The 72,089-nt window shown below is 35.7% G+C and overlaps 1 long non-coding RNA gene across 2 annotated transcripts; it reads right to left on the minus strand.

The window, feature by feature from the left end:
- Nucleotides 1-23,766: 23,766 nt before the first annotated feature.
- Nucleotides 23,767-32,548, minus strand: LOC121034994 (uncharacterized). Of its 2 annotated transcripts, none has more exons than XR_005792717.1 (3): nucleotides 31,896-32,548; nucleotides 24,983-26,139; nucleotides 23,767-24,286 (listed from the first exon to the last, which is right to left on the minus strand). It is a non-coding gene; the product is annotated as an uncharacterized LOC121034994 (long non-coding RNA). The 2 variants fall into 2 exon arrangements; XR_005792714.1 differs by having other exon boundaries at nucleotides 23,767-24,289.
- Between the last annotated feature and the right edge of the window lie 39,541 nt (nucleotides 32,549-72,089).

A 72,089-nucleotide genomic window follows, 5' to 3' on the forward strand; every position in this document is an offset into this window, starting at 1 on the left:
AGATAGTTTGTTTCTGATTATCATAAATCTGTACTTAGCCAAAATTAGTGATTAATCAGTATGTATTCTCTTTGCTTTAATTCTTGTAGCTTTATGTTTATTAAAAAAAGGGGGGGATAACCAATGTTAAAGTCCATTTGGAAAAAAGGAAATTCATAATTCTAAAACAGAAATAAAAACACTGGTTATGCCCATACAATATGTTTCCTAATTATGGAACTATGGAGAAAATTCCATCACATGAATTTTTCTCTTTATAAGAGAAAAAGGAGAATCATAAATGTGCTGGGCAGACATGGCCTAGAAGAAAGTGTTTCTTGAAAGAACATATTTCTCCTATACTCTTTATCAGTCCAGATGAAAAATATCATCTATTTATCCTTGAACGTATCTACAGAATGTTTATATCTTTGCATTAGAGTTTTTTTCTCTTACTTTTTTTTCTTTTTTTATTTCAGATGACAGCTTTGGGTATACATTCAAATGGAAATAGAAAAGCATTAAAAAGTGCAGGTAAGAATATTGCACAATATTCAGTGACTTTCTCTAAATGGAGTCAGCTCATTTTCATCAAATTTTAAAGGGAAATGATTGCATTTATACAGCAATGCTTTTTTTTCCCCTTAAAAAGATATACTGAATACAGAGAAGAGAGTATAAACAGGTAATCAGAAAATATCTGTTCAGAAAACTATTCTCAAATTATTAAGGAAAGTAATCTACTTGAAATAAAATACATACCACTCATGAACTAACAAGTGTTATCATTTAACTAAATTTGAGAGCACATCAATAATGTTTAAGTTAGTGAAAGTATTTTAAAACAAGGAAAAGTGTGTATGGATGATGTTGCCTCACAAAATAATACAGACAATTGTAGTATCTGTATCAAAAAATAAAAATAAAATAAAAACATATCCTTAAATATTCTTATTTAAGCACTACAAATATTCCAAAAATATTCCATCCCCTGCTCTTGATTCATCATAGTTAATAGTTTCTATACAAAAAATCAATATTGAGACTGTTCTTTTCAGTGTACAAGAAGGACTAGTCCTGACTGAATCCTATTATGTATTTCTAATGATCAGTGGAGTATACTCATCATGGTCACAGTTAGATAATATAAAAGGATAGGAAAAAAGGAACTATATGGAGAAAATAATAAATACACATATTCTTACAGGTTTACATTCGATTCCTCTTTTCTAAATACCTTCTTTGTATACATTGTCTTATGCTACTTGAGATTCAGTTTCTTTTGTATTTTCATTTCAAACCTTGAATGCTGTCTGAAATTTATTTATTTATTTATTTATTTATTTATTTATTTATGCATATATTCCTTAAATAGAAACCTTAGGTCATCTGATCCTTTAATTTCAGCTTCTCTTTTATCATCACTGACTGTACTGAAGATCATTTGTCTTCTGGCTTTCCTAACCAACCATTGCAGGGGTGAGTGTAGATATAAACTAATCGTTACATCACTTGGATGAGACTATCTGAGGGCTAACATGGTGTAGTAGAGATATCGCAGTACTTGTAGTTGGACCACTCAAGTTTGTGTCTTTTATACCTTTATTGTCACGTTCTAGCTACATTATTTGGACACGTCACTTAAGTTTCTTGAACCCCATTTGTGTAAACTGATAATAATGCCTAGACCAATGAGTTAGAGTGAATATTATAACTGATAATGTTTATCTAAGGGGTTAGCACTGTGTTTCATTCATTGAATTTTTCATTGATTTATTAACTGCATAAACTACTGTGACACAGAATGCAAAGTGTTATTTACTCAGGTTCCTTCATACACATTCAGGAGTTTTATATGATAAATAATAGAATTTTCTATCTTCTTTTTGTTGTTGCTGTTAGCACAATACAAGTAAGAATGCTATATAATCAAGATATATAAGCTTTATTTTTCTTTTTGTTTTTTTTTTTAATTTTTAAATGTTTATTTATTTTTGAGAGAGAGAGGGACAGAGTGTGAATGGCGGAGGGGGCAGAGCTGCCCAGGCGCCTCGATAAGCTCTCTTTTTAGATGACTTTCTTGTTTTTCATTTCAAAAAAATCTTTTTTCTATAGTCATATTTGATAGAAACCAAAGCAGTGCTTAGGTCAAGGACTTTATTTTCTTGAAGTTTTCAGTGTTTTAAAACAGCAAACTCTTTCCTGTTTATTCTGGGTGGAATTGACAACCAGATAACGCATTCATAAGAAATACCATTACGATAAAAAAAAAAAAAAAAAAACAAAAACCTGGGATTCCTGGGTGGCTCAGTCAGTTAAATGTCCGACTCTGGATTTCAGCTCAGGTCATGATCTCATGGTTCATCAGATTGAGCCCCTTGTCAGCCTCTGCACTGTCAGCATGTAGCCTGCTTGGGATTCTCTCTTTCCTTCTCTCTCTCTGCCCTTACCCTGCTCTCTTTCTCTCAAGATAAATAAACATTAAAAATTATGTACTAAAAAAATTCTGAGTAGCATTAGAAAAAAATCCCTTGCTTATTGAAAAAGTAAATTTCCAAAAACCGTCAAGCATACCGAGAATACCAGGCAATATAGTTATTTTGTCTTTAGAAATTAAAATTTAAACAATAGAAATAAATCTAGCAATGTGAAAAAATATTTGTCATAAGACTAATATTAGCAGACAAAATTGTTTAAAATGTCTCATCAGGAATATAAACTTCATTTAGCTTGAATGCTATGGCTGATGCTTAAAACAGACCTTAGGAAAGCAGTTTGGAGCCTAATTTCAGAGAAATCTCAATCCATGGTAGCTGAGCAAAAGAAAAAATAAAAACCTCGTAAGAGTTTTCTCTTATTGTAAATTACCACACGTGGATATTTATTTACATCAAGTTTATAAGAGTTCTACTCAGTTGAAAAATTAACTTATGTTGGGCATAAAATATTCAATTTATTTTAAGGAGATATGTCGAAAAATAATTCTTGACCTAGTTTCTAAGTTACAAATCTATCTGTGATACTTCAACAAATTCATAACTTTTATACATTGAAAAAGAATTAATTCTATGTCCTTAAAACATCATTACTTGGTCTTAGTCTTGATCTAGTCATATAGAAAGTAAACTTTTTTTCTAACATCTTAATCTCAGTCAAATATAAGAACAAAAGTGATGGTTTTCACAGATTTTTTTGTGGGGGGACAGAAACTGTAGATAACAAATTTTATTGAAAAATAATGTCACCATTTCAGAGTGGAGAAAAGCAACATTTAATTATTAGGATGCTGAATAGAAAATGTACTTGCTTTGATTTTAGATATAGTTAACATCTTCCTCTTATATTCAGAAGTTATAGAATATTCATAATATAAAGTAACTTCGTTTCCTAAAAAGTTTTCTATAATTAATTCCATAACATAGATATTAATGTTCAATGTGCAGTCAGAAACATTGGGGGAGTCTCCCCTTTGGTACTGGGTTGGTTAGCAAAGATCTCTCATGTCCTATTTCTGTATTTGTAAAATAAGGATTTTATGAGCAGCTTCTTCAAATATGACTGTTATGTGAAATATCATATGCAATAGCACTTAGAGTACAAAACATCTTTCCTCTAGTTCTTTTTATGCTAAAATAGTTTTTGAATAAATATCTTAATTCTTCAAGTCAAAATTAAATTACTACAAAATTGTTATCTCATGAGAATACAAATAGCATTTTTTTTCTGAATTGGATTTATACCCCCTCTCCTTTTTCCTTTGTATCTTCCTTTATTTCAAAACAACCTTAAGGGTTCTTTATTCTCAACATTTTTTTATCAGAAATTTCATAAAATGGATTTTACTATTACATAGAAAATCTAGCATTATAGGTCAGGGGAGAGGTTTCTCTGGCTTTTCAGACTATCTTTTGGTGTGGGGCTATGTCATTTATCTAACTTTAACAGATGAGATAGGAGTGAACAAACAAGACTGGATTTTAAAAATAAAAACAAAACATCAAAGGCAAATTAAGTGAATGTGTAAATAGGTATATCCCACCCAAAATAATAATAATAACAACAATAATAATAATAATAATTCTTCAGCATCACCCAATGAGTGTACAAAATTAAAGAATTGTTTTTTGCCCTAATATTTTAAGTTCTGCCTCACAAACGTATCTTAATGAACCCAGCAGCGCATAGGTCAGGTCTCAAGTTTTCACACACGCACACACCCCAAAAACAGACAAACAAAAAACCGTGATATTGTCAGAAGATATTCAAATGACTTAATTTTTTGAGTTTTAGGATTACACAGGAGATTCACTTTATGCTGCCATATTACTTCTTTGCCAAACAACTTCCTGCCTTTACCAGTTCTCTTAACTTCAGAGCTGCTCAGATGGCATCTCCCGTAGGCCTCAGTGGAAAAGACCCCAACCCTTCGTTAGTAATTCATTAGGTCTAATGAAGTAGTTTCTCCACCGGTAAGCAAGAATTTTTCTTCTTTAAAGAATATGGAAAATGAAATAGATAATATTTTTTCAATTAAAATTTATTTTATTTAGTGGACAGATAGAATATTTGTCCATTATATATATATATATATATATATATATATATACACACACATATACATATATATATATATATATATATATATATATATATATATTTATATATATATATGTATATATAGAGTGAGAGAGAGAGAGAGAGAGGGAGAAACAGAATCCAAAGCAGTCTCCAGGCTCTGAGCTGTCAATACAGAGAGCCCAACTGGGGCTTGAACCCACGAACCATGAGGAGATCATGACCTGAGCCGAAGTGAGCCGCTTGAACTGAGCCACCCAGCTGCCCCTAAAAAATATTTCTGAGGGAACGTTTTGAACATATTGGGGAGTACATTCTTCTTGGGTAATCACAAATGAGAAAAGTTGTCCCAGAAAACTTATTGAAAGTTATGACCCTCACAAAAGTTACAATTCTTGCCTTCTCCAAATGTAACTTAGCAACTCTGAAAAATTAACAAATGCCATGAGACAAACAGTCCTAACAATGGGGACATAACCATAAAGTAATGTAACATGAATGTGTTAATATGCATAAACTCTTCAAAATGTGAAAGGTAAGCAAAATTATACAACTCTTCTCTCTGAAGGATATAATTAGTAATAGAAAAGAAGTTCAGATCAAGATACTCATCACAGCATTCCTCATAACAGAAAATAAATTTAAAATCCTATGAAATCAGAGAATACTAATTAGGTAATTATGGCTCTTAAAGTGGGATTGTATACAAATTTTAACAACTACTTTTACAAAGTTTTCATAAATAGAGGGGATTAGGCTACATCTTAAATGAAAAGCAAGTAGGAAGTGATATTTACTATAAAGATATATTCAGTCTCCCGTTATTAGGAAACACGATACATGTATACATATATGATATCATATATGCTAAAATAGTTTATGCTAAAATATATAACATTATATCATATTACACACACACATTCATCTCTAGATGAAGAATAAAATGTTAAAAACTTGGAAAATTTGAAGGGATGATAGCGATATAGAGAAATGAAAATGGCATGCATGGTTGGTGGAGTGTAAAATAGCACAGCCATTTTAAAAATTGGAGTCAGCAGCTAATAAAATTAAATTTGTTAAAATTCCATAAATCGGTATGTTATTATCCTATTTGTGATTATATCTCAGAGTAACTCTCATACAGGCAAAGAAAGAAACTTGCATGAAGATATTTCTCTCATAATTATGTTGGAGGTGGTGGTAACCTATACTTAATACTGGATATATAAATACTTAATACTTAATGCTTAATACTAAATACTAAATACTTAATACTATGTTGGTGGTAACCTATACTTAATACTGGATATATAAAATTAGCTATAGTTAGGTAAATCAAAGTAGTGTTGTGCAGCTATTAAAGATTTTAAATTGGTGTTACAAGCAATTAAATGAGTAGGTTTTTAAAGGCAAGTGTTTTTTATAAAAGTAATAAATAGAATTTATCTATAGAGCAATAACCTTTTTGTAAATTAAAACCACATCTGCTCATAAAGCATTTTATATTTTTAAATATGACACATGTTGAATGACATTTAATATACATGACTCTTAAAAGAAAAGATAAAGAACGCCACTCTTCATTATAGATGTTGATTTTGTAGAAATAAATTACACCTTCTGAAGAATAACAGATGAAATAAATGTACATTTTAGTTACAACTCTACTTTTGTGCTGTACTTAAAGTTCATATACAATATATCTTCATCTACTATCTATCTATGCATGCAGCTTTATAATTCTTTTAACAACACTTAATTTATGCTTCAACATTTTGAGCTGAATTTACATTGCCTTAGTCTTGGTATCACATTTAATTCAGTTTGTAAATGTTGGGATTCTTGCCAATGCTGAGAACAATTAGGTTACTTAAACTAAGTGATAATTTCCTAATTAATTCAATTAAATAGTCATTTAAGCTTACTTGGCTTGGGGGAGTATAATGTTAAAAATCTATAGCTGGACTTGTAATCTGGCTGTGTGCCTAGAAACACTGAACTGTGATATTAAGTAGTCACATGAGTAACTCAGAACAAATGGTAGGAAATATTAAGCCATCGTGTCTAAGAGCAAAAAGCTTACACAGTGAGTAGGAGAGATATAATTTGTCTTTGACTCACAGTTTAAAAGCTTAAAAAATTCGTGACTCTAAAACACAAGGATTGAGATTTGGAGTTTGTATCCTAGAATAAAATTGGTTGTAGATGAGTATCGCTGGGGGTCTAACTTGGAGTTAGAGATTTGCATGCAGGGGGGTTTGCTGGGGCAATCCTTGGGATTAACAACAGTGAGCAAGGGTTAGAAAGTAGCTGGAGGGTTCTGGAATTGGCATGACCCTACAGAGTTGTTCTGCACTGAGCCTACTAGGTTAGACATTAATAACCAGTCATTGGTGCAGATTGTTTAGCCCAGGGCATTTCTTAGAGAGGCACTCAGCTGGGTCCTGGCAGCAGCTAGCACTTCCAATAGCTGGGGGAATGATTTCCAGGAGTCTAGAAGGTGTAGTCTCTGAATGCAAGTTTTTAGAAGACTGTAGGAGATTTTGAACTTAATAACAGCTATTAATAGCTATTTGTGTTTTAAAGTATTTTTTTTCAAATTTAGAACCTAGTTTTTATCAACCAAGAATTCTAAGCTTCTTTTTAACTTTCTACAACTCTAGTTGTAGAACTCTAATAAAAATAATCACATTTAAGTTTTCTTTCATTAAACAATATACTTTGACATCGTTATCAAAAATACCCTGACTACCTAAAAGTGAGTCTACTTCTGAATTTTATAATCTATTTATTTGGTCTATGAATCTATCCTCTCACTAACTATAATGATTTGATTACAATAGCCTCTCTCTAAGTGCCAAAAACAGGGGTATCATTCCTTCCAGTTTATTTTTATTTTTCATTTTGTTTTGACTATTCTAGATACTTTGCCTTGACATATACATTGTAACATTAGCTTTGCATCTTAAAAAATAAAAGCCTATTAGCATTGGAGTGTAATTACATTGAATTTACTGATCAATTGGGAGAATTTCCATCTTAATATTGAGCCTTCTAATACATGAAGCCTTCATACCGTTCCATTTAATTTGTGTTCTTTAATTTTCCTTGATGACATTTTGTAGCATTTAGTTTCTAAGAGTAACACTTAAATGTGTACAATGTTTGCATATATAAGTAGTTAAAATTATCAATATTTAACATTGGTACCAAGAACAGATAAAATTAATTTTTAAATGTTTTTCTATATTGACCTCTAAAAGGTCAATTATTTTTATCATTTGCTATTGCATTAACATTATGTAATGTTTACATATTTTGTTCCTGCTCAAATTTCTGGAATGGATAAGATGGCTGACTTTTCTCCCCAGGTTGTCTTCACATGGGATCACATCCTTAAGATAGATTACATTAGTTCAAAAGGTGGCAGTGTTCTAAGAGCTAGACTTATCAAGCTTGTTTGCATTATGCTTGCTGATTTCCTGTCGGTCGAAATCATTGAGCCAAGCCCTGAGTAATCTGGAAGGGAATTACACAAGGGCACGGACATCAGTGGACATGGGGTCATAATAAACCACACCCAAATCTCAGGAGTTTACAACAAAAAAAAAATTTCTTCCTTATTCACATTATATATCCATTATGGTATGGTTGTGGCTCTACTCCATGATAATATCACTCTGGGAATCTAATGGATAGAGTTGTCCCAAATTTCACTCATACTTCATAGGCCAAAGCAAGTCACCTGACCATACCTATTACAACAGGAAAGGGACGTTTTATTCTACCTTGCAGAGGGATACTTCACACCAAATATGTGTGTAGTAACACTGTATAACACAGTTCATATTCTCCTTGACACTTAATAAGATCTAATTTACTAATGTTTAAGTATCTAGATGGAATAAAATGTATCACACTATGCTGATACTTTGTATTTACCTGATAATTACTATGTGAAGAATCCTTTTATAGATTGACTTGTCATTTATGTTTTCTTTACTGTTAAATGCTGACTGGAGTCTTTAGCCTGGTTTTATTAGGTTTGTATCTTTTGCTTATAAGTTCTTTATTATTTTTCATTATATTCTTAATGAAATTTATTATCAAACTATAGTTGATATGCAGTATTATATTAGTCTCAGGTGTACTGTATAGTGATTCAACCATTCTATTCCATTCTTTAAGGCTCACCATGATAAGTGTAGTTGCCATCTGTCACCATCCAACACTATTACAATATTGTTGGCTGTATTGGTTATGTTGTACTTTCCCTCTCCATGAATTATTTTATAACTGGATGTTTGCACCTCTTAATTTTAATATTACATAATACTTATGTATTATTTAATACATACGTGTTATTTAATCCATATGATTTCACTTAGATGTGGAATCTAAAAAACAAAACAGTCATAAATACAAAGAACAAACTGATGGTTGCCACAGGGGTGGTGGGTTGGGAGATGAGTGAAATAGGTGAAGAAGATATACATATATATGTATATATATACATATATACCACCTCTTTATCCAGTCATCTATCAATGGACACTTGGGTTGCTTTCACATCTTGCTATTGTGAATAATGCTTCAATAAACATAGGGACGCATAAATCTTTTTCAATTAGTGTTTCATGTCCTCTGGGTAAATGCCCAATGGTGGAATTACTGATACAGTATTTTTTTTAATTTTTTTTTTTGAAGATACTCCATACTGTTTTCCACAGTGGTTGTGCCAACTTAACATTTCCACCAGTGGTGAATGATGGCTTCCTTTTCTCCCCATCCCTACCAACACCTATATATTTTTTTGTCTTTTTGATAGTAGCCATTTCTCACTGACGTGAGGTGATATCTTATTGTGGTTTTGATTTGCATTCCCCTGATGATTAGTGATGTCAAACAAATTATATAATTCTGATATCAATTATTTTTCAGATGTATGGCTTTATAAATGTCTATTATATTTACTTCACAATGTATTTTATTACTAATTTATTCATTTGGATTAATTTTATTATATTTTTTCATGGCTTGAACATTTATGCCCTGTTTACAATACCTTTCTCTAACTTGAATTTAGATTGTGGTAGGTTATTTGCAAAAACAATTACAATTGTTCTTCTTCCCATATCCATGCACTTGCAATATGTGTAACTTTGTAATTGCTCCCAACAAAAGTTCAATGTATATTCCCACTTCTCAAATCTGTGCTATCTTAAATTAGTTTGTTACTTTGAAAGTGATACTATGTGAGTTCCATATTAGGGCCTTAAGAGGCTTTGAGTTCACCCAGTCATTTTCTTGGGATCCTGCCTTTCTGCCGAATGAACATTCTCAGCATAAATGCTGGATGTTGAGAGACATGTAGCTTAGTCATCCTCTTCTTGACCCAGTTAATATTTCCAGCCAACTTCCAAAAGTAGAGCCACATAGCTGACCAGTAGCTGACTGCAGATGCACTGAGTTTAACTAAAATGAGAAGAAAAAACCATTTGTGCCCAGTCCAAATTTCTGACCAGGAAAATCATTAAACAAACACATCACTCTTGGTTGAAACCACTAAGTTTTTCTTTGGTTTGTTATATACTAAAATATGACTCTAGATCTTAAAGACATTCTTCTCTATTTTCACATTAAAATTTTATGCACTGTAATTTTTCACTTATACACTGTAATTTTTCACTTAAGTTTTAATTTAATCATCAAACACAAATTTTCTGAGCATGGTTACATACAGTTCTGATTTTCTTTCCAAGTGATCTACCACCTCTCATTTCATAATCAGGTGCGTCATACTGCAGTCCCATATATTCATGTATTTCTGAGACTATTTCTGGAACCTCTGCATTCTTTTGCAGATCAACTTGTCTATCCTGAATCCTTCTACACAGTCTAAATAAATATGATTACAAAATATTTGAAATCTGATAGAACAATTCCCTTAGTTTTGTCTTTATTCTTCTTCAGGACAACTTTGGTTATGATTAGGCTTTGAATTGTATCAAATCCACCCCAAAATTATTGATATTGTTTTAATTTCATCGGGCTTATAAGTTAATATGGAGAGAAATGTTATTTTTGTGATAATGGAGAACCAGCACCTTTAAATATGGTCTTCTGAACATCAACGGATATCATATAGTTTTCTCAATATTAAGGTTCTTATACTGTTTCTTTAAAACAATGTTTAGGGGCGCCTGGGTGGCGCAGTCGGTTAAGCATCCGACTTCAGCCAGGTCACGATCTCGCGGTCCGTGAGTTCGAGCCCCGCGTTGGGCTCTGGGCTGATGGCTCAGAGCCTGGAGCCTGTTTCCGATTCTGTGTCTCCCTCTCTCTCTGCCCCTCCCCCGTTCATGCTCTGTGTCTCTCTGTCCCAAAAATAAATAAAAACGTTGAAAAAAAAATTTAAAACAATGTTTAAATTTCTCCATAGAGGTCCTATAAGTATATTATCATACTTATTCTGAAAAGTTATTTTGCATTGCTTATGTAAAGAGTATATTCTTGTAATTTATTTTCTGAGTACAAATAGATATATAATAATTAATTTTAATGTTTTATTTTTATCTAACAAAGTTGTTGATCTCTCTTGTTAATTCTAAGTCTTTTGAATTTCTTGTGTATGCAATATATTATTTGAAAATAATATGCACTTATTTTATCATAATGATAATAATTTATAAAATAATCTTATCTTTCCAAACAGACTGTTGGTGTGATAGTAGTAATATTCACTTTATTTTTAATGTAAAAAGAAGGTTTTCAATGTTTCACTGGTAAACACATTTGCTTTAATTATTTACATATTAATTTGCCAGATTAAAGAAATTTCTTTTCATTTCTAATTATAAGGGTTTTCATGCATAAAGTGCATGAAGTGCATAAGGTGCATAAAGTCTTCAAAGCAGTTAAAGTATATAACATGCTGGATGGCAGACTTTAATCATAAGTGTAAGCTTCTATTTTCAATTTTCCTTCAGCTTCTGTCCTTTTGGAAATTAATGTCTGACTTTTTATATCATAGATTTAACATCACAAATTTGAAAACATAATTTGAAAATCATTAGAACCTACAGAATATTTTGTTTGGATGCTCAGAAACACAAACAAGTATACTGTTCCCCACGACAATTGTATCAAAAGTCCAAACAATTGACTTGTTTTTGTGTTTTTGTTTTTTAACTTTTTACAAAGACTGTAAACTGTAGTTCAGCTCTTATAACACCATTGGCAATAGAATTACAGGGGAAAAGGGTGCTATTACTGGAAACAAAAGAAACAAATCAGAAAATAGAACTTTGTATTCTTCTATTTTCTGATCTGTCTTTAAATCGGTATTGGTAATAGTAGTAACAGTAAGGGCACCTGGGTAGCTCAGTTGGTTGAGCATCAGACTCCCACGTACAGCTCAGGTCACGATCCCAGGGGCATGGGGTAAAACCCTGCATGGGGCTCCGTGCTGAGCATGGAGTCTGCTTAAGATTCTCTCCCTCTGCCCCTCTCCACTGTTCATGCTCTCTTTCTCTTAAAAAAAAAGGCAGTAAAAGTCAAATTCTGCTTTTTATACTAATTTTAGGGGTACAGAGAAATATAACAGTTCCTAAAAGAAAGTTTTTCTAAGACATCCACAGTCCAATCAGTATGTATATATAGTTAGTACTATGTATACTTCTATACATAAATAAAATGAATCAAGGGAGATTGTGACTTGGTCAAGGTCACAAGTATATTACTGTATTTTATATTTATGATGTGAGATGTGTTTATCACATTTAAAATATTTAGGAAACATTCTATGTTGGTTCATGAAAAGAATGATCTTTCCTGGTAATCTTCTACAGTAGAAGGAGAATAAAGGTTGGTTGACCTCTCTTAACTGTGCTACCAGTGTATGAATAATCGTGAACAGCTCAGAAATTGAACTTAAGCAATGGAGATGCTGAGTCACAGCTAAAAAGTGATATATGAAACACTTAATGGCCCTCAGCAAGACTATCTCTTTTTTTCTGGTGCCAATAACCCAAAAGATGAAATGTAACTCACTGTGAAGGACAAAAATAAATGTGTCAGATATGATATGTTAGTCCTGAAAATGAGGAAAAAGGGCACTTTTTTGAATATCATATTAATAAAAATGATTAATTCCTCTCATCCCTTCTCTACCATATCTAGAACAGTAATTTCAATGCATACAAATTCAGAGGTTTTGGATGGTGTCAGTCATTTTTCTTCACAAAATGGATTCATTGTAATGGAGTTATTCAGTTTTGGAGGCACTAATGACTCACTGAATTGTATTTTGTTTACAAAATGGCATTTCCATCACTGAAAGAAACAGTGACAACCTAAACTCTTGTTCATTATAGCTACTATGTAAGACCGATTGACAAAGAAAAATTAACTCTTTATGTGACCTTGGATAAAACATTCTTCTCTCTGTAAAATAGACCTGATTTTCCAGTTTCCAAATTTAAAGGAAATATATGAAATTGTACATTAACTTATAAAAAATTGATCAAAGTTTTAGGCAGTGTTCCATAAATGTATTTATGTCATATATTAATAGCAGTATAAATTAATAGATTAGAGCTATCACATGAGAATGTTAATTAACCATAATCAATCACAGAGCAGTTTTTCCCTTTAAGAACAACAAAATGGCTTAAAACAGAGTAAAGAAGGGATTCTGAGAAGACTCTCACCGGAAATTGTCTCCTTTCTTTCCCAACAAGAACACATTCTTCTGAATCACATGATAATTTGAGCTCACAGGCACATTAAGTCTTGAGTTTTAGGTAAAAAAGAGCAAGTAATTTGTTTTCTCCACCAGTTTTTTTGGGGGCAGTTGCCTGGAAAACAGTTTAAAAGGTTTCCCTCTTGTCTATTCCCAAATGACATTTTAACAATATTTAAAAATAATATTAAGTAGTTTCACTAACCCATAAAAATGAGTTGAATAGTTTGGCTGAATCCTCTCTCTGTGATTCTTGGCAAATACAACACAAAATGTGGGAATATTCCAATACATCCACTGGGGGATATAATCTACCTTATTCTTCTGGTAGTTGGAATTCTACCACTGCAAAGCCACCACAACTTTAAAATTAAACTCCAGGGGTGCTTGGGTGGCTCAGTCGGTTGAACATCAAAGTTCAGCTCAGGTCATTATCTTGTGGTTTGTGAGTTCAAGCCCCATGTCGGGCTCTGTGCTGACAGCTCAGAGCCTGGACCTTGCTTCGGATTCAGTGACTCCCTCTCTCTCTGCCCCTGCCCTGATCGTGCTCTGTCTCTCTCTGTCTCTCAAAAAATAAATAAATGTTAAAAAAAAATTTTTTTTAATTAAGGTGTAACAGAGATGCAAAAAATAGTCACAGCAATTGAAAAAGAGAACAAACAACAAAACGAGACATAGTAATACAAGTTTACATAAATATTAATAGCAAATGTATGGCTATGGAAAATATATTTGTATTGTAGATAATAAGTAAAGTATCCTTATACATTGAAAAGAGAAAGACAAAATGTAACAGAACATAATTGTCAAGTAATATGCATCAGAAGTTCATCAAAAAATATACAAATCATTAAACACAGTAGTATTCAGAAAAGTGCAAATAAAGATAATAAACATTGACTCATTATTATATTTGTTTATATTTACATGTATCAAATTATTACAATTTATATGTCAAGCTTAAAAAATAATATATATATATATAGGTGTTACTTGTATTTTTTGATTGGGGGGTAGTTTTTCATTTTTTTGTTTTTGTTTTTGAGAGAGAGTGTGTGAACAAGGAAGAGGGGCAGAGAGAGAGAGGGAGACAGAGAGAGAGAGAGAGAGGGAGAGAGAGAGAGAGAGAGAGAGGAGGGAGAGAATCTTAAGCAGGCTCCATGCTCAGCACAGAGCCTGATATAAGGATTGACATGGGACTCAATTTTACAAATCTAGATCATGACCCAAGTGGAAACCAAGAGTTGGACGCTCAACCAACTGAGCCATCCAGGTGCCTGTAGGTGTTACTGTTTTTGGAGATTACTAGAAAATGACACTCTCATAAATTCCTTGTAAAAATGTGAATTGTTTTTAAGACAAGTAAATAAGCAACACAAAATAAAAGTTACTTATTAAAATTAAGAAAAAGACATTTTAAATTAAAATAAATTTTCTTTCAAACACAATCCTGCCCCAGGATAGTATTCCACAGAAATAAGACAACATTTTATAGTTACATATGTTTCAAAAGTTTAATTGCAAGAATTTTTAGTGGATGGAAAAAGTGGAAATAAAGTAAATGACTGTTATATAAAGAATAACTGAGTAAATTGTTGTATTTCTTCACTTTTAAGTATTACTCAGTCGTTAAAAATAATTAATTGCACATAGACCAGTATACTTGGAAGTATTTGCATAAAGTATTATACACTGAGAATAGCAAAAAGATTGTGAAAATGACTCCACTTAAAAGACATAAGACAAAAACCCTATGTATTGTCTATATAATTAGAATAATTAAAATATACTTATAAAGATTTAATGCTAGATAGTTTATAAGAGTTATTTGGTGGAGTATTGGTTGGATAAATGGATAGGAGGTAGCAAAGAGAAGAAAAAAGGGGGAAAATAAGACGATAAAAAAATCAACAAGTTTGGTATTTAAATTTATGTTAAATATATATCAAAAAACAACTTTTACAGCAGATAGTTTTGAGAAGACTCATTTTCAAATATTTGCTGGTACTCATTTGATTAGCAAGTGAGGAGATGTGGCCTTTTAAAATCCCCAGTACACATGGGGATGCCTGGGTTGCTCAGTCAGTTAAGTGTCTGACTCTTAGTTTTGGCTCAGGTCATGATCTTGTGGCTCATGGGATTGAGCCCCACATCAGGCTCTGCACTGATAGCATGGAGCCTGCTTAAGATTCTCTTTCTCTCCATCTCTCTCTTTCCCTTCCCCACTGTCTCATGCATGTCCTCTCTCAAAATAAATAAACTAAAAAAATTTAGAAATTTAAAAACGAAATTAACAACATATAAATAAAATTCCCAGTACACTTGAAGAATAAGCCAAAAAAATTGTTTTTGATAACCAGAGGGGCAGTGAAGGTAGAAAGTGAAACTCCAATTTGACTACTTAAGTGGAACTGACCCATGGTGAAATACATTCTCAGAATTTACAGATTTGTGCACAATTTTTTTTCAAAATCACCAGGCATCATTTATATGAGCCCCTAGATCAATTACAAAGCTATAGACTATTGAAAGTTATCATGAGGCCAGGTTTTAACTCTTAGGCATATTTAAAAAGTAAGAGAAAGACACAAGGCAACCAGTAGAGGGAAAAAGGAAAAACATGGGAATTTGTTTAGGTCACCTATAGAACCTACATGTCCTAAGAGACTGAACTGCTTTCAGAAAAGGAATCCATTGGAGTCCCAGTCTCAGGTAGAGTAATTCAAGCTACAATGTATGGCCCTGGGATGTGATAAGGATGACTTTGCTTTGGATAAAGATCTTAAATTTGATATATCTAATATATCAAATTAGAAATTAGAAAGATGAGAGAGGGAGAGGAAACAAGGAGGCTGAGGAGAAGGAGGAGATAAGGAAAAGTTAAAAGAAAAAAAATTCTTATTGTGGTATTTAAGGCCAAAGTTCTAGACAATTAGAGAGTAAAACTAGGCTAGCACCAGTTTCTTTGTTAAATCAAAAGCCTAACACTCATGTCTAAATATGTTTTTTTGAGTCAAAAACCAGCAAACATTAAAAAAAGGCATATAATTGGGGTTAGGAACTAACACAAATTTTCTGCTAAGTTTAAATATATGCAACTAAGCAAGATATGTCTAATGTTTTTCCTGGATTTGAAAAAATTTTAATAATATATGTGGATGTGTTTGTGATGTCCAAGGGTTGAACTTCTAGTCACATTGGAAGTACAGGAGGAAGCCAAGTGCACTGAAGAGTCCTTTAAAGGGGAGGAAAAGATTTAAATGCTCTTTTAATCAAACTTATATAATTTATGCCAAAAGTAAATGCTAAAATATATTTAGTACATATGTGCAAGGCATCATTCTATGCCATTTATTTATATTAACTCATTTTGTCTTGTCATATCCCTATGATATAGGTACTATAATCATCTATAATTTATAGACAAGAAAACTGAGGCTCAGTTAAGTGACTTGGACCTAGATCATATATATAATAATTGATGCATTATCAATCAAAACTAGGAAATCTGGATCAAAATTCTGTGCTCTTCATCATTACAGTGAATTCCATCAGCCATGGTGGCACAAAAGTAGATGGAAAAATATAGTGTATTTAGAGAAGGTATTAGATAGGATAAGAAGGTATTGGGTATGAGAAGAACAGGGGAAAAACTACTCTTTCTGACCAAAATGATTTATGAAAAGAAGAGAAACAGTGTTGGTGACAGAGATCAGATCATCCTGTCCTAGCTTTTTCACTTGGAATTCTGAAAAGATATGCAGGAAGCTCATGAACATTGGAATGGAGCAGAAGGAGCTCGAAGGGCGTATCTCCTTGTATGTGTCTTGTGGATATGCCAGCTTTCTGGGGACCCAACAGGGAAACGACTAGCCTGAGGCAGTGACAGCGGTGCCACAATAGTGAAGAAACATGTATGCGTAGATGAGATTGAAAAAGTGAGCCTGACTTCCCAAAGGACTAGTTCAGAAATCTCTGAACCCTTGGTGAGGGTATAATGAGGTGCTATCAGAGTCAGGGTCCAGTAAAAGCCGTAAGTCACAACGCATAATGAATATGTCACATGTAGGGAATCCAAGATGCAGACAATCATCAAGGCCAGAGATTCCAACAATGAGGGTTAATAAAACAATCCAAAAGACAAGATGACTCATAATTTAGAGATCACCAATCCAAAAAAGTAATCCTATCAGACATTTTCTGACAAACACTGAACAATTCAGAAGATACCACAGAGGTTCATGGTCTTTGTCTCCCTCCACTGCCAGATTCCTGACCTCTTCATTAAAACGAACAAGCAAAACATAATTTTGGAGAGGTAACATGGTCAGGTCTTAGTGACATAGCTTTTACCTAAACCAGAGGAATCCATCAAAATAAACTATTTAAACTAACATGCACTAAGATCTTGCATATTGCAAAGTTTGAAGAACTGTATTTGTTGTCTCCCCCTTCTAAATAGCCGAATGTTGGCTCATGAGAAGATTAGCATACCTATGGATCTGGAGAAGGTATATGTATTTTATACAGCAGAGTGCAATGTGAGTAACAGTTGTAGTCTTGCTGTATATGTTAGCAAACTTATATTTCAAAATTAACATTTAGGTACAGAAAATTAGGAGATAAGTGTGTCCCTCACATTTAGCCAAAGCAGATACAAAGCACATCTGGGACTCCATGTGTAAGTTTATGCTCATTTCAACACACTGCAAGTAGAAAAGTATGTAAATAAGGCATAATGTGTGAACAAGGGATAATATCACAGTAAACTGGGATCCATAATGTCTGTATCTCTGTATAGATCATCCATCTATTAAGTGGAAAGACAAGCAACACCTCAATATTAAGTGTAGGCATAGAGTAAGGTTTACATAAAAGCAGTGCGGATGAGGCATGCTGTCAGGTGAGCTCGCATTCCATAAAGAAGCGTTCGTGAGCCAGGGAAGATTTGGACCCATTATAGGTTGTATTCCAAAAAAAGAACTCTGTTTTACATTTTTACCTACTTAGAAAATAAACATGAATGAGGTAAATTAGGGGGGTTACATATTTGCATAGTTTGTCTCGATACCTTTTGGGAATAGAGGAGAATATGCAGCCCCTCTTTACTGAGGGAGAAGGAGTCATCTGTCACCACAAAGAAAGAGAAGTCATCATCCTTCAATGGGAATCCCCAGTACTAAAGTCTTATTCCTCCCTTTGTCAAAACATTATGATAACCCTGTATTTCTTACCTATGTATAGAAATTGGTGAATTCCACTCAGATAGTGGAAAAGATCACCATATCAGTTTTCCTAATTATTAAAAAAAAAAAAACAAAAAAAAAACTACCTCAAACTGGATTGCAGTTGACTATCAAGAATCTATACTCCTGGAAACTTATCTTGATGGAAAAATTTTGATTTCTATATTATAATCATAAGCTTTGAAATCAGACAGACCCAGGAACAAATGTTTTCACATAGTAATTATTAGTTATGTTTGTTCAGGCATCATTTTGATTATCTACAAACTGAGAACAATAATGCACATTCAGTATTATGTTGTGAAATACAAGAGGTAAATGATGAAGTACTTAACACTTGAGAACGTTATTGATACGTTCAATATATGGTACCTATGTATTTAAATACTTATCTTTATCTCTCTATACAACTAAAATATTTTCTCCTGTGGCTTTTGAGAAACTGAATCCACAATCACACATTTTCTTGGAAATGATGAAGAATTTACTTAGAGGTCAACCATATTTGAATACTGTTTCATTCACATGTTTCTGAAAACAATATAAAAGTATTTATTTCATCCCTTGATTTTTTTTCCTTGATAACTACCACTCCTTCCCAGACTCACCTCTAACTAGAAGGAGAAAAATAACTTATTTTTACACTATGAAAAAATAATTGTATGATGTTTTACTTATTGACACATGTTTGTTTATGCAGTCAATGATTACTCACTAATCATTCTCTACCAAGGGTTTTCAGTGGTACATTTCACAATAAAAGAACAAGGTAGAATAATCTCTTCTTCAACATAACTCAAATTTGGGGCACAAAAAAAGACATTAAAGCAAGTTAAACGGTTACAGTAAAAATATTACAGAATTCTATGGGAATATTGAAGAATAAGTTTGAATCTAAATACTCCAAAATAAATCCTTCAAGGCATGACCTGAAGTGTGAATACATGAATAAAAGTTGACTACCTAAATGGGAGAATGGGAATGGAAAGAGTATCCCTAGCATAGGGAGGAAGGATCCAGGAGTAACACTGGGTTATGAATGACATTCGTATTTATTTTTATTTCAGAGATCTAAAAGGGTCTCCACAACCATAAAATCGAAGTGAAGAGTGGTGGAGATATTGACAGAGTAGAGAAATAGGCAGAATTTTAAGAGTTTTTAAGGAATTTGAATTTGTAGTAAGAGCAGTATGAAAGATTTAAAGAGATATGACATAAACATAGTTACATTCTAAAAAAATCATGTTCTCAACTTAAAGCAAAGGTTAAATCACAGAGGAATAAAAATATCTACTGCCAGAGATAAAGTGAGACCTAACTGTGCACTGAGCTAGAGTGGAAGCAATGGCAGTACAAGGAGTTGGAAGTTTTTGAGAGATACGTAAGAAGTAGTATTTATAGAATCAATTATATGTTGAGAATGAGTGAGAAGGGAGTTTCTCACTTTTGAAATAAAGAATAAATGGAAAATCGTTAAGAACTGTAAGTACTATGTTTTATTTTGTTTGCTTATTTGTTTTCTTTTTTTTCTCACAAACATAAGGAATGGGGGGGGAACATTGGTTATAATAAGTATTAGTTATACAAAACTTTATTAAGCTTAAATTCCTATCCTCACATCCTTCAAAATCCAATTTAACGGGATTGTTTTGTCTAAAACAATGCCAAAATCTGATATGTTACCGGAGCCATTGTAAGTTTTTAATGTATTCATATTAGTATTCTTGTTTGCATTTTAATATACCTTATAGAAAGAGTTTCAACATATATTAATACAAAACTTAACAACCAACTACTCTTGTACTCTCCTTCACAAAGATCTGTTTTACGGTTTAGTTTTCTTTGAAATTCCAGCATTGAACTATTTGTTTGCTCACTGCATCACAATCTTAACTGTGACAGCATAGTATTATTGCCTCCCCCACTGATTCTTACTTATTCTGGCTAAAATTACCACCCTATTATTCTGGAGCTCATTTTAACCTTTTAATATACTATGTTTGCTTTTATATTCCTCACATGTGTATGTGCCTCCCCAATATGTTCATCTGTCCAAATCTACTTTCAATGCCTAGAAAACAGCCAATAGAAATAAACATAGGAGATTTATTTACTTCTCTGCATAAAAAAAAATAAATTTGCCTCCAAGTGGAATGTCAAGGGATGGTAGAACAATGCAGGGATCACCAATTATGGTAGGCTGTAGGTTGAGTTGTGTTCCTTTCTAATTGTGGTATTCTATTAATTCCTCCTTAGGTCATCTATATTAAAAGGTCTTCTTGCAAAAGTTGTTTACTGTTGGGGCTTATATCCATAACTTTAATAATAGGTTAAATATTTAAAATTCAAAACTACTTTATCTCCTACCTCTTTCAGTTAGAGAATAAAATACATTAATGTTTGAAAAAGTGCAATTTCAATAGCACCTACATAAATTTAGTTCCTATTTACATTTCTATCACCATTATTTTCCCCATTGATTTTAGATTACATCTGGGAAGGATTCTTGTGTAGTGAATTGAGTGTAGAGATTAGAGAGATATCTGCCTCCAATTCTTCCTGTGCCATTTTGGGCAAGTTATGTGACCTTTCTGAGGCTCAAGTTTCACATCTATAAAATGAAAATAATATATCTAACTTTGGTATAGTTAGAAAGCTTAAGCCAGATTATTTATATAACTCTGGACTCTCAAAATGTTTGATGAATCTTGGCATAGAGTGTATGACTAAAAATACTAGGTGGAGGATTTCACCCAATGGTCAGAGAAGACAACAGAACATTTGAAAATCTCATGGAGCTTAACAAAAAAGAAAGGAAAATCAAAATTTGAGACTACCAAGGTAGCCAGAACTTGCCTGGCTAAAATCACAGGGAGAAGGGAGACACAGGGAAGTAAATCCAATGTTGGATCCTTGAGCTGTGCAGATTTTAAAAAAGCAAAGAAATGAGCAGAAAGTGAATGAAAATTAGAATGAGATTTTTAGTGAAATCATGGACCTGTGGGATTTCAGACTGTCTAAGGAAGAGAAACAGTAGTAAACACCATCAGGCTCTCAACTGGAGAATTACATACCACCCTAGGAAGACCACATGTAGATTAAGACCCAACAAAAACCAAAACAGAGAACCACGTCACTTAGAGAATTGGGAAAATATTTTAGTCCTGGGAAAATCTTCCTGTCTTGGTATCTTTGACCTCTCTACAATATTTTCTGCCTCCACAATTAGGGCAAAATTCTCATAAATGTCAAATCACCAGGTCCTCTGAAGGATGGGTTCTTGAATCCACCTACCTGAGTTCCAGTCCTGATTCCTTCCACTTACTGAACCTGAGATGGTACAGTTTACTTAACTTGAGATATTAACTGAGTTATCCCTGTGCCTCATTAGTTCATCTTAATAACTGTAAATTTGTTGTAATGATTAAATAGTTACAAAAAATTTAGCACAGGATCTAGCAAACAAAAGCTCAAATAGCTTTTTGTTTTCGTTTTGTTTTAACATTGTTCTCACCTTCATGGGATTTTTAAATAAACTACTCAAAAATTAACAGGTCTTTCATTACACGTCATTAATATAGCAATGGGAAAGTTCAGCTTTTCCCTTCTCAAATTATTATTGCTTTAGTTTAGGCTATTTTGGAAAGATGAACTTATTAATAGAAGAAGTGGCTGCGTAAATGATGTAGATCAGTAGCTTAAATGTGTAAATTTTATAAAATTGAGGAAAATAAGTGGCTGTTTCAGAAAAGTTCAGTGGAACAGCAAACACTGACATAACACAACACCATAGAGAAAAGGACTTGTACTAGTGTTTTACAGGCGTTAACTAATTTTATCCTCAGCATAAGCCTGGGAGGTCCATACTACAATTATGCTCATTTTATAGGCAAGGAAACCAAGGTACACAGATGTTAAATTACTTGACCATGGTAATCCAGCTAATAAATGGCAGATTTATTGGCTTCACTGTGTTCCTTAAACACTGTGCTAATATTAACTTTCTTAATGACAATACTATTTACCTCCTGAATATATGAACAAAAATTTTTTGAAAAGTTTTCTATGTAGCTCAGGGATTATAAACACCATTCCTGTCCTGAGCTTTAATCCAAGACTGTATTACTTTCACTAGAGAGAGAGAGCTAAATGTTTAATGGGGAGAGTTAGTGCCTTACTACTACCCACTACACTACATGGCATTTGTCACTTTCTCTGAGATATGAGCAAATGTGTCACTGAAAACAATGAGAGTCAAATATACCATATTTAAGATTGTAGGAATAAAAAAACTTCAGGTAGCCCTAGTGAAAAGGTGGTCGTGAAAGAAAGGGACCCCAAATATGTGCAGGGCTGCAGAGAGTCCCTGCACATTGTGTGAGCAAGAAAAAGAAAACAAAAACAAAAACATGAGATAGAACCCTTAGCTTCTGGATGAAATTGCCTAGATATTATGAGAAACTAGAAGACCCTTTTCCCTCTCCAAAGCTTCTTATCTTCCTTACTCAACAAATTCATTAATATTGGCTTTCATTCAATGGGAAATCGATCTCAAACAAGAGCAATCCCAGGAAGGTCTTATTCCAAACATATTGCAATGAGCATAGATAAGAAGAAGGACAAAAAGGGAGGGAATATCTGAATGATATATATTCACAACTAAGACAATTTTTAAATATTCCAATTAAAAATGGTTACATACAATTTTAATTTTTTCATGTGCCATGCAAAATTATTATATCTAGTACTACAGTCAAATGAAGATGTTGCCTTTAGTTTTCATCTTTACAATGTTCCCAATCCTTGAGGATTAAGAGCCAAATCTAGAAGAAATTCTACTCTGAAATCTTTTTTTAATTTTTTTCCCTACAACTTGTCCCTCCACATTAGTGTTTGCTGTGTTCAGGGATTATCTTTATATACTACTTCTATCTCTTGTCTTGATTTCAGAAACTATTTTTATTGATATAAGTGTACCTCCAGATATTTTTAATTTGTTGTTCCAATTTGCCATGTTTGGGGACAGGTGGGGCATAAACACATGGGATGTATTACTGGGACTACCGTAAGTATAGGCCTTCGTGGGTATCTGCAAAATTTATCATCTGTGTTCTGTATAGGGAAGGTTATCTCCTAGGTAACTACCAGATAATTGATGTTTCTGTAACAGTTTTTGAACATTTATAGCTAATACCCAGCACCCAGGAAGGGACAAGTGACACGTACTCCGGGAATCAGAAAAGACTGTTTATTTCGCACAGGTGCTGGGCCAGCAGAGTCACCTTTAAAGACTGTGCATCCTGCTATGGTTTTACTGGTTTTTTATACATACGTGCTTCCGGGTTGGGCGGGGCTAGTACAGTTCCTGGCTTCTGGCTGATACAAGAGGCAAGCAAGATTGTAGAAGCCAAAAGAATGCAAGGGGAGTATCCTGCCCCAGACATCTGGCTGCCCCTTTTTATCTGCTTTTTACCAACTTTCCTTCTCATCCCTACCTCCCACCCCCCCCCCCATTCCCACCCCACCCTTGATTCTCAAGCTGCTGTAGCAGACTTAGAGAAAATCAGTTTGTGGAGGCCAGGGAATCCTTTGCGGCCATGGGAGGAGGGGTGAAGACCGTTCTGGCTTCTTCCTGCTGGACAGGGACGTCGAAGGGAGGAATGTGACAGCTAGGGTTCTTTGCCATCCAAAGGAGAGTAGCGACAGCTAGAATAGTCCAACTGGAGCATCATCTGGAGTATTATAGCTTCTAGGCAAGAAGAAAGAAATCTGGTTAGCTTGTTAAGAATATAAGGACCAAACAGGAGGGTTATGAATTAGTCCATTAGGTCCATTAGGGGAGGACCAGATAAAGGGAGTAGCCAGGATACCCAGTTCCATATATTGCTGCAAGAGTTCCATCAGTCTGTTAATTCTTTCCTCTATTTGATGAACCATTCCTTTAGTTGTTGGGCCATACCTCTATCCTTGATTGGTTAACATAGAAGTAGCATCCTCATGTTAGGAAGAGACATGTTCTCCCCTTCTCAGCAGTTAACAGGTAAACTGTCTTCTATTTTGTAATACTACTACTGCTAAAGAGCTAGGTCTTGTAGGGTTACTGAAGAGTTTGCAACTTGTTCTATGTCATCTGTCAGATCTTGGGATAGTTCTTGGTAGAAGGAAATAGATGAGTCTACTCCCCCAATTCCACTACTTACTCTGGCAGTGATTCCCAGTCCAATTATTAGAGGTATAGCTTGGATAGCTCATTTAGACCAGGTATGTGCGGCCAAGGGAATTATAAGGGATCGGTTGTTGGAGAGAATATTTATTTGGGGGGTTAGGAATGCAAAAGTGTAAATTCCTATCCCGTTAGCAGGCAGGCACAAATAAGCAATAATTCCACAAACAAAGAATATTCCCACAGGGGGAATGAAACAGGGTGACTCATGGTTTTTACCTGTTTGTATATCTCAGCTTGGTTTCACTGGTTGTTAGTTAAGTTATGTAGAGGGGTTGTTCCCCACTGGTCTTTAAAACATAAGGAGGCCCACCCTATTACCTTCATATCAGTAACCATGGGCCCTATTGTGACAGTTATGTTATCTGTTGACATGTTGCGGGGGATAGCCATTTTGATTACATTACCTGGGTCTGGGGCAGCCTCATAACATAAGGGGGTTAGAGAGAGACAAAACCAACAGTCCTTGGCTAATTAGGGTTAGAGGAGTTGAGAAGATGATGGGCTGAATTTAGAATCTGGTATGAGCAGAAGTTAAAGTCATAAGGGCCACTGAGTCTGATTTTTGGAAGTTTGGGTCTCCTGGACAGATTTCCAGAAGTTTGCTTTATGGAATTTTGTACCTCCTGTTGGGATGACTCCTTACAGTCCTGGCCTTGGACTCCCCCTCCATCAGACAATCCAAAGTGGGTTTATTGTGCCTAGCAGGCATATTTGTCTGGGATTCCATGACATGATTGTTCCCTGTGAAAGGTGTCTTGCTTTAATTCTTCCTTGCCAATAAGTTTTTTCATTGTGGGAACAGAGCGAGGCTGACTGATAACATTTTGCATGCTGATATGTGTATTTGGTGAAGGCCTTGTGTGTAGTTCCCTGTCCTAGGGGTTGTTTTAGGCTATTCAGGGCAGGGGAAAGGGAGGAGCTCATGTGCTGGTCTTGAAACAGTCATCATTACATTGAGGAGGGACATCAATTCTTATGAGAGAACTCAGTATTAACAGTAGGAGAAATTTTTTTGTGTGTTAGGGTAGGTTCCTGACAGTTTCTTATTCCAAATAGGGGACATCAATCATAACTCAGATCATATACATCTAAGGAGAATAAGACATCCTGACACTAGTAAGTAGAGGAAAGCTAACAAGAGTTTGTGACTGAGGCGCCAGTCTGTGGGAGTAACTTGGGTAAGCCCTACAGCAAAGAGTATAGCAACAAGTATAGAAAGAGAAACAGGTAGGGGATGACAATGAAATTTGAGAGAGAATGATTTGTTATAGTTCATTTAAATTGCTTGGTGATTTCCTCAGGCTTCTGGTTACGGAGAGTTCTCAGGTGTTGGCTGTAGGCGGCTTATCATCTGCTATCTTCTTAAAAATGATCTGTAAAAGATTATTCTGGTTAGCAGTCACTTTCCATTCCAAGTGGTTGTCAGGTGACAGGTGGGCTGCCTTTACTCAAGGATGGTGGATTCAGGCAGTTAGTCCTGCAATCTTGAGGGCTGTGGGTGTGGTTCGCAAAACTAAATAGGGTTCCTTTCAGGTAGGTCTGAGTGGTTCCCTTTCCCAATCTTTAATCCAAACCTGATCCCAAGGTTTGTGGGGTTATACCGTTATTCCTAGGGAAATAGGTATCCTGTCTGTCACCCATCTATGTATCTCAAATATGGTTTTTCCTAATCCTTGTAGTTGCTTTTGTATTTCTAAATTTCCTAGCTCTGTCAGGTCCCCTTGTTTTGACTAGTGGAGGGGGCCTTCCATATAGGATCTTGAATGGGGAGAATCCTATTTTTGCCCAGAGTGTATAGCATATTCAAAGGAGAGCTAGGAGTAGTATATCTGGCCAGGGCAGGTTAGTTTCCTGACATAGTTTTGCCATGGCTGATTTAAGGGTTCAGTTCATATGTTCCACTTTCCCTGGACCCTGGGGCAGGTAGGCTGCGTGTAAGTTCCACTGGATACCTAACGTTTCGGTTACTTGTTGCACCACCTCGACTACAAAATCTGGGCCATTGTCTGAAGCTATGATTAATAGCATTCCATGTCTGGGAATGATATCCCTTAGCAAGGCCTTGGTTACTTCTCTTGCCTTCTGGGTGTGTGTGGGGTAGGCCTCAACCTAACCTGAAAACATGCAGATGAATACTGGAAGAAAATTGTATCCTCCACTGGGTCTTATTTCGGTAAAGTCCACTTCCAAATCCTTGAAGCGTGCCTGTCCACAGCGTTGGATTCCCATGCGCCCAGTGGGGCCCTTTTTTGATATTATTTGGAGCACAGAGGCAATGTTGAGAGACCAAGGCACAGAGGGAGTTGAACAATTACATAGTAGAAGCTCAATAAGGTTTCAAGGGTGGTTTTTCCTAGGTGGGTGAGCTCATGCTGTTGGAGAACCACCTGGTAGGCTAGCTGCTCTGATATATAGACTCTTTGGTCTGGAAGTACCCACCATCCTTCTTTTGTCCGGCCTCCTTTTTCCTGTTGTGCTCATTTTGTTTCTTGGATTGTGCACCTTGGGGAAGTTGGCAGTTCCGGGGCCAGAATGTTTTCCCACTGCTTGTTTAGCTGTGGTGTCAGCCTGTCAGTTATCTTCTGACACTGAGTCTTTTCCTCTTTGGCGTCCCTTGCAGTGGATGACTGCTACTTACCTCCGTTCCCAGACTGCCCTTAATAGCTTTAGAATTTCTTCCTGATTCTTTTTTTGTTTTCCTCCTGTGGTCAAAAGTCCTCTCTCCTTGTATAGAGCCCTATGTACATGTAGAGTGGCAAAGGCATAGCGCGAGTTAGTGTATATGTTGGCCCATTTGTCTTTACTGAGTTCTAGTACTCTAGTACAGTTCTGCTCTCTGGGCTGACCACCTCTGTGGAATGGCCTTTGCTTCTATGACCTCAAAATCAGAGCCTACCACATAACCAGTGTATCTTTTGCCTTCATTCACAAAGCTGCTGCCCTCAGTGTACAAGATGAGGTCAGGATTTTGTGAGGGCCTGTATGATAGGTCAGGTGGGCTAGAACAGACTTCATCAAGTACCTGTAGACAATCATGCTCTGGAGGTCCTGCCACTAAAGGCAAGAAAGTGGCAGGGTTTCGAGTTTTTATGGCTTCCAATCTTATTCATGGGTTCTCACATAGCAGTCCCTGATGATGTGTCGTTCAAGCATGAGTTAGCCAGTGTTGTTCTCCAGCATCCATCAAGGTAATAACAGAATGGGGAACCTTAACATTTATGTTTTGCTCCAATGTGAGTTTGTCCGCTTCCTCGATTAAATGTGTGGTGGCTGCGAGGGCCCTCAAACAGGGTGGCCATCCTGCCACAACTGAGTCAATCTGCTTTGAAAGTAATGCCACTGGTCTTGCCCAGGTCCAAATTCCTGGGTGAGAACCCCCAGGGCCACCCCATTGCTTTCATGTTGAAATTTTGTGATACATCTGGGAGTCCCAAGGCCAGTATCTCTGTGAGTTTTGGTTTTAGAGTTTTAAATGCCTTTTCTTGATTAGGGCCTCAGAAAAGGGGTGCCCTTTCTTCCCCCTTTAGTGCCTCATATAAAGGTCTGGCCAACTCCAAGAATCCTGGGATCCATATGCCACAGAATCCTGCTGCTCCAAGGAACTCTTGGACCTCCCGGTGGGTAGTGGGAACCAAAATGGCACAGATTGCCTATTTCCTTTTGGCTCCCGGCATCCATTTGCCTTGGGTAATTTTGAAGTCCAAATATTTAACTTCCTGTGGGCAAATCTGTGCCTTTTTCTTTGACACCTGGTATCCCGCCTCTGCTAGTAGCCTGAGTAGGGCCCTGGTTCCCTCCCAGCATTGGGTCTGCATGAGACTGGCTAGCAGAAGATTGTCCACATGTTGGAGGAAGACACACCTTAGGTCCTGTCCCAGAAACCTAAGCCATATGCCAGTGCTCCACTGAATAATGTTGGTGAATTTTTGAATCCTTGTGGCAGTCTAGTCCAAGTGAATTGTTCCTTTGCCCTTGTGGTAGGGTTTTCCCATTCAAAGGCAAATAGGGGTTGGCTATTAGGCACTAGCTGGAGACAGAAGAAGGTGTCCTTTAAATCTAGATATGTGAACCATCCTTCTTCAGAGGGTATGAGTCCTAGTAGAGTATATGGGTTAGAAATTCAGAATGATGACTGCTTCATTAATGGCTCTTAGATCCTGTACAGGACAGTAATCATTTGTCCCAGGCTTTTTCAAGGACAGCAGGGGAGTATTCCATGGGGACTGGCATTGTTTTAGAAGTCCCCATCTGAGTAGATGTCCAAGTATGTCTGGATCCCCAGGCATGCCTAGCATGGGATCATATATTGGCATATTTTGACAGGTTGGGCCCCAGGCTTTAGGTCAATTAATATTGGGGGTTGTTTTGGTTTTCTTTTTTCTTTATTTTTTTTATTATTTATTTATTTTTTGCCAGACCAGGGGGGTTTCTTTTGCCCAAATTGAAGGGAATTCAGCTTCTAGCTTGGGGGCCGTGGTTGGCTCACCGGGAGGGGAAGTATATAATCTCCATTCCTCTTCCCATGGAATTCCTGATGACAGGGACAAAATCATGAGTTGGGCGTTTTCGTTTAGGCGCAATTACATCTGCCCATCAAGGTGAAGGCTATTTCTGCGCTCAACTTGGCTTGGAGGTCTCTACCTAACAGTGAGACTGGGCAGTCAGGTAGATTCGTGAACTATTTGGTGACGCCCCAGCCAGCATTGTTGGGAACTGAAAAATTACCTTTGGGTTTGCACCCCAGTGGTTCCTACAATGGTGACTTCTTGACCCGACAGAGGTGCCACTTTGTGTGTCACCACAAAGTGTTCGGCCCCAGTGTTGACCATGAAATCTATTGTCTGTCTCCCTACCTTCATTTTGACCATGGGCTCATGGGGACCTAGTTGGATAGAGCCTGGTCTTTCCTAATCAGAGTATATTCCTGATAGTCTGATCAAGTCAGCCTCAGGTGGCTCTGGTTGGTAGTGACTGGGTGGATTGGAGGTTTGTGGTTTTCCTTTTTGGTGGTTAGGGCATTCATTTTTCCAGGGATCAAATTCTTCGCCATAGGCATATTGATCCTGTCCCAGTGGCACCCTTTTTTTTTGTTGTTCTTGAATCCCTTGTCATTTCTGTGGGAGCCCTTTCAGAGGGGGTGGTTGCCCCAAGGCCAAGACCAGGAGAGCTGCCTTTTGTTTCATTCTTTGGTCTTCCTCCTTTCTGGAAGCTCAATCCCAATTTACAAAAATATCGTTGGCGATTTCCAATAGTTCGGTGGAGTTTTTTCCAGTGAATCCTTCCAATTTTTGGAGCGTCTGTCTAATGTCAGCTTGGGCCTATCCCTCAAAGGCAGCATTGACTATGTGCTAGTTTTGGGGGACTTCAGGGTCAAATGGAGTGTAAACTCTGAAAGTTTCACATAATCTTTCATAGAAGTCAGCAGGGTTGTCTTCTGGCATTTATAGGACCTCAGCTACATTTTCCATGTTGGTGAGATTTTTGGCCCCTGCTTTTACCCCTTGGAAGAAGGCATGCTGGTATCTTTTTAATCTGGCCCTTCCTGCTTCTATGTTGGGGTCCCAGCGGGGCTCCTTTTCAGGCATAGCCCCCCATGCCCAAGCCTCAACATCTAGTTGTCCATCTGGTGCCTGAGTCTGGAGCCATTTTCTGGCTTTGGTGACATTTTGTCTATGCTCTTCCATGTTGAAAAGGGTAAGCAGAAGCTGCTGACAGTCAACCCAGGCAGGATTGTAGACTGTAGGAGATCTATCATTGCCTGTAGCTTCTCAGAGTAGGGTGGCATGTTATGTTTCCAGTTGAGAAGGTCAGTAATGGAGAACGGTTGGTAGTAGAAAACTGATCCCCCCTCTTGTAGGGTCCCATCAGGGCCTATTCTCTGGAGACCTCTAGTCTCCCCCAATGGCATCTGCATTGCCATGGGGGGCCTTGGACCTTAAGATGATGATCTAAGGCATCTTCCTACTAGTTCATGTGTCCCTTGCTGGGGAAGACTGGCTGTTGGTGGAGGTGAAACCGTGGGGAGTGGACTGTCAGGCAGGCGAGGTTCCCTTCCCTCGACTGAAGGGACACTGGGGGCATATGGTGGCATAAATGGAAGGACTTCTTCTGTATTTTCTTGGAGGATGGGGGGTGGTTTTTTCTGCTGTGAGGTCTTATTCTTGGCCTGTGCCACTAAGACCCTACATTGTCCCTTACTATTAATGCAGAACTAGGGGCGCCTGGGTGGCGCAGTCGGTTAAGCATCCGACTTCAGCCAGGTCACGATCTCGGGGTCCGTGAGTTCGAGCCCCGCGTCGGGCTCTGGGCTGATGGCTCAGAGCCTGGAGCCTGTTTCCGATTCTGTGTCTCCCTCTCTCTCTGCCCCTCCCCCGTTCATGCTCTGTCTCTCTCTGTCCCAAAAATAAATAAACATTGAAAAAAAAATTTAAAAAAAAAAATGCAGAACTAGACCCAAGGAGGCTTGACTTGGGCTATTTCCAGTTACTGATTGATGTATGGGAATTGATCTAGGTGGCCAAGCATTGCCACTATTTTATAAACAGCTCAGACTGTGGGGACACCTATGGTGCCCTCAGGGGCCCAGCCTACACCAAAGTCAGCCATTTTAATTCACAAAGGGTGCGTAATTTCCCCGGGGAGGGGGGTCAATTTGACCCCATAGTCATCTGAAAATCCTTTTTTACAATTCTTAATCATACACTCCAGAACAGTTGGTTTTGAGGAATTTCTCCCCATCCTGGTATCCTAGATGGAACCCTCCCAATGTACAGTGTCGCAGGGGAAACATGAGGGCAGAGGTCATTTCATCTGCCTGGCCTCTCCCCTCACAAGGACTTAGATGCCTTTTAGCATTGGCAGGTCAGTATAAACCCCTAAGATCAGGCCTCCACAGACCTGATTCTGCCTTGAGCCGTATGAGGTCATAGCAGACTCACAGGGTAAGACCCACTGGGGCTCCCTAGCTGAAACCGTGGAGCACGGACACTCACACACACATTCAGAGATTGCAGACTTCCACCCAGGTCTTCCCTGTCCTATGTGGTGACTATGTCGCCCCGGGGGGTGATCAAGATCCCCTTCTGCCTCTAGGGTCTGAACTCAGTCCTGGGTCCCCGCAGACACTCACCTGATCCGATGTCCCTTCCTGGCAGGATTTTTGAAAATTCCCCCCCAGGGTCTGTGAGAACGTGGCTGCAGTTGGCTATTATCTGGCGGTGAGGGTCAGAGTTCAGCGAAACCACTCGTGCCACACCTTCCTTCCCGTCGCGGGCCGAAATGTTGGTGCTCTGGCTCCTGCTCCCGCTGGCTCTAGACAACAATGGTGCAAGGGGACAGCACGGCTGTAGGTTTCCCAATGCACGAAAATGTTGCAGCAAATACTTGGCACACAGGAAGGGACAAGTGACACGCACTCCGGGTATCAGAAAAGACTGTTTATTTCACGCAGGTGCCGGGCCAGCAGAGTCACCTTTAAAGATTGAACGTCCTGCTGGGGTTTTACTGGCTTTTTATACCTATGTGCTTCGGGGTTGGGCGGGGATAATACAGTGCAGCTTCTGGTTCCTGGCTGCTGGCTGATACAGGAGACAAGAAAGATTGCAGAAGCCAAAAGCATGCAAGGAGAGTATCCATCCTCGGACAACTGGCTGGCTCCTTTCATCTGCTTTTTACCTGCTTTCCTTCTCAGCACCTAACCAGAAGCTAATTCTCTACCAGAAATCCTAAATTGTATTTGCTTTTGAGCTTCCAACCCCTGTTGATTTACTAAACTCCTAATGATTTAAGATTTCCAGTATTTTCATTATTTAGTTTCTTATTTTTGCTTTGCAAATCGTATATATGTATATATAATCAAAAATAAGGTGTCAATATGTTCTCTCGCTTACTTGCAATTAAAAAATCACACTGGGAATTATTCAAATTCGTGAAACCACTTTTCAAAATTCATTTTACAAGATGCATTTGATGAGTGCAAAGTAAAATTGTTAAGTTTTTTGCTATTTGAATACCCGAAGAGAATTTTAAAGAAAATAATATGGCGACTTTCTCTTCAAGAAAATACAAGTGCAATTTGTCATAGCTTGTATTTATGCTTCTTAAAAAAACTTTTGAAGTTTTACTTTATTACTGATAATACTATTGTAGTTAACCTTAGCTTTAAACTGGTAAAAAAATAAATTATTCTTCTGAACCAAGAAGGTTCAACCAAGGTATTTGATGGGAAAGAACTCAAGATTCACAGTTATTTGTAATTCACAATGAATATTCTGTCCTCTGTCGTTAACTGTTCTCACATTCCCTAAAATATCACAGAAGTAGTGATTATAGATATTAATTTCTTTCTGACATCAGTTTTAATGTGGTGGGAGGGGTTCTCCACACCAACAAGCAATACTTAGACACCAGCTCGGAGTCCTACAGTTCAACTCAATTCTAATACTATATATCCAGAGAAAGCATCATATTCTACAGATTCAGGATCAGTCCTACAAGACTACATCCCCACCACACACACCTCAGACACCGGTCGCAAGTGTCATTTGTGCTTCTGACCAATCGGCTATAGGTTGGGGGTTCCAGACTCCCTCCTTGGATTTCAGGCACCAGTCACAAGTTCAGGCTGTTACCTGTACTTCTGACCAACTGGCTATAAATCACAGTTTCCAGGATCTTCTCCTTGGGTTTAATTTGCTACAGCAGCTCACAGAGCTCAGAGAAACACTTGATGGAAGAGATGCTTAGGGCAAGGCATGGGGAAAGTATGCACAGCTTCCATCCTCTCTATGAAAGTGCCACTCTCCCCAAATTGCCATGTGTTCTCCAAACCTCATCCTTTTGAAATTTGATGGAGGCTTCGTTACATTGGCATATAGTAGCCCCCCCCCCTTATCTGCAGGGAGTACAACATCCTGTATATACTATGTTTTTTCCTATATACACATACCTATGAAGAGCTTGTTATGAGTAAGAGATAATCAATAATAACTAATAATAGAATGATTATAATAATGTACTTTAAGAAAAGTATGTGAATATGGTCTTTCTTTCTCTCTCTCAAAATATCTTACTGTACTGTTCTCACCCTTCCTGTGATGATGTGATATCATAAAATGCCTATGTAAGGAAGTGAAGTGAATGACATAGGCACTTTGATGTAGAGATAGGCTACTATTGGCTTTCTGCAGATTCACAAGGAAGATCATCTGCTCCCAGACCAAAGTTGACTACCTATGACTAAAACCTTGGAAAGTAAAACTGCGGAAAGGGAAACAGTGGATAATGGAGACTACTGCAATTGATTCAGACATCAGCCATTACACTCAATCTCCAGACCTGCTTCCTTCAATGGAAGGGTTGGGAAAAGTCCCAACCTTCTAACCACAGGGTTGGCCTCACTGGCAATCAGCCCCCACCCTTAGGTTACCTAAAGGCTTTCTAAAAATCGCTTTATTAACATAACAAAAGACACTTTTATTGCTTTTATTACAGGATATTCCAGGAATTTTAGGAGCTGTGATCCTAGAACCATGGACAAAATCAAATATATAGGGGAAATATATTTTAGTTATCTGAATGACCAAATATTATATAATATATATTTCTTATAAGTCACAATATATCAGATATATAGAAAGTTGCATCAGATATGTAAAATTGGTTGTGCCTCGGTGGTTCAGTCAGCTTAAGCATTGGACTCTTGGTTTCAACTCAGGTCATGATCTCACTGTTCCTGAGTTTGAGCCCTGCATCGGCTCTGGTACTAACAGTGTGGAGCCTGCTTGGGCTTCTCTCGCACCCTCTCTCTCTGCTTCTCCCCTGCTCAAACTTTCTCTCCTTCTCTCTCTCTCTCTTTCTCTTTCAAAATAAATAAATCAACTTAAATAAAAGATATGTAAAATTGATATAAAAGCTATTTCCATGAGGGAATTTTTTCCCATAAATAAAATATAAATTTATAACCAATAACCTAATATATATTTTAAAACTTTATATGTTATAATGTAACAATAGATCACTCATATACAAGAAAACAATCATAATTATTTGAGTTTGGCAATAAACAGAAACTGTTCCTTGAGTAAGCCTACTTTCTCCTTGGTAGCCTCTGACCTATGACTTGTGTCCTTCAACCTGCTGAAAGAAAGCTTCCCACCTTTTCGTTAATTAGAAGTTTTATTTTTGAGGTTATATTTATTTATAATGAGCCCTTTCAAGAAATTTGGAGTGCTTTGTAGATAATCATAAAAAAGTGAAAAAAATGTTTTTTTCTAAAATTTTGCTAATATTTTACCTAATCTGAAGTAAGTAAATTCTTTTAATAAAAAAAATGCCTGCTCCAAGTTAAATGAAAATGTAGATGCCAGATATATGTCAATAGAAAAAAAAGGACAAGTAGTATGAAAGACATATAATGATCCAAAAATATCCATACAAAAATTATTTATCTCTCAGTAAAAATCTCTCTTCACTGTAAAGGTATATAACACAGGAATTTTATACATTTTGTGATAATATTAATGTTAATAACCTCTCTGGAGGAAAATCTACATAATATTTCAAAATTTGAAATGCTGATAACCTTTGATCCATTTTTTCTACTTACAGGGATTTATGAAAAGGAATAGTTAGACAAGTGTAAAAAGATGTATGCATAATTGTCCAACCTGTCATTTTTTTTCTAATAGTTAAAAATTGGAACCAGTCTAAAAAGCAATTAAAAAGGGATTAGTTACATACTGGATCCACAAATGTTAAAACTAAAGCAGTAGATTCCAAACAGTTATCATAGAAAAATACCTGAAGGTTATGAATACAAAAAAAAAAAAAAAAATCATGTTAAAGATGGTCAGTATGTTTGCTTTTCATTGCAATGAATTTTACATCTCCTCAGAGTGATCGTGAGGGACTACTGAGCCTCGCAGCCCGCAGGGCATCCTGAGACTCTTGCTGCTGATGTCACAAATATGATTATTTTGTGCTGACCTTAATCAGCATTGTTAAGGTCAAGTAATTTACTGCTCATTGATTCAGAAGAGTCTTAGTTTTGACCTGCACTAGATCCTCTGAGTCATCATTGCTTTCTCCATCTCAGAACTTGCCCAAGCAGTCTATGTTGCAGTGTTTGTCTTAGAATCACCTTCTCTTTCTTTTCTTTTTTGCTTTCTTTTCTTTTCTGCTTTTTTTTTCTTTTCTGCTTTCTTTTCAGGTTTCTTTTTCTTTTCTTTTCTTTTCTTTTTATTTCTTTTCTTTTCTTTAAATATTCCTTCCTTCCTTCTTCGCTCCTTTCTTTCTTTTCTTTCTTTCTTTCTTTCTTTCTTTCATAACCATTTTCCAAGCCCAATGGATTAAACTATAAATTACATTTTCCTCTTTCATTGGGGATACTCTCCAATACCTGGGTCCTTTTCCCATCACAGAGGAATCAAAAAAGACACAGAGGCTCTTTTTTGCCTTAAACACCAATGTGTCATTCCCAATCACGAGAGGCACAACCTTATTGGCTCAGGAACACATTTTGAGTTAGTTCCCTAGATACCCAGAAAGAAAGATTAACCTCTTACTTACAGGTACATTCCTTAACCTGTTTGGAGTTTTCCATAGCCTACTTCACCTCAAGGATAGTAATATTCAGACGTGGTGAGGATCCTTGTTCTTCACACTCTTCTTTCTGTGGACTTCTGTGAAGCAAGTTTTCCTTTTCATGACTTATTGGTTTAGAATTGCTTATGTCAGCTTCTAGATCTCAATAACTATGACTTTTACCAAAATTTGAGATTCTGACTTCTAATTTTTTTCTTTTGTTTGTAATATAGAACTTGCACTCCCAACAATATAGAATATATTGAATATAGAATATATTCAATATAGAATATATTGAATATAGAATATATTCAATATAGAATATAGAATATTCAATATATTCAATATTCAATATAGAATATAGAATTTTCACTCCCAACAATCAAAGAAAGATAATATGTTTTCTTTTTCTAAGTGATGCAGTATATGGATAACGTTAATATTAATCTGGAAGGTGCTTTTCCAAAAGTACCAAAAATAGCAAACAGGAATATGCACAAAGTTTCACAGAAATACTCAAAAGGTTATTGGATGCATTATTTTGGACTAATATAAGACCTCATTGAGTAAAATGTGCATATACCCTTTGCATTTAAATCACCACATAGTTAATTAAAATACACACAAAACAGTAAGCTATTATGTAACCTTATTTGTATTTCTATTTTCTCTAATAAACTCTGAGTTTATTGTTGGAAGCAAGGAAATTAATTCACATTTCTCTGTCCTAACTGTTCCTAGTTCATAGAAAAGAGGTGTTAAATGGATGGCTGTTGAATACCTTAGCAAAATTGAAAACTACTAAGTAATAGACAATTCAAATATTCTTGAAGAAAAAAGAATCTCTGGTTACATTACAATTTTAATTGGTTGATTAGTGGAATTGGTATTCAGCATCTAAATAAAAATTGGGAGACTATATTAAAATATATATTATTGGCACTGACCCCCCAACAAAACCTCCAATATACATTCATCTGTTATCCATCTCAAAAATGGAATAATGATACTAATAATTATATAAATTAATAAGATATTATATAGGAATGCCTGTTGTTCCCACTTTTTTAAAGATTTTATTTTTAAGTAACCTCTTCACCTAACATGGGGCTTGAACTTACAACCCCAAAATCAGGAGTGGCACACTCTCCAGACTGAGTCATCCAGGCACTCAGACTTTTTTTTAAGTATTAACACGGCTATTTTCTCTGGGTTAGAAATTTGGAGATTAAGTAACTTCCCTATTGTGACCAAATGGTGTCAAAAAGACTAGGATAGGAATGCAAGTCAATGTGACTCCACAGTTTGCATCTTTAACTCTCCATTAGATTTGACTCAGGTATATTAGTACCAAAAAACTGAGTCCCCTCAAAATACATCAGTATTTTCAATTTTCTTACATATGTACCTGACTGTATTTAGCAGATATTTCAGATTCATTTTAAAAATAGCCTACTATTTAGGTTCTTCATCTAGAACGTTAAATATTTTCATAGTCAATAAACAACAATGTTGAATTTATGAATAGAATGAATGATATAAACGACTGCTTTTATTGAATTAAGTCACTCCTTCCAGTGTCAGTTCCACTTCCACACCAGATAATTAAGAGCACTTATTACTTTGGAAAAGATACAATTTAGTAGTAATTAAGTAAAGGCAACATGACAGCATATATAGTTTTGTCAAAGTGTTAACTGTTAAATATTCATTTTAAAAATTGACTAAAACTACTGACACAATCTATCTTTTCATTATCACTTCTTCATGGTAACACTTTAGTCACCTTTCCTTCATTAATCCACAGAGCAAAGTGTAATATTAAGGAAAATTAGAGGTTTTTTTTTCTTTTTGCGACATTGTACAATAATAATTAGGATTCACTGAATACTTACCTAAGGAAGACAAAACTGTGTTACATAAATGTATTTTATCTATTATTTTTGGAGAATTTATCATAGTTTCTATCCGTAATCTCCCTTAATACATAGCTCCATTTATCAGAAGTTATGAAACTTTTTGTGCATAAAAAAATAAGGACAACAATGAGATAACCCCATACAGCTATTAGAATGGCCAAAATCTAGAACACGACAACACCAAATGCTGGTGAGAATATGGAGCATCAGGAACTCTTATTGATTGCTAGTGTGATTGTAAATTAGGACAACCACTTGGGAAGACAGCGTGGCAGTTTCCTATAAAACTAAACATAATCTTACCATACCATTCAACAATCATGTTTCTTGGTATTTACCCAGTTGAGAATGATGTACACACAAAAAAATCTGTGCATAGATGTTTATAACCGTTTTATTCAAAATTGCCAAAACTTACAGTGATCAACTTGTCCTTCAGTAGGTGAATGAATAAATTGTGGTACATCCAGACAGCGGAATATTATTCAGTGCTAAAAAGAAATGAGCTATCGAGCCATGAAAAGACAGAGGAAACTTGAATGCATATTACCAAGTGAAAGAAGGCAATCTGAAAAGGCTAAATGCTATATGATTCTAACTATATGACATCCTGGAGAAGGCAAAACTATAAAGACAGTAAAAAAATAATCAGTGGTTGCTAAGGATTGTGGGGGAAGCAATGGATGAATAAGCATAGCACAGAGGATTTTTAGAACAGTGAAACTACTCTATATGATACCATAATGATAGTTACATGTCATTATAAATTTGTTTAAACCCATAGAATGTACAACAGCAAATCTGAACCATAATGTGAACAATAGACTTTGGGTGATTATGATGTGTCCATGTGGGTTCATCAGTTGTGACAAATGTACCATTGTAGTGAAAGATGTTGCTAATAGAAATGACTGTGCATGTGGGGAGGCAAAGAATATGTAGGAAATATCTGCACCTTCTGCTCAATTATTCTGTGAACCTTAAACTGGTCAAAAAAAAAATAATAATGAAGTCTGAATTTTGAAAATCTCACAAAAATTATCATTAAAAAAGTAAAAGCTTTTCCCCTTTCTACTTTTAGGAGTCATGAAGATCATTATTACTTATCCTTGTTACATAGATCAAACTCACTTATCCTTCTTACATAGATCAAACTCATGGAAGTATGTCCTGTTTTGTTTTAATTTTATTTACTTCCTGGTTGTGGCTTTATTATTTTTCATATGTAAAAGAGCATTGTTATTTTTTTGAAAATACACCTACTGGTATAATTTTAAGAAATTTCAATTTTTGTGATATTATTTAAAATTAAATTTATTTTTATTCCCTTAAATGATTAGGCTCCATTGGGAAAAGTATTTGACAATCTGACACAATCTGTGAATTCTTTCCCAAAGATGGCTGGGTTCATATTTAACTGATATTTATAAAGAGGGTGTAATTGGGTTTCTTTGCATAGAAGAATCATATAAGAGGAGATTAAATATCCAATAATAAAATATTTAAAGCCATTTTGAAGTATATTGTTTTCAATCACTCTCTGCTTAAAAAAATCCTTTTTTGCTTCTATAAAGTCAAGTGACAATCATTTAAATATTTACCATATTTACTATAATTTAAAATGCTATGCAGATGACAGAAATAAAATCATTATGCCATTTACATATACAAAGTAAATTTTGTTGATGTGATGCCACTTATATATGCAAAGTAAATTTAACTCAACAAATAAACATAAGTGGATGTTTCTGCTAAGACACAATATATGCATATTAGGAAACCTCTCATTCTTCAGAATTTTGCCCTAAAAATGGTAAAGGAAGAGTAGCATTAAAACACACCTTCAAAACCTCTGCAACTAATTACAAAAGTCTTACAATTTCAACAAAATAAACTGCAGATTTTTGAAAACATGTATATTAAAATCCTAATAAATAAGCTCCACCAAATAGAAGCGTGTCTTTTTATTTTTTTTTATTTTTTTTATTTTTTTTTTATATATGAAATTTATTGTCAAATTGGTTTCCATACAACACCCAGTGCTCATCCCAAAAGGTGCCCTCCTCAATACCCATCACCCACCCTCTCCTCCCTCCCACCCCCCATCAACCCTCAGTTTGCTCTCAGTTCTCAACAGTCTCTTATGCTTTGGCTCTCTCCCACTCTAACCTCTTTTTTTTTTTTTTTCCTTCCCCTCCCCCATGGGTTCCTGTCAAGTTTCTCAGGATCCACAGAAGAGTGAAACCATATGGTATCTGTCTTTCTCTGTATGGCTTATTTCACTTAGCATCACACTCTCCAGTTCCATCCACGTTGCTACAAAAGGCCATATTTCATTTTTTCTCATTGCCACGTAGTATTCCATAGTGTCTATAAACCACAATTTCTTTATCCATTCATCAGTGGATGGACATTTAGGCTCTTTCCATAATTTGGCTATTGTTGAGAGTGCTGCTATGAACATTGGGGTACAAGTGCCCCTATGCATCAGTACTCCTGTGTCCCTTGGATAAATTCCTAGCAGTGCTATTGCTGGGTCATAGGGTAGGTCTATTTTTAATTTTCTGAGGAACCTCCACACTGCTTTCCAGAGCGGCTGCACCAATTTGCATTCCCACCAACAGTGCAAGAGGATTCCCGTTTCTCCACATCCTCTCCAGCATCTATAGTCTCCTGATTTGTTCATTTTGGCCACTCTGACTGGCGTGAGGTGATATCTGAGTGTGGTTTTGATTTGTATTTCCCTGATAAGGAGCGAGAAGCGTGTCTTTTTAAAAATGTGAACCAACTGGATAAAAAGGAATGTAAGGAAGGGCATGTGGGTGACTCAGTTGGATAAGCATCCAACTCTTGATTTTGACTCAGGTCCAAAACAAGTCCAGTGCGCTAGATCTAAGCCCTCTGCACTATTAGGATGGAGCCTGCTTGAGATTCTCTCTCTCTCTCTCTCTCTCCCCCTCTCACTCTGCCTCTATCCCTCTCACATAGGTGCTCTTTCTCTCTCTCTCAAAATAAATAAATAAACTTAAAAAAGAAAAGAGATCTTACCTGGTCTTAAAAAAAAAAAAAAAAAGAATGTAAGAAATACTCACGTATGCTGAGATAGATACATGGACAGAATTTGAAAAGAACAATATAGTAAACCCTTCCATGATAGCATGCAGAGATAGGAGGGAGTGAGTAGTGTACATGGCTTTCATATACCATACTGAAATTCATCATAGCACTCACCTGCATTTGTGTAATTTGTGTTCAATTACCATCACCTTGTAATGCAAATATTAACAATTTGTAAACCAATGTGACTTTCATGTTATACTGACATCATGTCCATGTTTATCTAATACATATGAGCTTTTTTTCTTTGCTTTTAATTTCAGAAATTCATACTAGAACAGACTACAAAGTCCAATCTAGGTTCAGGACACTTTAATAAGAACTACGATGCAAATACAAAACACTAAATAATGAAACCAATATCGACCCAATGGAATTTTCAGTCTAGTGAGGAAATAGATGGAACTATATGCACATATTTTATTTCTACCTATAAACATATCTACCAATATCTACTTACTTACATTGATTTTATTTTGTTATATCTATGTGTGTGTGTGTGTGTGTATATATATATATATTCATAACTATGTCTATAAAATAACTTAAGAGACATAAAAGTAATACGTACAAAGTAATTTCTGTCTAAAAATAAATTCTGTGTCCATATTACCCTAATACCCCTGGCTGAATTCCTCATCAAAATATCAGGACGTAGAATGAAATGGCTTTTGTTAAGCTACTGAATTTTGGAATCATCAGTTATGCATCAATAGATAATTGAAAAACATTGGTTTAGAAAATATTAAGGATGGCAGAGCAGCCTTGAATGCAGTGATGTATTGGGATATTATGACTATTAAAATGAGTTATAGTAAACTTTAATTTTCTGTACACAGAACTGGCTATATAATTTTCAGGTCAAAAAAAAAAAAAGAAAATGTAAGTTCTCTTCTTCAAAGATTATTAACAATTTTAAGATGACAACAGCAGGGAATTAAACAAAGTTCGAGTCCTATTGAACGTATGGCCTGCGTGACTTTACATAAAGCCCATTTGTACATGAGCTTTAAAGTATGTATACTTAGTTATCCAGTAATGTAATCATACTCCCTGAGATACACTAGAAGCAGCTTAGTTATATTCAATTTATGTTAAAATCACCTTTTAGCAGCCATACAACGTATCATAGAATAATTCAGTTTTAACTATTATGTCCATTTCCTTTATGTTTCATTATCAGCCTTAAATTGCAGAGGCATAGGAAGAGCCTTCTGTTACAGCTACGAAAATAAGAATGAAATTGGGATATAAATCAAAACATGGCAGGGGTCATATTGACCAAACATACAAACATTGGAAATGTAAATTATATTTTGTAGGAGAAAAATATATAGTTCAAATGGTTACCTCAAAATATTGCCTTTGAACAGCTCCATCCAATTGACTTTGAATTATAACGTATCAAATTTAAATTACATGCAGCCATGAACATATTTAAAATTCTTTTTGGTTCTTTAAATATTATACTTCTTTATTTGTTATTCAGTATTTCATGATGTCAGAGTGCTGGCGTTGTGGAATTAAAGGTCTTAAACTTTATGTACCCACACTAAATCCCTTTCTGATTCCATGTACTTGTGTTTACTTGCTGTGCTGATTTAATGTTCAGCACCAGCTTTGTCATCAATCCCCTATATTACTCTGCCAGACCACCCTACCTCTGACATTAGATTCTGCATGAAGTTGGTTATAAAGGAAAGAAACAGAACAAAAAGCTTGTTATTTTATAGTTACTTGTTTCTTCAAAAAATCTCTCTATGTAATCTTTTAGAATTCGATGAAACCCTGATAGGTATAAGTAAGCAAAATTAGTTTAAAGTAGATCTTTTCTGTAAGGACACTTGGAAAATATACAAAAATTCTGCTGAAACAATATGCAACCAGCCAAGTAATGAGAACATTGGAGCAGAGATGATCTCTTATTAATGTGTTCCTGCTAATTTACTTTCAAAATAAATATGTTACAAGGAACCCATATGAGTGATTTCATATATTTTTTCCTCCCAGTTATAGAATTTTTATTCAACTACCTTCATTTAACTAAGGCTTGTTTTTTCTTAAAATAAAGTAAAAACCACTGTGCAAAATCCATATACATTGTGAAAATATTAGACAACTGAAATAAGTAAAATAAGAAGAGATACCCATTATTTTACTAACCATATGTTTCAATAATTTCCTGATGCATATCCTGTCAGACCAAATTCAATGCATATAGGAATAAATAAATATACTGCTTGAAAACATGTTTCAGCCTTGCAAGACATTGCTTCCATCCTTAAAATAAGTGTCCATCTGGCACATAATTTAATGACTATATATATAAGTTCTGCATCTTTAACATTTGCCGAATTATTCAATGTTTATATTATTTCTATATTATTACTACTTTAATTAATCTTGTTGCAGCTAATCCTTTGTTAAGAAATGCAAGTATATCTTCAGAGTATCTTCTTTACACTATAAAAATCTGGAGTAAAGGTAGACATATCTTTTTAGCTTTTTCTAACGTATCACCCAATTAACCTCTAGCTTAGGTTTAGATTTTTTCTTCTTTTAAAATTATAAATAAAGTCAATAAAACTAAATATTTGACATACAATTTATACTAATATTGTATATTGTTATAATTTCATATAAATTCCCTTATTAAACTGGTAAAATATTTTATGAGTTGGTATTATTCTTATTCTCATAAAAAACAAACAAAACTATGACATAGTGTTTGAACAATTTGCTCATGGTTATGTTGCACTGTATTAGAAAGTGAGGGCTCTGTGATTTAAATCTATGCAGGTTTAATCCAGAGTCTCTAATTTTATATACTGAGGCATATTTTTAATACATAATTTTTATGCATTAATATCATAAAAATATTTTCATAAAATACAAACAAGTTGATGTCAAAGCTTCCCGAAATCATTGCACATTACTCCTAGTGACTAGTGTTCTTACTTCTACATTAATTTGACTTCTTTGAAAGAGAAAGTAAATATATTGCTGATAGCTAGGCATTATACTAAGGGTTTATGTCTCTTATTTAAGCTTTTGATCTAAAGTTTAGGAAAATGTGCTTTGATGAAAAGTAGATGGTGGAATATTACTTCTAATAAGAAGTGAGTGTTTTCTCTACTAAGGTAAAGTTTAAGTAAGCTTTTCTTTCCTCTTGCATGGCATTTACATCAACAGATTTTTATTATACCATTATTTGTGTCCACGTATTTCTTCACAACACTGAAAGCTACTTAATGGTTAGAACCATTGGGGCCGATCATTGGATCCCCAGTACTTTGCAGACTGTCTGTTTTACGTTCATATTTTCATTTATTGATTCAATAAAAATTTATTTGGCACATATTATTGACTACAATCTGGTTGGCACTGAGAATTAAATGGAGTACAAAACAGGAAACCCCTGTGTATCACTGGCTTTGTATTTAGTGGAAATGAAAAATCAACTAATGTAGTTGAGTCACCCAAATATATTCTTAACATGTACTAAGTGGCTTCCCCAAATAAGCTGGTATCAACAACATTTAAAAATGTCCTGGGTGTTGTGAAAGATTCTTGATCAGATGTCTAGACTCAAGAGTTGACTTGATAAACACGTGGTGGCTATATGCCGGGAGAAGGAGGATGGGAGGTGAAGGGGGTCTTTTGTTGATAGTATAGTCAAAGAAACATTCTCTAAAGTGTAGTTTTGTCAGAGTCCTGTAGAGTGTTAAGTAGCTCACATGAGAAAACACAGGTAAGGACATGCTGTTCCAAGGGAACAGAAAGCACAAAAGCCTGGAGGCAGGAGAGAGTTTGATATAATGTAAAACTAATAAAAGAGAGAAAAGACTAGAAAGTAGTAAACATTTAAGCTAAATGGGGAGATTCATGAGAAGAGAAGTTAGAAATGAAAGCAGAAGCAAGTTCATTTAGGTATTTTGCCTAAGGAATTTGGATTCTAACAAAAATAAAAAGACAATGAGAGGTTTTCAGCAGAGATAAAACCCTTGTGATCTAATTTACAGTTTTAAAGAAACCACTCTGACTTCACCATTTGAACGGAATGGAGAGAATGATGTTTGTTGAAAAGGAGACCACGTGAGAAGTTGTTGCTCTGAACTAGGCTGATGCAATGGCAGTTAGACAATGGAAATAGTGGACATGGCTTAACAGAGTCTATCTGAGATGTAGTTCAGAGTTAAAAATGATAGAAGTTTGGGGCACCTGGGTGGCTCAGTCCATTGAGCGTCCGACTTCGGCTCAGGTCATGATCTTGCGGTCCGTGAGTTTGAGCCCCGGGTTGGGCTCTGTGCTGACAGCTCAGAGCCTGGAGCCTCTTCAGATTCTGTGTCTCCCTCTCTCTCTGCCCCTCCCCCACTCATGCTCTGTCTCTCTCTCTCTCTCTCTCTCTCTGTCAAAAATGAATAAAAACATTTAAAGAAAATTTTTTTTTTAAATGATAGAAGTTTGTGAAGTTTACATGGTTCTTTTGTTCTATGTACAAATTGAGCTCCATCAAAGAATGGACCATTTTTAAACTATCTTTTAATGCATTGTGTCTGCAATGAAACCTGACAAAAATGTTCAAAGACTGTTTATAAAAATGAATGCTCTCTTTTTTTTTTCTGACATAATGTGCTGCAAGTTTAATGTAAAAGGTGCCATGTACATTTTTTAAAAGCTCTCAAATTTTCCTTATCTTCTATTTGCCATGTGAACGATAGATGTCAATTATTTGACATACCAGAAGGCCCAAGTTCCATCTTAATCTGTGGCGTAATTTCTTAGCTGCTTCCATCCTGAGCTTCCCATCAGCAGATTAATCCAGTGGGCATAACTCAGTCTTAGTTTACCCACGAACCCATGGCTCAGTGCAGAAGCAGCAGCCTTTGAAAAGCGCTCAGGCTTTATGCGAAAAAGAAACCGTAAACGCTTTCTTACCAATGATAAACATCAAAACTTATCTGTAACAGAAGCTTCTTGCTGCACAAATATAACCCTTAACTTCCATTCCCAATCAGCACATTCTGTTTTCTTTTTTCATTTTTGATACCAAACTTATTTTAATTTCAACAGAAAAAATATTAGGAAATTCTGTTTCAGATATGATGTTATATGTTGGGACTCAGAGATAAACAAACCATATGGCTCTCTACTCGAGGAGTTTAGAATCCACAGAGAAAAGAGACTTGTACAATTCAATTGTACATAATTACTTTTCTTTCAGTGTCAGACTTGGCTTGTTTCAAACCAAAATTCTCTGAGGATAAGCATTATATATATATATATATATATATATATATATATATATATGGTTATATGGTGCTGGACTGTTGCCAAAATGTATAGAACTTACTGAGTAAAATTCTGGAAAGAAGAAAATCCCAGAGAGTCCAATATTTGATGCTAGTTTTTCCCTTGAGGTAATGGTCTAATCAGAAGCCATGATTAATGTGCTGAGAAGCTTAACAGAAAGAAGTAGCAGCTGAGATGCTGAGAACCAGAGCAGCCTGAACAAAGTTTTTGATACTTTCGTGCATCTAGGGGGACAAAAATTGGATTTAGGTGCTTGCCAAGACAGAGAATCACTGGTAAACATTTCCATACTTTCTGTTGTGATCATGAAGGAATAACCATAAGAGTAAAAGTAAGCCAGAAATTGATCGGTATCAGTCTAAGGCATGTAACAAATTACCCCAAGCATTAGTCGCTTCAAACAACAATCATTGGGAAGGTTGGCAACTTGCTCTGATATTGCTTTGGCTAAATTCAGTCCGTGGATGTTTTGGCTGGGGCTCCATGATCTAAGCTGTCCTCATTCATATGTCCAGTGGTTGGTAGGCTATCAGCCAGGCTATCTGGGTTATTTTACACAAGTCCTCTCTACCAGGCTACTCACACCAAGATTATGTTCCCTTCAGCAAAGTCATGGACAATGTGCAAGTACATTCCCAGATCTCTTTGTATCTCATTTGCCCAGATCCAAAAATTAACAAAATAGTTTCCATATCTTGATGAGAAGAGCTGCAAAGAGTTTGTGGCTTTTCTTTTCTTTCTTTTCTTTCTTTCTTTCTTTCTTTCTTTCTTTCTTTCTTTCTTTCTTCTTTTTTATTTTTCTACCATATATCCCAGGTTTAAGTCCATATTCAAATCAGATTAATGCTGATTTGATTAAGGTAATCTCCCTTGGCTGCCAGGAATAAGGGCAATTTCTCTCTTAGTAAAGATAACATCACCCAGAAGATAAAATTATCTCTACAATTTTTCCTATATGGTAACTAGGACCCAAAAATATCATGGCATCAAAGGGACAGTAATTAAGTGAAAGGCAAAAGGAAAAATTGACAAAGGAAATGGGCCCATGGGAGATCTAAATATTAGTGTTAGTATTCACAGGCTCCTAAGTAACTATAAATATTCAAAAAGTTAAAATAAAATTATCATAATTTTTTTTAAATTCTGAGAAAAAAAGATATTTGTCAATTTTAGATACCCTAGGCAAAATCTGATAGCAGTGAATAGATGGAGCTTGTTTCCTGGACTCAGAGGAGATAAATTACTGGGGCAATAAAAGTATTTAGAGAGCTATAGAATTAATTTATAAATGGAAAGTCTTTACAGTCTCCAGGAAATGTCTACCTGTATTTTTAGTCCCAATATTTCTTGTTTTTTTGAACTACACAGGAAAGAGCTGTTAATAATTAACTATTAAAATTAATTAATATATTAATCAACACTTCTGTGCACTTATGTAAATAAAATCAGTCAAAAAGAGAAAAATATGAAAGTAATGAAAAAATCACAGAATTGCTGAATAACTATATTTCATTACATCTGTGCCTTAAGGAAGAGAAATAAACCAAAGAAAGAATGAGGAAAAAAGTGGAAAAAAACTGTCAACTCGTCCTCATTTCTCCTATCTTTCATCATGACTAACATATTATATCCCAAAACATATCACACAACATATCCTACCATACTAATGTCCGAAAGAGATCTTAAATTCCTCAAGCCTTGCATATTGAGAATCATGAAAAACAGAAAATGCTAAAACTTTTGCATTCTGAAGTAAGAGGTGTCTTGTGTTTAGTTTTATCATATCTAACTTACATTTCATATGATCAGAATCTATCATTTCTAAGGAACAAACTGAACTTGAGATTGTGCCTTTAAATTTTGCCTGAATATTTTTATTCAGAGAAGCAGTGTCATAATAATTGGTCTTCCTTGCAAGGACGCAACTAAAAATATAACTCAGTACTCAAATCTGTCTTTGACACAGTTTGTTAATAATTATTCAGAACAGCACACACAAATGCAGATGCTCCTTCCCATATCTAGTCAGGCCTACCACGTTTGTGCTGTTCTCTTAGTGGTAGTGGATAAAAGATGCATTCATTCACCTTTCACTCAGGGGATATTCTAACACATTTCAGGTTTTAAAAACTTCACTGAAGTACAGGCCCTTGAAATTTAATTGGCTTTCTCTGCAACCTCTGATATTTTGCATGTTCTTACGGGATCTATGATACCTGCTTTTCAAGCTCACCATACTCTATCAGCAGGATATCATCAATCTAATAGATGATGAGGCCTTGGTCTTGAGAGATGATCACCTTCCCTGTAAACTCAATTGGGACAGTCGAGGAGTTGATGTAGACAGATGGGAGAGTGAAATTTTATTGCCATGCATGCTGGGTGAAAACAAATTTTACTACCTTTATCTGTTCATTGTTTGCAGGGGGTGGGAGTGTATTGTCAGATTGCAGGCTTTTTACCAGTTAAAATCAGGAACTATTTTAATTTTCTTCATTAATCATATTTTGAACACAATTCCATTTAGACTCACTGTCTGATTAGGTTTGTAATCCAATGCCATTTTTTACCAGAACACTCTGTGTTTTTCTCAGGAGGAGCCAGTCAATTAAAAGGGTATTGGAAGGAATCACTAATGTTGCCATTTAGTCTTTGATTGTGGAACCGATCTCTGTAATTCACCCATGTGGCATGAAACTCTACAATTCACAATTCTGCTTTGGGTCACTCTTCTGGCAAGGAGGGCTTAAGCCAGGGCGGTTCTTCACACACAGTAGCCGTTACTCCGTTTGTCAGTAATGGTTTGCCACTGATGTCTATTTCAACTGCTTAGTAAAGATCTGGAAACATACCTACAACATAGGATCCAAAGGATACAGGTTTAAATGATTTTTGTGAAAACTCCACTTATCAGATCTCTGATCTCTATCTGAAGCATTCTGTGTCCAGTTCAAGGCAATATCCCATACATTCTGAAAGTTCTTGTGCCATTTTCTCAGGGGTACAGTTGCTTTACAACATGACTGCTGGGATCTTTGGAGATGATTTGGAGAAAGATTTACAATCTTCTAATTCAAACAATACTCAGCATGCCCCTAGGGCAATACTGACCCCAGTTACCAGAATTAGATCCTTGGTTTCCTTTCCTCTTTAGGATCTTAGCTTGCAATACCTCATTAGTAGTTCTTTGATGCTTTTAAGAGAATGCTTTTATGTTTTTCCTGATTTTTTTTGTATTCTTTGTTAAGAGTTAAGTCTAAAAGTACAAAATTTTCTTAAACTTAAAATAATTACTAGTCATCTCAAGAATTTTAAAATTGGAATATAATTGGAATTTTTAAAAAAAAATACCATATCAGAGGATTTAACTATATGTACTACATCAAATCCTCTCTTTCCAAAAATTTGCATATCTCTACGTGGACTTCAGAATTTTAACTATTTAAATAAGTCTTACCTTTTTACTTGTATAAAAGCTTTCTTCATGTTTCCCAATAGTATATGTTGGGATTTGATCATTTTGCTTTTTATGAAAGGTGTCACTTTTTTTTTACTACATTTTGTAAGTATGTTCTGTTTTTACATAAATTATCTTATTCTCTCTTTTTACTAAATTTTATTTGGGATAGAAGAATAAAACTATATCGCATGATGGAGTGCGTGGGTGGCTCCGTCAGTTAAGTGTCCAACTGCTGATTTCAGTTCAGGTCATGATCTCACAGTTCCTGCTTGGGATTCTCTCTTTCCCTCTCTCTCTGCACCCCCCCCCACTCATTTTCTCTTTCTAAAGTTTAAAATAAACTTAAAAAAAACTATATCACATGTTATATTCAGCCATATCCAAGTGGTTTATAGTTTGCACTGTAAAAAAAAAAGCCTCATAAAAGAAAGAGAAACAATATAGATATATATTTAATTTTAAGAATAAGGTAGGCCAATTTATGCATACAGACAAAGGAAAAATTGAAAGAGGAATATATTTTGTTTAAAAAAATAACAGAATCCCTTATATAAGGAAGAAAATTAGAAAGAAGATAAGTCACATGAATTCTATTGATTAAGACAAGAAAATAAGAGAGGGAGAGATTAAAACATTGAACGTATTCTCCTCATCTTATTTGATAAGTATTTTCCCTGGAGGGTGAGATCTGAGATATGAGTTTATTGCTCCCTAAAGCTATGGTTTAATATTTGTGTCTCTCCCAAATTCATATGTTGAAATCCTAATGAGATAATATTAAAAGAAGAGATCTTTGAGAGTTGGTGAAGTCATGAGGATGGAGTTCTTATGAATGCAATTAGTGCTATGATAAAAGAGACCCTATGGAAGCTCCCTAGCCCCTTCCACCACCATGTGAGGACAGAGTAAGAAGTCCACAGTCTGCAATCTAGAAGAGGGCCTTCACTAGAATCTCATGATGTTAGCACCCTGGTCTTGGACTTCCAGCCACCAGAACTGTGAGAAATAAATTTCTGTTGTTTATGAGCTGCCCAGTCCATTGCATTTTGTTACAGCAGCCTAAGTCTAAGTCTAAGTCAACAGTCTAAGATACCTAGTAAGACTCAATCTCCCTTACCATTCATAGTATAAGCATCTCTTAAAACTGAAGATGATTTTAGGAGTTATCGATGCAAAAAAATATTTATATAAATGACATGGACTTAAAGTCATTGATCACTGATCATTTTGAGTCACTAATTAAAAGAGACTATGTCTTCAAATGCTGAAGAAAAAAATACATGTGTTAGAATCATTGAGAGATGATACTGTACTGCCTTGTACGTTATGAAAAGGAATAACCAAGAGAATGTTGATTATTAGAAATTTTTATTTTATGATCAAGTAAAGAACTTAAGCATTATACATGATAATACCACTGAACATGTAAAACAAAAGACATGTGAAATACTGAAGAAAATATGTGCTCTAAAAATTTATATGAAAGTGGTATATATAACACTAAATGTAAAAAAAAAATTAAAGCTATGAATAGTAAATAACAAAGGAGATGCATAAGTTGCTAATTGACATATGAAAACAAATATTCAATTTCAGTATTGTCACTGAAAGATGAATTAAAAGGAAAATGAGAAAAAAGTATTTTCTTCTTCAAAGTCTATAAATGCCCCTACCACAATAGCCACATTTGGTTAGTTCAGGATTGAAGACTCATCCAAGTTGGGACAGTAAGTGCCTGCTTAAAAATTTGGGTCTTAGGACTCAGACACGTAATCTTTTTCACAAATTTTTAAATTCTTAAGACATAAAATTTAAAACTTTTGGCAGTCATAACACAGCCATGTGGAGACAGCTGATTATATTATTAAAAAAAAAAAAGGAAGAAAAAGAAAATTGCCATGCAAAAAGAAACTGAGATAAGAATAAGAGGGAGCTCCAAATATATTTGATTTGTTGGTTCCCAATTTTTAAGAGCCTATAGTAAAACTTGATTCTCTAACTCTGTGTTGGATTCTACAACTCAAAGCCTTCTCCGTTTGATTAAGTTATGAAGGGGATCAGAATATGCCACCCCAAACTGTGTCACTTTGGCTTGTGGATTATTTTGAACTGAAAGCAATCAAGGGCCAACAGACTCAGGAAAAACTTCTACCTCTCCCTTAAATGCCTAAGAGATTTAGATAGGGGACTATCCCAGAAAGAGAGCTATTACCAGAGATAACTTTTTTATCTGAAAAATTTATCTGGATGGCAGGGAAAAGATCTGATTAACAAACTCCTCTGATCTTCCTGTGAATTGCCCTCTTTCCCTTTGAAGCCCCAGGACCCTTTCTCATTCCTTAGCTCAGGATGGAATATAAGCCTCAATTGCCTAACTGCCTTTGGATCTCCTATTTTTATGGGGCTTCTGTATGTACAAAATTAAATTTATTTTCTTCTGTTAATCTGTCTTATGTCAATTTAATTATTAGACCATCCAAAGAGCCTAAATGAGAAAAAGGAAGTTTTCCTCCCCTACAGTCACATTAGTTGGGTTTCTATTATTTGCAACCAAAAGCATTCAAATGATCAATTCCTAAACATCAAGTTTTAAATAATTATGGAGAAATATGATAGCATAAAAAATGTCTACGATATTTGACAACATTAAAAAAGCATGTTGTAAAATGTTAGGTGAAATTTGATAAATATTTATTTAAAAGTTTCCATATCAGAGTTTACATAAATTAATGATAGTATTTTATTGATGGTTGTCTCTGGGTATTGCAATACAGTATACTTTTATTCACTGTGTATTTTTATATATTGCTTTTGTTAATTATTGCTTACATAAAATTAGGACATATAAGGGACTAAAAAATTAGTTTGTTTAAACAGAGTCATCTCAGGAGTCTTATTTGATTCAACACAAAATTTAGACTGCCTGGAACAATGAAAAGTGAGAATATTATTCTAATATCCTCATAATGATATTCTAAAAGTTGATGGAAGGAAATAGTTTGCAGCGGTCTCTCTGAGAACATCAGAACCTCTGCTCCTCTCTAGATATGATGGAAAGCAAATTTCTTTGAGACCAGAGACAAAGACATGTTATTATGGACCTAAACTTATGGTACCGGAAATTCAAGGGTAACATCAGGAAAAATTACGATTTTCCACAAGATACTTCTGAATATTTTGCTCAATTAGCTACCACATATTTTACTCTGAGACTATGATCAGACATGAATTTAGCTAAAAAGCTTTCAAAGTGATTATTATCAGCCATCTTCTGTAACTATAGAGAAATGTAAGTAATGTTTACAAAGATTAATTTCGAGTGACTAGGTAAATTTTCAAAAGACAAAAGCTGTACAATACACTTCAATTCACTAAAAAAAAAAAAAAAAAAAAGGAAAAAAATAGCCCCAATGAATATTAAAATTCCCATCTGAATTTTTCATTTCACATTTGTATTTCTTCCAAAGTACTTATCTCAAATGCATGTGTATATATGTGTGTATGCATTTATATATACAGAATGTCATACTTCTGCTCTGTGTGTGTGTGTGTGTGTGCGCACGTGTATTTATATGTATATATGATGCATTATTTTCACTATTTCTTTCCTTCATGAGATTATAAGCTACATGATAACAGAGTTGTTACCCATGTTACGTACTACTCTCCCATTGTCTCTCACAATGTCTCACAAAATTTTGTCTCATTAAATATTTGATGAACAACTGAAATTATATTCCTACTTCTATATTTTAATATTCTCTGAACATATCTTATTCAACCACTCCAATACCATTCTTATTCAAAATATTCTTGAACTTTTGCCTTCCTAATTTCCCAAATTCTCTCGTGCAAATATTTCTATATTTACTAAAAGAATCTAAACCCCTGTGCTCATTAGTGTTTAACAGTATCTTCAACTCCATTTCATTATCTCAAAGTTAACTCTGGCAAAAAACAAGTAATAATGTTGATGTGACAGTCACTTACTGTCTCTTTTTATAAGGCTGTGTAATCCTTTATTTTTGTATCTTCAGAATTTATTATGTAAAAAAAATTATCTGGCTAATATTTTCTTGCACCATGGATTCATAAAACTAACATTATAGTATACATATATATTGTCTGTTATTTTATTTTTGTGATGCATAGTGAGTGTCAAGCAGTTTTTCTTAGTCTGATATCTTGAATGTTCCTTAGACTTTTAATAACCCCACTTTCAATAGAAAAAATCAGGCAGATCAGCTGAAAGCTGCTGGGTTTGTTGTTCTGCCAACATGACAAGTTATCAGCATGTTTCCCTCTGTTCTCCATTGCCAGGTTCACTGGTGCCCTTTTCAGTAAATAAGGACAATTCTCAAATTCATTTAAAATAGAAAATGTGAACTCTGCCTTTGCAATAGATTGTGCACTTAAGTTCCTTATTATCTTATATCTTTTACCCCCCCAAAAAATTTTTTTAATTTATTTATAGGGGCACCTGGGTGGCTCAGGGGGTTCAACGTCTGACTATTTTGGCTCAGGTCATGATCACACGGTTCATGGGTTTGAACCCCACATTGGGCTTCATGCTGATAGTGCGGAACCTACTTGGGATTTGCTTTCTCTCCCTCTCACTCTGCCTGCCCCCCTACTTGCTCTCTCAAAATAAACAAATAAAACTTAAAAATATATATATATTTATAAAACTAACAGAAAACTGTAATATAAATTTCTTGTGTTTTATGGTACTTCAAGATATCTTGTGCATAGAAAACGGGTGCTTTAGGTCAAATGAAATCTGTAAAATGTGTAGGCTTTTTCATTCTGTTTTGTTTTCCTTTTCATGCTGGTTTTGTTTTGCTTTGTTTTGTTTTACAGCCCACAAACTTCAGAAACTGTTAAGAGAACTATTCATTCAAGCCACATTAGCAGAAATTTGTAAAAAGGGAGGCTAGTTTATAATTGAGCCACTTCCCCCCACCAAGAAATGGTTTATTGCAAACCGATTCACATGCTCAGAAACCCAGGCAAGGCATTTCAATCAGCTGACAGGGTGAGGTGCAGAATGCTTCTCTGGACTATATAGAGCTGTAGGCATAGGACCTGGGCAAGGGCCAGGGAGGGATGAGACAGACTGAGGCTCTCTGGCTAAAGGACAGGAGTGACCAGCATGGGTATTTAATGACACCTAAGCTGGAGTTTGAGCATTCATAGGTGAAGCAGTTCTGAGCTCTGCTGGGCACTGAGCAGCTGCAGTGAGCTGGAGTGTGGACTTTGTCCTTCAGAGGGTGTCAAGTCTCCCCATGGTGATGGGCATTGACCCAGGTGAGCCACTTTAAAATGTTTTCTTTTAGAAGAGAAATCTATTTCCAAATAATCGATTTGCATGCACTCTGTGCTGTGCTTAATTTTATGTGTAATAAAATAATCTAATACAAAATGGAGAAGATTTTATTCTTTAGGAAAAAAGTGCGTATCTATGGAAATTGTGGATACAGTATCAAGATATAAATTCAGTCTGATGAGATAGAAACTCAAATAAAAGTGGCCTAAACAAAACATAATTGTTCTCCCTTTCTCACTAAAAGACCAAGATAATATGGCTTTACATATTTCCTGTGGTGGCAGCAGCAATAATGGAAGCTATAAGAATGCCCAGAAATCTTTTAGTATGACCGTGTTTGAGGGCTGAGGTTATTTGTTCTAAAGTTGACTCCCCTACCCGTTTGTGGGCGAAATTAACAGGAAGCCATACTTCTGCTGTTTGTTTTAGGATGAAAACATGAGTAATATTGAGGTAAGAAATGTTGAAATGAGACACGTGGAATTTAGCCATGTAACGTTAGCAACAAAAGTTGTGTTAAAGTTTTTGATCAATTGGTTGTGGAGGGAGGTGTAATTGATTTGATATATCTTAGGACTTTTAGAGGTTATAGCAAGAATATATGGATGGGAGGTGTAGACCATGACGTGTTGTGATGTTTCATTGGCAATCCATGTCAGTTTTCCATTATTGGGTTTATAATATTCTCCCTTCCAGACAGTACAAGGGAAAAACATGATGGTCATGTACCAAATATATTTCTTTAATGGGGATGTATATCCTGTTTTGTGAATTTTCAAAAGAGGTCTGAGAAGTCCTGGGTTCCAGTGAGATGACTAGCCAGCATAATTATACGGAAGGGTAAAACCCCAAGTTGTACTGGATTTTTGAACTAATAGATCTCTGGGTCCCCAGTTTTCTAACCTAAGGTTTCCAAATAAGGGATTTTCTGTCATTAGGAGATCTGCAATGGATCCAACTAAGGTCAAACCATCCCCCACCTGAAGCCAGAGGTGAGAACATATGGGAATATCGGGTTTAGGATAATCTCCTCCTGATTTGGAGTTTCCTCCTACCCCAGGTGTTTTAATAAAAAGTTGGTGTTTGACAGCCATCAGTGCAGGTGGGGTCTGTAAATATATGGTTCATATACCATTATGGCAGAAAGGGGATACAGAAGTTGCTACAGGAAAGATTGCTCATAGCACATAGAGGCAGATCTTCAGTGGGAAAGAACCAGCTATGAAAAAGTTTATGCCATCCACTATGGTATCCATATTTATTACAACCTATCCACAATCACGAAGGGATGAAGAGGGCCAGAAGGTGGAAGCCAATTGCCTCCAGTGTATCTGGTATCATTGCGGGGGGTGGGGGGTGGGGGGGGGGGGGGGGGGTGGAAACTCCCCAGGTGATAAGATCAAAAATAGGGGAGTTAAGAATCGAGCCGAATAAGTGGTGTTACCTGTCCCAAACGGGTATGCAGAGGAACCCATATCAAGGGAATACCCATGTTACCTTAGAGCTTTTGTTAAGTAATGGTTACGTGAGTAAGCATAGCCAGAGAAAGATTTTCGAGGGTAATAAGGGTCCCAGTAGCCTCAAGGGTGTTCTCAACCGGTGTGGTGATTTTCTTTAGGTCACCCTAGGTCGGTCCAGGAGATTGTACTGTCATGGTCAAGGGCTCCATCCTTCTCTTCCTGCAAAGCATCTGGGGTGGGGAGGTGGCTGGACTATCAACTGTTGGATTTCTGAAATAGGATCTGTTCATCTGAGGTGCCAAATCATGATATGGGAAGATGGCTTTTGCTGGAATCCGAAGCGGTCCTGTTGGGGATAAAACAGAAGCATATCCCCTTCCCCATGTTAGTAATTCCACTGGACCCTGCCCACTGAGGGCCCTGAAGCTGGTGCCGATATAGCACCAAAGGTTTAAGCCTGTCCTGCGTGGAAATGAAATATTGTTTGATGGCAATTGAACCTGAAGAGTTACAGTTCTAAAAAATTAAGGGTAAATAAAGTTTTGTGTACTTGCTCTTGTGGGGATGATCTTTTCTCTTGATTCCCCCTTTTTTGTTTTAAAAGTTGTGTTTTAAGTAAACTATTTGCTTTTTCTACTATGGCTTGGGCTGTGGGTTGTAGGAAATTATGGTTATATGTTTAATGTTCCAATCGTTGACAAAACTCTTAAGCATCTTGGAGGTTTATGCGGGCCCACCGTCAGTTTTAATTTGTTGGAGGAGTCCCGTGTCAGCAAAGGCTGAGAGAAGGTGTTTCTTAACATGTTTAACAGCTTCCCCGGTTTGGGCAACAGCATGAATAAGGCCAGAATAAGTCTCAATAGTTACATGGAGGAATTTTAGTTTTCCAGAGGGTTCATAGTGGGTGACATCCATTTGCCAAATTTCATTGTTGTGTAATCCTCCAGGGTTTATTGCCCCCCAGGGGGATATGTTTAGAATATCTTTGGCAATCGGGACAGGCCCTGACTAGTTCTTGAGCCTGTGGATAAGAAACATCAAAGGAATGAGCCAGGGCTCTAGCCCCTTGATGAAAGAATTGTGATGCAATAGCCCTAGAAAGAGTATCAAGGGGCACCACCAATCTATCAGCATGATCATTTCCCTCAGTAAGGAGGCCAGGGACACCAGAATGAGATCCAATATAGAACATAGATTTGATCAGTTGCTAATTGCGTTAGTTTTTGTAAATGTCTGAACATTTCCAAGAGCTGTTTATGGTTTCCATCATGGATGAGGGCAGTTTCTAACCTGTATATAGTTTCTACAATCTTAAGAGGAATCAGCTGTTAGGTTTAGGGGCTGGTGGGAAGAATGATGAAAGCTACAATTGCAGCAACTAGTTCAGCTCTTGAGTAGAGCGATGTTTAAGGGTAAGGAAGTTCTTTCAGATACCTTTTTCTTACCAAGTGATTGAGCCTTTGCCTGACTTTCCTGAGCCATCCAAAAACAGGTTTATAATGTCAGGTATAAGGGTTGCAGAAAGGATAGAAGTGGAGGCAAGAGGGAGGAGTTGAAAGCCCTGTAGTATTTTGCCATAGGGTATGGAAAAGCTGCTATCACCAAGAAAATCAGTCAAAGCAATTTGGAGGGTCTCTGATTATTTATAAGCAGCCTGGACATCTGTTTTAGGCCGGGGTTAATTATATCCGGGTCCTTTCCTGATAGCATCCGACAACCGTGGTGGTCTCGGTCTTGTTCTAAAAGGGCCACTGTTGCTCAAATTGAATATTCTTTTCTTCCTTGTGGGGGGTGGGGAGGGGAATGCACCTGAAAAATCCATTCAATGACCCCAGTGTGAGGGAGGAGCTGACATAATAATCCTGTGGGGCTATGAGGAATATTTAAAATAATGAAATGTGAAGGCTCCTGGAAGTCATGCACTTGTGCGGAGGTGAGCCATTTTTCAATTTGTGTTAGCTCCAGCTTGTTAGGAAAACATGCGAAGGGAGGAGAGGTTGGCGTCTCCCCCTAATGTGCTAAAAGATGTTGTGATTGATAAGTAGGGATTCCCATAGAAGGGTGGAGCCAATTGACATTGCCTAGGAGTTTTTGGAGATCATTAAGAGTCGTAATATCAGGAATTGAAAGTGATACCCTCTGAGGGAGAATGTTTCTCTGCATAATAAGGAAACCCAGATATTTCCATGGTTCTGTTTTTTTGTACCTTCTCTGAGGCTATTTTTAGTCCTACTTGATTTGCACGTTAAAGTAAGTGTCCATATATCTTTGACAAAACAATAGGACGAATAGGATCCGCTTGTGTGACAAGAGTGGCATCCATGTAATGATAAATGCATCCGGGAAAGCAATTCTAGTAGGGAGTAAGGCACCATCTACAAAATCCTGCCAAATACTCTGGCTGTTTATCATGCCCTGTGGTAGGACTTTCCATTAATATCTCTGTAAAGGTGTCCCAGAATCCATGCTGCAGAGAGAGAAAGCCAACTTTCCTGTATCTACTTCATGTAGGGGGGTAGTAAAAAAGCAGTCTTTTATTTACACATTTTTAATGTTTATTTATTTTTGAGAGAGACAGAAAGCACACAAGTGGGAGAGCGACAGAGGGAGGGGGAGACACAGAATCTGAAGCAGGTTTGAGGCTCTGAGCTGTCAGCACAGAGCCAGATGGGGGGCTCAAACCCACAAACCGAGAGATCATGACCTTAGCTAAAGGCAGATGCTTAACTGAGTCACCCAGGCACCCTGCCCCCACCAAAAGCATTCTTTTAGGTCTAGGATGAGTATTTGGTGACCTTTGGGATTGAGGACTAGTTTTGGAAACCCCAGTTGTAATGCCCCCATGGGAATTATACTAACCTTAATTTGTCTGAGGTCATGTAATAGCCTCCATTTGCCTGATTTTTTTTTTTTTTTTTTGGAATACAAACTATAGGTGTGTTCCAGGGGCTTTGAGAAGGTTCAGTATGACCGGCTTCTAGCTGCTCTTTAACTAGAAGCTCTTTAGTAGCTTGGCTTGTCGTGGTTTCTCCCCTTTTAATGGCCACTGTTCCACCCAGACTGGTGGTCCAGGGGTTCAATGCAGTTTGAGCGGCGGGAGTGTGAGAATCAAGTAAAGCAGAGAAACAGGGACTGAAGTGAAACAAAGTGAAAGCAGAAACGAAACCTCCCGGTGATTTTCCTAAATTGACCTTTGTCGGAGGCTGCACGGCTAGTCCAGAACCGCCTATTTTCCCACACCCGGGATGAATATCGGCTGTCCTCTCCCTTCCCCAGGCTTTGGAGGGTCTGTGTTCGGCCGCACAGGGGCACCACTTGTCGCGCTGCTCGTGCCACGTGACACTGAAAGGATTACCCAGATGCCCCGTGACACCGAAAGGATTACCCAGAATCCAAACGGGTTTGGAATAATGAGAGGCCCCGAGGGACTCTCCCCTCGCAAGAGAGGGCTTGGGTGCGCCCCGGACCTAGGTAGCTCTCTTGTATTTATTGGGGAGTGAACAATAGTATGTGGAAATGAAAGCAGAAAAATAAGTTAATAAATCACATGAGACATACCACGCATGACTCTAGCTACGCATATACATTAACAAACTCAGGTAGAATGCTCGGGCCAAGTAAGGGGTATGGGTGGGCTCGACATCCTTGGATAATCTAAACACTTCACCCTGGAAGGAAAAAAATTCCTGCTGTTTTCAGGCAGCGTATACTGTTTCCTGCATGTTTTGTTTTTGGCTTGGTTGAGCAGCTTCCGTGTCCAGCGTTCAGCACGCACCGCTCATTCCTTACTTTAATCTCTTCTGTCCTCTGTAGTCCCACAAATTTTCTCTCTTTAAAAGACCATCTCGAGAATTTTTTCTTGATCAGCAGAATTTAAGCCGTTTGGCCGTCCTGTCCACATTCTAGCTAGAAGCAAAGGGAAAAAAAAAATGGAAGGGGTGCTTATCTCTTCTAGTCTTAGGGAGGGAGGACTTAGTTGAAAATCTCAACCAGAATCCAATGTTGGAAGTTGTTGAATTACAGCATGTTAAATTCACAAATCCATTTAGGTCACTATGTGAAAGAGTGAGCATATATTGAGAATCTCAAGAAATAGAAAAGGGACTTTTTGATGTATTCAGCTGACTCTCCGTAATGTGAATTCTAAACACCACTGACTCTTTCTTGGAAGCAGAAAAACAAAAACAGAAAAACAAAAAACAAAACAAAATAAAAACTTCTCTATTCTGAATAAGGGTGTTTGAACACTGAAGACCTTGTAAGGAAGACTCGTTTGACGTAATTATCTTGCAAGATAGTGTCCATCTTTTTATGCCTAATCTGTACCACCTATTTTTTTTTTCTTTTAATCTTCAAAATAGCATCAGCAGCCAACCTATGCATCAACAAATATTAAATGTCAACTCTGGTAAGATCTGTATACCAAAATATCTGTAAGATTTTTATGATTAATGTGGTAGAAACATTAGAAGTTTGTGTGGAAATGAACCAAAGAGGAAAGAACATATGATTTTCAATTGGACTGAATTAACTGATAAAGCACATTGGGTCATGAACTTAGATTTCATGTGCTAGCTAATTCAACAAAAGGGAGGTCTTACTTTTTAGTCAGCTGGATGATTGAAACTTGCATTTAGTTGCAAGTGTGCATTTAAACTAAAATGCAAAACAGCCTTTAATAAATGTAAATATTATACAGTGTTAAAAAGATAGAAAAAATGAAGCAGATTTAAAGTGCTCTGCCCAATCATCAAGTCTTAAATTATGTCTGAGAGAGCTCAGAGAATATGTACTGTCACAGTATATGCATTGGTGAGGAGTATCAGTCTTTTTGAAATGTACCACAGGGATTGTCCTCTATAGGGTAAGATTAAGATAGGAGATGCTCCTATTGAAATGGACTCCCTAATTTACATGAAGAAGGCAGAATCCCAGAACATCAGAGGGAAAGTGGTGGCAATTAATTGCCAGAAAGAAGAGGCAGGTGATGACCACAAGGGACATCTAGGTCAGAGGGGCATTCAGAATGGTTAACAAACAGAGATCTTTGGTGTGGCTAAATAATTTCTAGGGCCTACATATAAAAGTGTCTGCTTAATTTGGATTCCCTAAAACCCAAGACTGAGAAAATCTTAGGTGCTAATTATTTATATCAGAGGATACAATAGCAGAGAAGCAAAAAGGAAGGAAAAAACCCACAAAGATGCCCATTTTGCCACATCTAATCAGTATTCAGTATTTTGCTAGAGACCCTACAAGTAAAATAATGAAAACAAAGAAATAAATATTGTGACAATCATAAAGGGATTATAATAAATCTGGCATTATTTACATTAGCAAATATGTAAAGTAGAAGCAATCCAAGGTCTAAGAACCAGGATACCCAAATGTTTACAGGTTGAGGAGTTTTGGAGAAACGAGAAAAGGAGTGAGTTGGAGAAAGAATGGACAATAAGGTAGCGGGGAGAACTAGGAGACTTTGGCATAACAATATAAATAAGGCATAAAGTTCAAAGAGAGAAGCAAGATAAAATATCAAATGCTGTTTATATCTCAACAATATTGAAGATTTTATAAAACTGGAGGTATAAAATCTATAAAAATAATTTTTTTTCTGGAGTGATGGGGCAAAAATCTGAATGGAAAGGGTTGAAGAAAGAATGAATGGAAAATAATGAAAACAGGGAGAATTAGGGTCAGTATGCAATTCATCACTTAATACAGGAAACTTTCATTGTGGAAAAATCCGGTATCAGATGAGACAGCACATCCACGCTGTGACTATCCCAGATAATGGAGATGTATGAGTGAGCCTAGGTAGAACACACAACTCTTTCAGTGAGTTTTACTGTTAAAAAGAGAGAGAAGAGAAGAGAAAGGAAAGGAGAAGAGGAGAAAAGGAAAAGAAAAAAAGAAAAGAAAAGAAAGAGAAAAGAGAAAAGAAAAGAAGAGAAAAGAAAAGAAAAAAGAAAAGAAAAGAAAGGAAACATGTAGCAACAAGAGGGAATGGTGTAGTCTAGACACATTTGTTTTGTTTTGTTATTTGTTTTCAAACGGCTGATATAAGTACATGTTTGTTTGCTGAGGGAGACGAACCTGTAACAGGGAAGAATTATAGATACATGGCGACAGGGCAGAATTATTAGGGGCATTTGCAAGAGAATTCAAGGAAGGTGAGATCTAGTGGACAAAAGGATATTTACTGGATAAGGTAGAAGCATTAATAATCTACCCATAATAATAGGAGAGAAGTAGAATGTTTGACATAGGTACTGGTTAGGAAGATGTGGAGGTTGAGACGTGGAGAGGTTCTCAATTAAACATGAATTAAAGTCATCACCCAGGGGCGCCTGGGTGGCTCAGGCAGTTGAAAGTCCGACTTTGGCTCAGGTCATGATCTCGCAGTTTGTGAGTTCGCATCCCATGTGGGCTATGTGCTGACAGCTCAGAGCCTGGAGCCTGCTTCAGATTCTGTGTCACCTTCTCTCTTTGCCCCTCCCCTGCTCACATTCTGTCTCTCTCTCTCTGTCTCAAAAATAAATAAAAACAATAAAAAAAATTAAAGTCATCATCCAAAAATAAAAATATTAGTGGTGCGGGGTGGTTCAGTCAGTGTCTGACTCTTGAGTTTAGCTCAGGTCATGATCTCACTATCATGAGTTCGAGCCCCGGCTGGTGTCTGCACGGAGTGTGGAGGCTGCTTTGGATTCTTTCTCTCTCTCTTTCTGCCTCTCTCCTGCACTCACTCTCTCTCTCCCTCTCAAAATAAATAAATAAACATTTAAAAACAAATAAATTAATAAATAAATACACAAATAAATAAAATAATGGATAAAATAAAGCTCTGTATCACTGTGAAATAAATGTGTTTAATGAAGTCAATAAAGTTTTAATTAATAATATGGGAAATGTAATCACCTATTAAAAATTAAAAGCTGGTTCACATTATAAAACAAATAACATTTTCTATCATTTGGAGAAAAAAAGAAAACATAATGACACTAGAAATAACATTGTAAAATAGCATACTTTTATGGCAAATAATATATTAATATCTTTCTTAAAGACAATTCTTTTACTTTTCTTTTTAAAGTTTATTTCTTTATTTAGAGACAGAGAGAAAGTGTGAGCAGGAGAGAGGCAGAGAGAGAGTGAGAGAGAATCCCAGGCAGGCTCTACTGACAGCATGAAGCCCCACACAGGGCTTGATCCCACGAACTGTGAGATCATGACCCGAACTGATATCAAGGGTCAGATACTTAACCAACTGAACCACCCAGGAGCCCCATAAGAGAATTCTTTTAAAAAGTGTAAGAAAAAGGAAAATATTGCTGTAAATACATGTATATTACATAAATTATATTATTGAGAAAATTTCAAAGAAATAATACATTATGCAATCCCTTGTAAACAAAAACATTTTAAAATTAAATAGAATATTTGCACACTTAATCAGCAATAATCTTTTAATGAATTACTTTGGTCAGATTATACACACCCACGCAATACACAAATTGCTGGTAGGCAATTAAACTTAGGAAAAAAGTTCTGACAATTTAGCAAGAACACTCATAACTTTTGATCCAGTAAACTTATCTCTATGATTTTGAATCTGATGAAGTCATCTGAAATGCACACAACTACTAATCTTTAAGGAAATCTTATTTATAGCACTCTTTACAATTGTGATAAATAAGAAAAATAATAAATGCTTAACAACAGAAAGTATGTTAAATAACTATTTACGAATATATCAGAATATTCTACAGGGTTTTTTTTTTAAGTTTATTTATTTTGAGAGAGAGAAAGAGGGTGAGCATGAGTGGGGGAGGGGTCAAGAGAGAATCCCAAGAAGGCTCCACGCTGTCAGCACAGAGTCCAACGCGGGGCTTCAACTCATGAACTGTGAGAAGATGACCTGAGTGGAAGTCAAGAGTAGGACGCTTAACCAAGTGACCTCCACCCTAGGATGTTTTACGGTTTTAAAATCTTAAATGACATGGGAAAATGCTTCCAGTGTGTTATGGACTGATGTGTGTGCCTCTAAAACACATGTGTTAAAGTCCTAACCCCAGTATACTTTGGAATGTGACTGTATTTGGAGGGCCTTTAGAGAGGTAATTAAGGTTAAATGAGATAATATGGGTGGGCCTTAATTTAATAGGATTGTCATAAGAAAAGAGGGAGGGACACCAGAGGTTTGTGCAAGCTAAGGAGAGAGGCCCCAGCTGAAATCAAATCTCCCAACACCTCCATCTTAAACATCTAGCCTCCAGAACTATGAGAAAATAAATTTCTACTTATTGAGTGACCTAGTCTGTTATCTTTTGTTATGGAAGCCAAGCCAACTAATACACAGTCCATTGTTAAACTTAAAAAAATATTAACTATATCAATAGTATAATTATAGTTTTTAAACTACATTACTTTTTCTTTCTATGTATTTATCTGATGTCTAGATTGATATATAGATCAATGAAAAGGAGGAAGGAAGGAAGGAAGGAAGGAAGGAAGGAAGGGAAAGAGGAAAGGTAAATCAATTTATAAAATATATATCAAGAATATATATCAAGATAGGAATTAGAGATGGGTTATAAATTGTTTTTTTCTTCTTTATCCTAAGACCTAACATATGTGCAATAGCAATGTTTATACATAATACATAAAATCATTTTTAAGACATAATATATCTTTCCTAATAATATAATTCATTTTAAGTTTTAGTAATGCCAATCTCCAATACACATCACTTCTTTTTTTTTGTTTGTTTAAGTGTCACACCTAAGGACAGATCACCATAATTGTGAAAGATACAAAAACGATACTTTAGTTAAAACAGTCTAGATAATACCAGGAAAACACTAAAACATTTACAATTCTGTAATATATAGTAGATGAGAAAGATATCAAAATGTGAGAATTATAATGTCAGCTCAGAAATATTTACCTAAGAACATACAAAGAAGTATTTACCTAAGAAAGTGTTTGTATACAATGTATTATTGTATGCTTTTCATATTTTGGTCATTACAGGTGAGCAATCTCTCTGTACACTTGGTTACTGAATATTGGTGTGCTCCCACTTAAACACAGTGAAAATGAAGAAACTACAAAGTATTTCTAGGTTGTATGTCTCTAGCAACCTGCATTCTGTCATTTTTACTTGTGTTCAAGCAAACAGCTTTGACATCTAATAGCAGGTACATATAACCGCACTGAAACTGCCACTAAACAGCAAAAAAAAAAAAAAGATTGCCATTTTACAAGACAAAATTCAGGTTTGGGATGATCCAAGATTCCTTCAAGGGAAAGGTCAAGGCAAAAGTCAAGGAAACAGTGAAGATCAGCAGGTTGTCAGATCTATGTGTGAGTCTTAGTATGTTACAAATGAGTCAACATTATTGTCTTCAGGAGTGCGGTCCAGCAATTGAATCAGGTTTTAGACATTGGCTAGAGATAGGTCATGATCACAGGATTAGGAATAAAGAGAAGAATTGATGCCTGTGTAAAAATATCTGGAATAATCCTCTATGAAAGTGATACTAAGATTCTCATAAGTGTGTGAGAATGCTTTCAGGTATATGTGTGATTGACGACCATGTTTTTCAAGGTGAGAATAAAATTAAGAAGACTTTTTAGTGTTCACTGAGATTTGTTTCATTTTCAAAATAATAATAGTAATAAAATGTAAAAGAGAAAAACCTTGATATTTTATATTTTGAGGAACTTCTGTTATTACCTTGAAATTGTTTATGCTATTTTGCATCTGAAGTTAATTTGAAAAAAATGTAAAAATACATGGGAAAGCCAATCACTGAACAGTCAAATCGTACTTAATTTAGGATGGAGCAAACATTTCTCCTAATTATAATAAAGTAAGCTCCGTCGCCTAATCTAAAATTCCTTTTGTGGAAGTAGAACCAGCTTCAAAAGTATAGAAGAAAATGTGGCAGCTGACAGTCCCGTCATCCTAAAGCATTGTTTTACGATGTGCCTGTATTTAATAATAGTTCTTTGGAAGCTCATAACCCTTTTTGTGATTTACTATGGTTATCCCTTACACCACCTGTGCATGATATTAATTAAGAACTGGGGAGACAGTGTTATAAAAATGAAAAATTTTCTTTGTCGTCAGGAAAAAAAAAGTGCTGGATAAGTTCTTTGTTCATCTAAGTTTAGTGACGCTCCAACTACTTGTCCCAAGGCTAGCGTTTTATATCTCCTCAGCCTGCAGTAGTAGGTCAGCTGGGAAGTGAAACTTACAAGTCCAATAGCCGCTTGGATGTATAATCATGTGTTTCTGTCCATTTGAATTAAGTGTGCTTAGAGACATCATTGTGGTTTGTGCATCCTTTCAAGCCCAGGATCAAAATAAATAGCATAGACCTAGCAAGACGCAGTACTAGCTGTTAATCTACTAAATAGTCCATTAGTATCTGTCACTTTGGATTAACTGACTGTTTTAATGTTCACCATGTTTTTAAGCACACTGACTTATAGATGGATTTATAGATGGATTAAATGCTTCTTTAATTCCCAGAGAGTATCCATGTAGACAATTTTATATATTAAAAATATTTTTCTCCACATTAAACCCCATAAAATGGCCTTGTACATGATAAATATTACTTAGAGTGAAGGAACAGGCTTAAACAGTTCCTACTATTTAAGAAATGAAAAAAAATCAAAACAGAAAGTCATTTGGAATAAATTTTATCAATCAACTTTTACTCTCATTTATTAACACTGCTTTTTAAAAAACACATGCTTCTGAGCATTTAAACATGTTAATCCCCCAAACTGGAACACTGATCATGGTTCTATGTTGCTTTAAAAAAATTCAAGTAAAATGAGATTTTTATTTTCAAATTAAACCATAGTATATACTAAAAATGTAGTCTTTCTTTTCTCCCCTTCAATTCCTACCCCTAAGGTAACCAGTGTTAACAATTTGATGTGTAATTTTCTACTTTTTCTATGTATATACAAATGTAAAACATGCATATAACACATTTATTGGACTTTTTGTATTTGAATTTTAACCAAAATAAGATCAAACTATTATAGTGTCAAGAAAAATTTTTACAGTTAAAACATTCAACTTATTATTTTTTTTTACCATTTAATTTAATTTTTTTTAAATTTACATCCAAGTTAGTTAGCATATAGTGCAACAATGATTTCAGGAGTAGATTCCTTAATGCCCCTTACCCATTTAGCCCATCCCCCCTCCCACAACACCTCCAGTAACCTTCCGTTTGTTCTCCATATTTAAGAGTCTCTTATGTTTTGCCCCCTCCCTGTTTTTATATTGTTTTTGCTTCCCTTCCCTTGTGTTCATCTGTTCTGTGTCTTAAAGTCCTCATATGAGTGAAGTCATATGATATTTTTCATTCTCTGACTAATTTCGCTTAGCATAATACCTTCTAGTTCCATCCACGTAGGTTGCAAATGGTAAGATTTCATTCTTTTTGATTGCCAAGTAATACTCCATTGTGGTGTGTGTGTGTGTGTGTGTGTGTGTGTGTGTGTGTGTGTACCACATCTTCTTTATCCATTCATCCATCGGACATTTAAGCTCTTTCCATACTTTGGCTATTGTTGATAGTACTGTTACAGACATTGGGGTGCATGTGCCCCTTCAAAACAGCACACCTGTATCCCTTGGATAAATACCTAGTAGTGCAATTGCTAGGTTGTAGGGTAGTTCTATTTTTATTTTTTTCAGGAACCCCCATACTGTTTTCCAGAGTGGCTACACCAGTTTGCATTCCCATCAACTTATTGATTTTAATAGCCACATAATATTCTGTAATTTACTATTAATACATTTTCTGTTGATTTACAATCAGATTTGCAACAATGCTGCAAAGTAAACCATATATGTGGGTGTGCATGTATGTGTGTATTCATATGTTCATTTATTTCTGTAGGTTAGATTAATTAGGTAGTAATTGCTTGGTCAAAAGTACATACGTTTTTAATAGATACTGTCAAATAATTTTCAACTTACTAAAGGAAATTTACATTACTACCAGAATTGTATGGGAAACTTCAGTTCTTCATATATACTGCAGTAAGGAAAATATGAAAATATTTTTTCCATGCTTTTTAAAAAGTGGATTTGTATGGCAGCATGGAATTTATTCGGATTATAAATTAAGAGAGAATTTAAGAAAAAATATATTAGCTCAGGTAAATTTTACATTTTTACATAGAAGTTTGTTATACAAGTTGAATTTTATGCAAATTTTGAGAACTCTACATTATATTAAAATTTAAGAAATTTAACAGAGCAAAAGTAATTTTAATCACTTCCTAGTGTGAGTTCTGGAAAAAGGAATGAAAAACATTTTTTGGACAAGGTTCATCTGAACTGAAAAATTGGGACCAAAGCACTGATTTGTATATTCTCACCATCTGATATAAATAAATCATAACAAGGCAAGATGGCGTTTAAAACACGTAAGTACAGAATTATATACATTAGAATGAAAACCCGAATAAAATAATACTAGCAGCAGCTTTGTTGATGTCAATTACTTTACTGGGATGATACATCCTGTGGAGCAGCTTTCAAAATTCTTCTTTAAAATGCTAATAGAGGGTTTCTCAATTATAATAGAGCAGTTTGATTATAATTATAGAACTTTGGATAGGAAAATTCAGACAGAGGCCATCAAGTTTATAATTGGAAGATAATTGTATTTGACATTGCATTGAAGTCAATAAGGATAATTATTGTCATTAAAATGACATTAAACCATTAAAACCTTGTAATTTTAAAGGCATAACTTTCAAATTTGAATATTTTGAGCATTTTTCTGGATGTGAAAAAAACTATTTTTCTGTTTAAATTAACATACACAATAGTATAGAAACACATTTACTTATTTCAAGATATTAAAACTATGCGAACAATTTTATGAAATTCCAGGTTAATAAAAACCAAGTAGTCACTGGGATCCAAATATTCATTCATTTACTACAACTTAAATGAAATTTAATAGACCTCTGTCTTGCTTATACATACGCATGCTGTATTTTGCCTGTTCTTGAATACTAAAATGTTATAATATTTAAACATAATTAAATCTTTCTCTTACCTGCATTTGCTATCAATATGAAACTCTACATGTACTTAGAATAAGTGCATCTTTAAAGTAACAATAAAAAATGAACTAAAATGATTTTAGTAGTTAGGAATGTAACACTTCAGGATTCGATAGTTGAACAGAGATGCCCATCCAGATTCAAACTGAAATAATGAACATACCATAAAAACACCCGGGCACGGGGGGGGGGGAAATCTGTGTCATTCCTTAGAAAACTTAGATATCATTCAAAGGTCAGCATCTTCAAAGGAATTTCTGCCAAAAATGGAGATGGAAACACAATGAAGGAAGACTGAAAAATGAATCATTCGTTTTCATTCTAAGAAAGTGATCAACATCAGAAGATATGAGTTTAGATTAGGATACAACCTCTCTAAGTAATTTAGAAGGACCAAGAGTTGATCTGAGTATGAACTCTGTGAAAGCTTTTAAACACATCACTTAGAATAATTTCCAACAATGTAACAATGTTTTTCAAAAGGTTTATGCTCAAAGCTGCAAAAGCCAAACAAAGATTCCCTACACATAATGCTCACTTGGTGGCCTTGTTCCTAGGTGTGTCAAATCTTTTAAATATGGGAAGTAGAATTGCAAAGCAAGCCAGATAAACCTGATGTTATAACTTGCATGGTTAGGATATGGTAAAATGATTATCAGAGTATGTGTCGTTCCTGCAGAAACTATTGCAATTACCTCTTCATTATTCAGGGTTTGGGTTCAGCTCCTGTAAAACACCACTTTAAACTTGACAAAATTTTATGATTCGTTCGTTTAAAGTCTAGATAAGCAACAGACAAACATCAGGGTCCTAAATTATTTATATCTTGTGGCTTTTCCATCTTCAACATGTGGCATCTGCTGTCATCCCTAATAAATGTTTCAACTCCCACCATCAATTCCAGCAAGTAGAAAGGAGCAAGCAAATCAAGACACAGGTGCATCCATTTTCTTGAAAGGTAGGACCCAGAAATAGCACCACTTTACTATTTTATTTTATTTTATTTTATTTTATTTTATTTTATTTTATTTTACCTTGTTTTGTTTTTATTGTGGTAAGAACACTTAACATGAGGTCTACTCTCTTAATTTTTTAAGTATGCAATACTTAATACTTATTGTCTATAGGTACGATGTTGTATAGTAGATCTTTAGAGCTCATCCATCTTGCTTAACTGAAACTTTATCAATGTACACATATCACTTTTGCTCCCATTCCATTGGCCAAAATTTGGCCCTATGGTCCCAATTAGACATAAGGGAAACTGTAAATGTATTGGTGGAGGGGTAGAGGGTGGAAGGGAAGGGTGATATAGTCCTGTGGTAAGCTCACATTCTTCTTTATTTTTTCTTTTCTCTTCTTTTCTTTTCTTTCTTTCTTTCTTTCTTTCTTTCTTTCTTTCTTTCTTTTCTTCTTTTTGAGTCAAGGCAAACTATGGAGTAAGATGTCAAGAATCAAGGCCTAGCTTCATGTCTTACCACCTGTTTAATTTGGGGGAATATACTTAACTTCCCTATGCTGGTTTCATCATATGTAAAATGGAGATAATAATAGTATACCTTATAGGATTGATATGAGAAATGTATGGAGTTATTATTGATAAAGATCCCAGAAGAGTACCTGGAATCATACCTGCCACATTACCATGGAAAAAGAGAAATGACTGAAAAAAACAATACACTATACTTAGTTTTTGTGATAGTGGTGTTTGTTTAAAATATGCCATAAATCATGGGCAACTTTGAACACTTACTAAGATACAGTGATTCAGGTGCTAACAACCCACATATACTTACACAGTCACACATGTACACTTTCCCTCTCTCTCTCTCTCTCTCTCACACACATGCTCACACACACACACACACGCACACACACACATATGCACATGTACACACAAACATTTGTCATTCTTATGATTGAATCTTGGGAAAAAGTAGCCAATGATGTAATAGCCTTATTATTTAGAACTATATTTGTCTCCAGTAAAGCCATAGGCCTAGGAAGACAGAGCACAGTAAGATCAAGTTTT

The sequence above is a fragment of the Herpailurus yagouaroundi genome, unplaced genomic scaffold (assembly GCF_014898765.1).
Source record: "Herpailurus yagouaroundi ecotype Mexico unplaced genomic scaffold, PumYag 28, whole genome shotgun sequence".
Classification (NCBI taxonomy): Eukaryota; Metazoa; Chordata; class Mammalia; order Carnivora; family Felidae; genus Herpailurus; species Herpailurus yagouaroundi.